At 46.2% G+C, this 71,010-nt stretch overlaps 3 protein-coding genes across 9 annotated transcripts; 2 read left to right on the top strand and 1 right to left on the bottom strand.

Annotated features, from left to right (window-relative positions):
• Window positions 1–21,872: 21,872 nt before the first annotated feature.
• Window positions 21,873–25,731, bottom strand: cmpk2 (cytidine monophosphate (UMP-CMP) kinase 2, mitochondrial). Its single transcript, XM_023839101.2, has 5 exons — window positions 24,762–25,731; window positions 24,129–24,243; window positions 23,654–23,855; window positions 22,673–22,906; window positions 21,873–22,405 (listed from the first exon to the last, which is right to left on the bottom strand). The coding sequence occupies exons 1-5, from the start codon at window positions 25,353–25,355 to the stop codon at window positions 22,273–22,275; spliced, it is 1,278 nt and encodes a 425-aa protein (XP_023694869.1). The 5' UTR covers window positions 25,356–25,731; the 3' UTR covers window positions 21,873–22,272.
• Window positions 25,732–25,780: 49 nt separating this feature from the next.
• Window positions 25,781–29,272, top strand: rsad2 (radical S-adenosyl methionine domain containing 2). 2 transcript variants are annotated; one of them, XM_072698781.1, is made up of 6 exons: window positions 25,783–26,189; window positions 26,316–26,477; window positions 27,021–27,250; window positions 27,507–27,656; window positions 27,912–27,944; window positions 28,843–29,272. In XM_072698781.1, the coding sequence occupies exons 1-6, from the start codon at window positions 25,838–25,840 to the stop codon at window positions 29,005–29,007; spliced, it is 1,092 nt and encodes a 363-aa protein (XP_072554882.1). In that variant the 5' UTR covers window positions 25,783–25,837; the 3' UTR covers window positions 29,008–29,272. The 2 variants fall into 2 exon arrangements, with proteins under 2 accessions (XP_023694870.1, XP_072554882.1); XM_023839102.2 differs by lacking the exon at window positions 27,912–27,944 and having other exon boundaries at window positions 25,781–26,189.
• Window positions 29,273–30,760: 1,488 nt separating this feature from the next.
• On the top strand, window positions 30,761–54,367 carry rnf144aa (ring finger protein 144aa). Of its 6 annotated transcripts, none has more exons than XM_072698778.1 (9): window positions 30,761–30,924; window positions 31,252–31,478; window positions 45,382–45,532; window positions 46,785–46,889; window positions 47,891–47,951; window positions 49,401–49,611; window positions 51,230–51,377; window positions 51,875–51,964; window positions 53,664–54,367. In XM_072698778.1, the coding sequence occupies exons 3-9, from the start codon at window positions 45,398–45,400 to the stop codon at window positions 53,793–53,795; spliced, it is 882 nt and encodes a 293-aa protein (XP_072554879.1). In that variant the 5' UTR covers window positions 30,761–30,924; window positions 31,252–31,478; window positions 45,382–45,397; the 3' UTR covers window positions 53,796–54,367. The 6 variants fall into 6 exon arrangements, with proteins under 6 accessions (XP_072554879.1, XP_072554880.1, XP_072554881.1 ...); XM_072698779.1 differs by having other exon boundaries at window positions 30,761–30,949; XM_072698776.1 differs by lacking the exons at window positions 30,761–30,924; window positions 31,252–31,478 and adding exons at window positions 42,521–42,729; window positions 42,914–43,046.
• The last annotated feature ends 16,643 nt before the right edge of the window (window positions 54,368–71,010 follow it).

Here is a 71,010-nt window from a genome sequence, read left to right as displayed (position 1 = left end):
CTAGTTCTCTATCAACCTGAGGGAATCCCGGACAGGGTGCTTTGAAGCCTTGTGACAAGTTAAACCCAGTCCAGTTCCTGTGTGCCAAACCACCAGACTTCCGAAAGAGCGGAACGTCTTGTCCACTCATCCCATTATTCATCCTTACAGTGTTCGTTTATATCATACGGGCGTCTTGGTGAGACCTGGCTTTCACCGGGTCCTTGGAAAGTCTGCGTCGCTCTGAGGGGAAAAAGCGAAGAAGATCCCTTCATGCGGCGTAAGCTCGCCAAAGCAAGAAGGAAGATCCATTCTGGCCAGACTGCGCTTTGAAGATGAAGGCTTGTATAAACTCGCCAAAGCCCTCGTAAAATCCAGGCCCGGTGTCGGAACTCTGCCCCGTGGCGGTTTCCCGAAGAGGAGCTGGAGTCGGAGACCCGGCGCGTCTGGGCTAATGAAAGCCACGTCTCCTTAATGCCCCGGACAAGCCGGCGATCAATTAAAAACACAGGTTCTTTTGTCCCTCTGTGTCTCATTTAGAGTTTGCTTTGATTGATACACTGATACTACCGACAACAAAAGCCAGTCCCCACAGAACAGCTAAAGATCTCCAAACGCAGGCTGAGAAACATGAAAAGGTTCCCCCTGCCAGCGTTAACGCTGCAGGGAGGCAGGGGAGGGCGAGTAAGAGCAGGAGAACTCGGAGTTAGTAGTGAGGGGACCACGAATGGTGCTAGATGATGATTACTAAAAAAAAAATTGATTGTTGACTCTTAACTTAAATCATTAATTGAAAAAAGCATTACTGATAAATGTAGAGTGTTATAGAACATACAGCCATAGAAAAAATTAAGAGACCACAGCACAATTTTTTATTTCACTTATTTCTCAGTTTATGGGTGTGTGTCTGTGAATAATATGTATATCTTTGCAAACTGCAGCCTGGTTCTTCTCTGTAATGAAGGGCTTCTTCCTTGCTTTATGGGACTTCGGTCCTGCTTCTAGGAGCCTGATATGAACTGTCCCAGCAGTGCACTTCACACCTGCACTTAATGTTTCCCATTCCTTTGGAAGGTCACTTGATGTCATCCTACGATTCATGAGAAACTGTCAGGTAAGTAAACGGCCATCTCTGGTTTTAGAATGTGGCTTTCGCCTTTTACCTGCCTGCTTTCTGGTCTCCTGCTTCGCCTTATTCTTGTGTTCTGCTGTCTTAGAAATGTTAAACCTGATAGCATCCTGCTGCTCAGCGAATCCTTCTGCCAGCAGAACCACAACTAAACCATGGTCTAAAAATGTGGATTTGTTTAAAAATATAGAGTGGTCTCTTAATTTTTTCTTTGGCCGTAGGTTGTTTTATGTGTCATTTCCATAAACAAAAGAGGTCAAATATGAAGAAGAGGAAGGAATGGATTTACAGACAGAAGCTATCAGCCTGGGGATGCTGGATTTTATCAGGACAGCTGATGCAGGACAAGGGAACAATGGTGTGGTGTATTCCAGCTGAATCCACAATCAAGTGATGAAATTGGTTTGTGAAACTGTTGTAATTTAGAATAACTGTAGATATCATGTTATGCCTCACATTACTCACCGAAAGTAATTATAGTAGGACAAATTCCTTAGACGTAAAAGCGTAGTGTGAAAACCGAAGACTCGAGAATCTGTCCCAGCCGACACCAGAAAGGAATTGAAATTTTTCACCAAACTTAGCGAAGCGAAACAGATTAAGCTCCTCGCCCAAGGGTCCAACACCAATGTCCCTCTGAGGGATTAAGCCAGCTGGCCTGGAACCTACTGGCCTGGGGGCAGGCAACTGTATGAAGGACCTATTACAGACTAACACGCGGTGTTGTTTGGAACTGATACAATTTACACACTTCCTGCCATGCAACAATTGCCTAGTTGGTCCACCACGGTGATGGGTTATCGCTAATGCTAATGATTGCTAATGCTATCATGTCCCTTGCACCATGTTTCCCAGTGTGTTTTTGATGGGGTCAAGGCCCTCACCAAGCCCCCACTGCAAGAAACATATGAATAATCGCAGGCACTGTGTAGAGCCGTACTCATATGCAATATCCACTGACGGCTACCACGAGGCGCTAGCCAGCGTATCTGTTGAGCTCATCATGTGTTCCTCTCCAGCCGAGGGGAATAACAAAGGGACACATAGAGAGTATAACTGGGAACGGCGCCATTCAGCAGCTGTCGCTTCCCATGCGGCGATGAACACGTCGTATGTCACACATGTGCCGTTAGCTGTCAGTCATGACTGCGGGGCCACCGTTCACACAGCTACGGGATGAAAAGATGGCGGCCATCTCCAGAAATATGGAAAACGTTATTGTCAATTATATTTTGCGAAGCCTTCGGTGTTGTTCAGCTTATTGGGTGCTGTTTGATTGGTGGGGGCGGCGTTCCTGCATCGATACGGCCTGGTTTTCCTCAGGTGAGACCTTGGTGATCATGTGACTTACTGCCCACTAAACCTCCCCAAAACCATCGAAAAACAAAAACACAAAGCGACTCGTTCTGACTCATTCGTAGGGAAGGACCCGAGAACGGAGGCCCTCTCATAGTATCCCACAGAATCACTGGCTCCTGAGTTCTCCAGTGGGGGGGCGCTGTCTTTAAGATGTTTCCCCGCGGTCTAGCGGCCAATGAATTTCACACAATTTGACAAACCGTTAATCGTGATGACTAGTTAAATCTGTGATTTGGATGACAAAGAAAATTACAGGTTTACGTCGTTTGGAGAAAAAAGCTGCTTCTGCGTGACTTGTCAAGCAAGGATCGGAAACGATTATTAAGAATGAGTGACAATTTCACTCCCTCTGCCACATGCCAGCCTGGGACATTTTGTTCACCTTTTTTCACTTCCAGAAGACGAAGGAGACCATAAGTCTTACTTTACCCCAAGAAACCGGGAACAGAAAATTGATCAATTGAGAGGTCGGTGCCCGCGAAAACCCTCGTTTAGCATTTTTCAGCACAAAATTAGGGGTTACCGGGTGACGTGGATCAGCGGCTGATGGATGTCGGCCAGGAAAGGCCAACGATTTTTCGTCGCACTCTCGCTACGTCTCGACAGTAAGTTCCAGTACTGAGGTGAGAACTAGCACCGGAATCCTGCTGGGTCGATACTACTGCATTTAGCCTGCAGGTTTTTGTAGTGCATCCATGAGGCATGCAGTGCAAAGGTAATTATTAATACTTTGTAGGCTAAATGATCCAAAGTGGCTTCGCATGTTCACGCGTTCCATCCACTTACACAGCCTGATATATCATGGGGTAGGTACCTTGCTTAGGGGCGTAGCAACAGGGCCCCCTGCTGGGACACGAACTTACAACCACTCGGTTATGTTGGTCGTGACATGCCAGCTGTGACTCCAAAGCCTTGTCACCGCTGGGAAATGACTCGGCCGCAGGATGTCTGACACGATTGCGGAAATTTCAGGAAAACAGTACAGGTGACACAGTGACTTCCACTTAAATCCCAACAAGGAAGAATTGTTGTACATTGTTTCTATAAATGCTTAATATTATTAAAGATTGTAAAATTTAGTAAGCTATGTAGCATTTAATAATATAAACTACAGAATATGTGCTGTGCTTCTGGTGTCTGTCATATGACTCCACACGGATGCGGAATATATGCTAACAGATTTGTATTTGAATGCGACTCTGTTGCCGCAGTTTGTCCAATCGCGGTAATTAGCATGCTTGCGGCTCATCATAATCCCGTTAAATTGCAGAGCCTCCAACTTGGCAGAGCGCTTCCACCTGTGATAACCGTGCATCAGCAAGGCCTTGAGGTGAGGCAGCCTCCCGGCGTGTTGGGAAAGGCTGACTCCTGTCGCTTAAGGTGATGACGGGCGTGACCGCGGCCCCGCTAAGGGATGCCGGCCTCCCGCCCATGTGTGACCGACGGTATGTTGCATGGGTCACCGTGAAGGAGAGAGGGACGAGGGTGACAGGTGCCGGGGGCAACACACCCGTCTGACGGGGGATTATCGAAACCGAACCGTTTCTCGGGGTTACCGCCGAGACGACCTCACCAGAGATATGAGCCAGTTCAGGATTCACTCCCCCCCCATCTCCAGTCCTACCAGAGGGTTTTCATCTTAAGCGGGCTCTCCCATAGATGTTTTAACTCAGAGACCCCCCCCCTGCCAGGGGAGTTTATACAAGCAATTTTACTGCCCCTGCAGCAGATGAGGCTTGAGTTTACGAGATTAGAAAGAGTAAACCTGCCAGTGTGAGAGAAAAGGGCTTGAGAGAGGATCCAAGTGCGCCCCCCTGTCCTCTGTCATTCAGCTAGACCGTGTACAGGTGTTGAAGGCTATGCCGGCCTGTTCCACTGCAACCTGCGGGGGTGACATCGCACACAACGGTTTCCATTGCCAGAGGTGGTTGGGGGGGGGAGTCTTAATCCATGTGATAAAACTAGTCATGCAAACACTCATTTCGGGAGCCTCCTACCTGCAAGCTCATAGTCTAACATTTGGCTTTCCTTTTTGACTTGTAGGGGAAATAAATTTATGTGAAATATTTTAATTAAACCTGTGTGTGCCTTGAAAATAAGATTAAACAGCCAGTATTATTTATCCTTTCTCAGCTGAATTTAGGATTTACGATCCATTATATAATTCAAATCTGAACAAAACTTTCACATCTTCATTGCTGGAGTCCAAGAGAAATGCATTGTGGGTAAACGGAGTGCTCCCTCCCTCGGCAGAGATGGAGGCCTCTGATTGGCATATTGTAAAGCTGTCCAGGGGAGGGGGGCATTAGTTCAGCTACAGCAGGTGCTTTAGGGCAGGCAAAGTGCTGATTGTGCCCCCACGCACCCCGACTGTCTCTCACGTGCCTCCTAATCTTCTTTATCTCTGGGGGGCCAGTATTTGCTGTAATTAATTGAAGAAATTCCTTAGAGATTTATGTTATTTAAAATTAAGTGGGGACAGAGCCAGGGTCATATCTTTACCCCACCAGCCTTCTTTATAAGCAAAACAAGCCAAGAGCAGCTGGAATAGCGAATACCAGTGGAGATGCCACATTAATTAAAGCCCCACCCCCACCCCTGTGCTAGACAACAAATTAACATCGCTTCTGGATTGTCTAAGGCCACTTTCTTGGGAGCATAATCAACCTCACTGTATCCCATCATACGACATTTAAACCAAAAGTCTATACCACTGCTTAGGGGATTCTGAGGGGTTTAGGAATCTACCTGCAGAATTTAAGGAAACATCTGAAATTCATCATAAACAGTATGTTGATTTTGCACACCTGGAGTGTACGACTGCAGCTGGTCACATTACACTGTCACTACTGTCACATACTGTTTGTACTGCTGACACTTATACTCTGGTTATTTAATTATTTAATTGCTAGTTTGCAGAATTGCATTGGTTTTTAAGTACTTTATTTTATCCAGTTTGTTCTGTTTTATTTAACTTATTGTCTTTTATAGCATCATGTAGGAAAGTTGCAAAGTTAATCTTGTTGCAGTGGGCAGTGTCAGCAGTATGTGTGCAGTGACAGTAAAGGCGCCCCCAGTGGGAAACATCTGCAGTTCTTTTCTGACAAGAAACTCACACTTTTTAGATTTCAAAGTTTTACTGCCACATGGATACAGTGCAGTGAAATTCCTACATGTGCACTTTAGACCAGTGTTTCTGAGTCCAGTCTTTAGGGACCTGTAGACACTCCACGTTTTTGGGAGCAAAAATGTGAACTGGGAGATGGGAGGGAGCAAAAACGTGGGCCACCTGCGGGTCTCCGATGACTGGGTTGGGAAACACTATTTTACACTGTAGTGCCAAGAAAAACAATACAAACGAGAATAAATAGGAATAAGTAAATAACAATAAATAACTCTCAGTATATATACATGCAATAGACACTTTAGAAGTAGGATCCTAGTCCTGCTAGGTGTTTTCCTTCCACTACTGTGCAGGAATCTGATCTTTTCCATCACTGTTTCCTCCAGCTTGTTTTAACACGGAATTCTCTGGAATCCAGTGAGCCGGAGCGCTCAGCCTCGGCGGGCCTCAGCACACGGCCGCCCGGGACCCTGCTGCCGTTTATCGCACAACAAAGAGAAACCAGCCGATTAGAAGAAAGAGGATAATCAGTTTACAGTCAGCACCAGATGCTAGAAGTTCTGCTCTCCTGGGGGAGGGGGGGGCAGATTCTTTCCCCCCCATGACTAGACTTCAGCCGGAGACCTAAACAGATTCCTCCCCGAAGGGTCGACCCAAATTATGTAAAAGATGGAAGCTCACAGAAGGACCTCTGAAGATCTTCTGGAGCATTCAGAGAAGATGCGGGGAACATGAATGGGAAACAAGGAGTGGGACTGGTGAAAGGGTGATGCTCCTGTGCTCCCTGTCCGAAGGTCGCAAACAGTCTAGGAGAACAAAAGCAACGCTGAGATCTTGAGGTCTCTGTCCATGTTACGACAGACATAAAACCAGGCAGAGAGCTGAAAAAGGCTTTCGTAATCGACCAGAGCTCATGTTTTGATGCGCTTCTTAAAGTGATAAAGTCCTTGTGCTATTCACAGTAAACATATGAAGCCTAATAATTCAGGTTGTGGTATGAGAAACTAAGGGCGAGTCTTTCACAGGGTGAATTCATCATAAATAACCAACTTTGAGATAGTGGGAGTGCCTCGTTTGTAACCAGAAAGCACACAATGAGAGTTTTGCTTGAAGCAGAAGGTCCCTGTTCTCCACAGACATTCGCACATAGATTCAAAGTGTGCTGAGAGGAAGCTTCAATCGGCCACCAGAGATGTCCTGCAGTCACAGACTCGCCATAGGCTGCAGCACTGCTTCACTGGAGAACCACGGTGATGCGCGCACTCGCAGAATATCGATGTCGGGTATTAATTACTTTGTTTTACACAAGTCCAAATGAAGCACTGAGAGAAAAATCAGTGGATCGGGAGGAGCTGGGCAGAATTTGACAGAGGTGGGAAATTAGAAGAGGGGTTTAAGAGATAACGGTCAAGTGGGAGATGGGCATTGATGCGATTAAAAGCACCAGAATCGCAGCTGCCGAAAACTACAAGAAAATCCACCTTGATTTAGCATCATCCAGATGGGGCCAGTTGCACAATGAATGGCACGTCTACTATGGATTAGAAGATTATAAGTTTTACTCCTCGAACGTCTCCCTCTGCGCCTGTAATCGGAAGGTCACCGGTTTTGAATCCCATGCTCGGCAGAATAGCCAGATTGTCATTGGACCTTTGAGCAAGGCCCTTAACCCCTCCCAGAATTTGGTCTGGGGGGAGCCGAATAAATGCTCCCAAGCTTTGCTCTAAACTTGTTTGTGTGTCAAAGAAGAGCATGATGGGATATGCGAGAAGAAGCATGCCAGTGCACCTATAATACTTGTTCAAATGGCAAATACCTCGTAATTTCATGGTGAACTGAATTGAAAATATTGTCTTTAGACGCATCTGTAAGGAAAAGCATTTTTCTGAAGATAGTCTCCATCATAGAAATGGATCCACTGAAATTGGCGTAAAGCTTTGATTATTTACCTCCATGTCGAGCTTGTTGGGTCTGAGGACATCTCAACAAGGATAAAACACACTTCCTGTTAATTGCCCTGGAAGAATAGTTCTGCACCTTTTGCCAGGAGCCTCACGGGTCTTGCTGGAAGCTTCTCGCTCGTATCTCCCTCTAGCCCTTAACACTGCTAGCTAGAAGCAGCATATAAATCGATCTCTGCGTCGTAATAAGGTGGGAAGGTTGCCGACATCGGGCAGCAATCTGGGAGCCGGGGGCCAGATTCGGAATGCCGCGGAACGTTATCGACCTCCATCCGGTGAGATCGTTACATTCGCGCTACGATCTCGCTGAGGATTTCCACACGAAGATCTTTTAATTCCCGCCGGGGCCTGAAAGAGGCACCGACGTCATGCAGCTAACTGAGTTAAAGCCCGCCGTTGCGCTGGCTTTTACCATAAAGCTCATTAATTAAGTAGCTGCTGAATACAGTGGCCCTGAGACACCCCCCCCCCCCACCCACCCACCCACCCACCCAAGACACTGAATAGAATGAGACCTAAGGGAAGATCACTGGCAAACAAACGAGCAGGAAGAGACACGTAGCTTGTATGCAGTACAGAGAGTCGGAAGCAAGGATATTTAATCTCTTGCTCCCTGTCACTTAATGGGGTGAGAGAATTTACTGGGGGACACTATATATCTGTTATTGGGTAATTCCATGCATAGATCCGTTTCATGTCACATCCATAACATCGATAATATGCTATATATTTCTAACATGTACATTAATGTATGAATGTTTAGATTTTGTCTATATCAGCTTACATGAAAAGACATGCTAACTGACTCATGGATATTAAATGTGTGCAGAATGAGGCATTTCGTTTACCAATATGAGACTCCATGTCACATGCATAATGCTGGAATTGTCCTATCATTATTAATGTTGTTGCTGATGTTTGTTGTTGCTGCTGTTCTTCTTGTTGAACCCCATCCCTCCTGCCTAGTGCCCCATTGAGGCAGGGATAGGCTCCACCCCCCCCCCCTCATGACCCAGTACTAGATAAACAGTTGGAAGATGGATGGATTGCTTGTTACCTGCCTCGTGTCCCCTGTTTCCTGGCATGTGGTCTAGGCTCAATGTAACCCTTTTCTTAGTGGTAGAAGGACATGCATATACTGCAGCAGTGCTTATGACCACTCAAATTATTAATTTGTAGAGGACCCCTGAGGTTTGGGGGCCCCCTGTTGGCCACAAACAGATAGTTCACTACATTGGTGCAGCAAAGTGACTTTTTGAGTGGAGTCCCAGAAAAAAACAAACACAGAAACCCCTGTGCTTACACAATGATAAAAAAAGATATATTCTGCTAGCAAAATGCCTATCCAACATGCTCAGAAACATGTAAAAGGCTTGTATTTATTTGCCAAATGCATGTTTAATTATTCATATAGCATGTTGGCATGACCAAGTCATTTGAAGAGAATGTTATGGAAAACACAAACAGCCTGATTTTCATGCAGTTTGTGTTCCCCTTCAAAGCAAACATCCAAACAAATTCTGCCATCTATTGATTTTTTCTTCCTTGCCGTTCTGTGTTTATTAATTATTTCTTCAGCAGTGGCTGTTAATGTAAGTTTTTAATGTAATAGTCATTTCTCCCCCTAAAGCTACATTTTTGTATTAATATTGATCATTTTCGCTTGGCTCGTTACTATTATGAGTCGATTACTGGATTTTTCTGGGTTCACCGGAAAGGTCTGGGCATTAAAATTCGAGTGGGCTAGAGGTCGGGTGGAGGGGGGGGCAATCTGGTGGTGTTCCAACTTGACCACCAGACCATGTGGAGATAAGCGGGGGTGTTGCGGGCACTCGGCGTGCTTGACCCTGGGATTGATTCGCCGCAATCAGCGGGATTCGGGTGGGAAATCTCGGCGTCCGAGCAAAGTGGAAAGGCACCTTGAGAGGGACCTGTGGTCGATATCTAGGCCACGGGGAGGAAGCCAACATGGTCCCGGGGGTGGGCAAGTTAATTGGCTTTGTGAGAGGAAATGTACAAAGTAGGAATTTAAAAACTTGCAGTCCTTCTGTCATTTCCAGCCGACATCCCATGATAAGGTGGTGGGCCATGGACTAAAGTCATCATGGGGGTCCCACCTACCGCATAAAATGCTGTTCTTACAGCAAAAAAAGAAAAAATTGCAGCCCACTGCCCCTTGGAGACCTGGGAGGTGTTGCACACAGTAGGATATCTCAGTTACCTGGGTTAACTTAAGCTAGAAGTCAGGATTGTCCAATAGGAATGCTGCTTACCTAAACGTTTATTGGACAATCATGACAGCTAACTGAGAAATCCTGCTTTGTGGAACACCACTGTCCAGGGTAGCCCGTGCATAAGTCCGGCCTTGTTTGCGGGGAAATGCGGGATTACTGGGTTGATCTCCATCCGCATTGCACCAGACTTCCTGGGACCAGCCACTGAAAGGCATAAGGACAGACCCCTCGATCATCAGGAGAGTCACCTGCTGCCACCCAGAGATCATTATCAACCCCTCGAGGCTGATGGGAAGGGCTTGTCTGTAGTCTGCAAATGTACTTTTACATACAGACACGCCCACAAGGGCTAATGTCGTCGGCATCGTCAGGCCCCCTGCTGGCTGCAAGCGGACATGCCGTGTGTGGGGGTGGGCGGGACCAGCCCCTGGCCAGGCCGCAGATTTGTCTTCCTACTCCTGAGCCATGAGGGAGCGACTTTCACTCTGAGGCTAACTCCAGAGGACTGTGTTTGGGGGGCGGGGGTCACTGCAGACCCATTAAATGCTGCCTGGCTGCTGACCCCTCCCCCCCCACACACACACACACACATCTGTATACAGCTTTGTAAAGCTTGGGGGAATCTAGCTTTTTTCGTATCAGGCAGGGGGGTGAGGTCACCCATGACCCGTTCTCGTCTATCTGTTCCTGCTGGAATCTGAAAGGGCGCCATTGTCCACCAGATCGCCTTGTGGCGCAGGCACGGGCACGCATGGAATTATGGGTAATTACCTTCCTCTTACTCAAAGTATTCCAAGATGCCTGTGTCATCTTGTATGACCTCATATTGTATATATTGCCTTACATCACTAATAAAGGTCACGAGAAAGTAACTGTGGCCTGCAGTTTTAAACGTGATTTATGTGATTTGGGGGGGAAGCAACTTTCTGAAGGGCGGCAGGGTCATTCTGCTTCGGGAATCTGAAGCTGACCCTTTCAGCTCCCGAGTCACGTTCCCGAGGCCACCTGCTGGAGGGTGTGTGTGTGTGTGTGGGGGGGGAGGGGGCGGGCCGTCTGCCAAGTGACCTTTCGGTTCTCGGCCTGGGTGGATAAATCTCATACAGGTTAATGCTCTTTTCACATAAAAAAACAGACCCATCCCAGCACCAACACAATCTGTTCCCCTCAAAAGGCTGGTATTATATGGGCAGAGTCCTGCCGGACGGGAACGGCTGCCAAAAAAAGACATCAAAGCCGTACCAGAGTGTATAATTAACTCCATTCTCCGTACATCACCTCCAAAGTCAGAAAAGGCAGTAATTAATAGTGTATCGTACAACATTTTACTGTGTACCGTCGCCTTAAATCATTAGCCGACATCAGAGAAATTAAAAGCAGGACAGAGTCTTATAAATCACTGCGATGCCAGGTAACATCCGGTTTGATGGGATCTTCAGGGTAAATCCGTCTGTTTCAGAGAACCTCAGTTCCATCACTATACACGCCGACTTTAAATGAAGTGTTTCGTTAACAGCTGACTGGTCGCTCTCAGAAGCAGCTGGGGAATTTTCTTTGCAAGGATAAAGTTCTGGACGATCTTCCTGGATTTTTCGGTCTACTAGGAGGAAGATTGGCCTTAGAGGGGGGGGGAGTGGCTCTCAAAGGATGATGAGGCATCAGTAGCCTCACCTGACCCCCACCCCCACCTCCACCTTGTGTTTGAGGAAAACCAGTCTGTGTCCCTGTCTACATGAGTTAATGCCAAACAGCCTGCTTTTTATTTTTTGCATGGGTTTCCACTCCCTGCCCCGGTGACCGTGAGGAATGAGCAGCTTCTCATGGACAGTGAATACGGTTCCGTTCAGGCCAGGTGAGCCACCCACGCTTTTTACAAGAAAATCGTTTAGCGCCCCGCTACCGCCTCCCTGTGCTCAGACTATCCAGTTTCAACAATCATCAGATTATCTTCCAGGTTAAGTAACTGAACTTAAAAAAGATTACGTATTAGGTCCCCGATGTTGCAACCCCGAGCGAGGCGCGTAACCTTCCTGATGCGCAGCTGTACGGACGCGCACTTCAATAAACTTATAAACGACGTGATCTGCTTTGGATAGCAAGCAAAATCAAATAAATATCTTTACAGAGTTCGACATGCGATGCATCAGGGACCGGGGCTGGATTTCTTAGTTCGTTGATTCTCAGAAGCTAAAAAAAAAAAAACGCTGAAAAATCCACGCAAATGCGCAATTTGTACGTGTTTCTGCGGTTTCAGCTAATTAATGGCTAAAGTCATCGTGTCTGATCTCGGATCTGAGCCTCCGCACTGCGAACATGCAGCCAGCCGGTCAGTTGTTACGATCCGTTTTCCTCGCAGTAATTTATAGCGGCTGTGGCCAGGCGGTGTCGTTAAGCGCTGGCCCTGGGCGATCTTCCTGCATGGAAATAAAACCGCAGGACAGATTCTGGCTGAAAGGAGCCCCGTCCTCCTTTCCCCCTGCATTTTTAATGAAAGCATCTGCTCTCGCCGGTGAGCTAAAGCTGGATTTTTCTTAATCACACAGTTTATCCCTCAGGTCCCCCTGACAGGTCGGTAAGGGGGGGGGGGGTACATGTTGGAGGTTCCATGGATATTAAAACGTATACATGTTTGATCAGATTTAAATGAAAGGAGAAATTAATTAAAGAAGACATAAAGCATGTCAAACTTTTGTATTATTCTACCTTCCAGTTATATTTTATTTATGTATAAAAATGCACAGGATTATTCCAGAATTCACATCTGGTTAATGGCCTGGGAAAACAGGTTAACTGGGAAAACCCTCGCGATGCGGACAGGAAAACAGCAGGCTGCAGCCATACGACTGTTTCGCAAGACAGGTGTCCGCCACGCATGCGTCCGTCACATGCATAAGCACCAGATGTGATCGCAGCCTTCGTGGGGGGGGGGGGTGTACATCTACACCAGCTTCTTTGCCTGGGGAAAATCAGAGTCCCTTTGCAGTCTGCAGTGCTGCACAGACTATGATCTTGAGAGTCACACGGATAGATGTGGTTTCCTCTTTAGCTACCTTGAACGATTGTGGGAGTGTAGTCACAGCCCTAGGTTCACAATAAGATAAGACAAGACAGGTAAACTTTATTGATCGGGGGGGTGACTCTTGTGAATACAGCAGCGAGGTATGTAAAGTGCAGACAAACAAAGTTATGGTGCAAAGCAAGACAGCGTGCAAAGACAGTGCAAATGGTGCACACAGGTAAACACGTTGCAGATAAGTTTTTAAAGGACACACTGTAGAAGGGAGGGATCCATTATCTGGTCACGCCAGGGGGGATGATCTCCTGATTTTGGTGAAAGGTGTGGGCATTATAATCTTACTGGGTAGTCTCCCCCAACCCGCAGTACTTTTGGAACTTTCCTTCCCTGACGGGATGCGTAGGATGAACGATAGCCGCATCTGCAAGCTGCCTTCAGCAAGTTCTGATGCCATCGTCCAGCATGAATTGGAGAAATTCCTGGAAAACTGTGCCATATTCCGAACGGATGGTCTGCGGCTCGGTGCCGGCTCTACCCCAGCCTCTGTCGACTTATTTTTATCTCCATCCATCGGTTTTCTCTGACTGTTTATCCAGTGGCGGGTTGCAGTGGGTCAGGATCCTATTCCAGGCAGGTCCATGCACACAGCGGCGGTACTCCCTGGGTGGGACGACAGCCCACGCGCAACAACACACGTTCGCACACTCAGTCACACACTTTGGGCAACCTGAGCCACTGGATCACCGAAAACTGCGAGAGAGTTAGCGCATACACATTTACGAGCCAAGGAAATGAAAGAATGTTTTTTGTTTTTTTTTTAAATGCCCTTATGTATTGTAAAGGTAGTGTATTGTATGTATTTCTTGATTAATATGATGCTGCTACATGAAGATTAATAAAATATAACAAAATGCATCAACACACCAGCTGTGTAACATAACCATGTGATATTGACGATTATGAAAGGTCAACTGTACAGAATCCAATGGGGAAGTACGATGCTGGACGATAAACTATCCAATGAGGGGCCTCTATGCTTCATAATGGATTGTACCACCCAATCAATAAGAAGCTCTTACGCTGATATTAACTCATACAGGTCACTCCTTAGAAGCTAGCTGCACTTACACCTGGTTGGCTCCTCGACAGCTGTACGTTTGTGATGATCCCTCTGCCTGTCTTGTACATTGCTTTGCACAAAAGCATCTGCTATATGAATGAAAGTAAGTGAAAGCCAGGGTATGTAATAATAAAACAAAACCCATTACAGGAGACAGTGGATAAAATGCAAACCCATCCAGCGAGGAGCTTGGCAGGCAAGCGGTCATAACGTTGGTCGGCGAACCCTCGACAGCTTGGCGAGACCGTGTCCAGTGCAGCGAAGTTCGTTTTGGCCATGCAGAAGACCTTCTGGCGAGGCTCGTCCAGAGGGGGGGCAACATGGTGAAAGACGAGCCACTGAGTGTTGCCAGACCGTCAGCTTCTCCGTGAACCTCAGCTGTCCATGCCTCCAGCCAATTAAAAGCTCCGATAATTCACCCATTGACGGTGTCGGTTACCCCTGGCCAATTAAAAGAGCAGATAATTCGCTCGTTGATGGTGCTGGGTATACATGGCCAATTGAAAGCTCTTATGATTCACCTGTCGACAGTGGTGGATACCCCTGGCCAATTAAACTTCGCCTGTCAACACTGCCGGGTACTCCTGGCCAACTGAAAGCTCCGTTAATTCACCCGTCGACAGTGTTGGGTACCCATGGCCAATTAAAAGCTCTGATGATTCATCGGTGAAGGGAGTCGGGTACCCCTGACCAATATAAATTCACCTGTCAGCGCTGCCGGGTACTCCTGGCCAATTGAAAGCTCCAATAATTCACCTGTCGACAGTGTTGGGTACCCTTGGCCAATTAAAAGCTCTGTTAATTCACCCGATGACAGTGTCATGTTCACCCAGCCAGTGAAAAGCTCTGACAGGTGTTCCCCACATTCTCCTGCAGAAAGGCTTCCCTGACCTCATTTCCTGTCTGACTCCTGATCAGAAAGTGCTTCCTCATGTTTCCCCAGGTGCCGAGTCTTAACATCAGACCCCCCCCCCACACACACACACAGTTACATTTACTTCCAGGAGACGTAATTGCAGAACCAACATTGTGTCATCAGGCTGCAAATCTCCGAGCTTTGCAGAGTCTTTGATTCGATTAACAGACGTTCATGTGCTCTGCTCGATTTTACTTGCAACCCCTTAATATCATCATCATATATTTGTTTCCTGGCTAATCTGTGCAGCTCCAACACCTGGATAAACAGTCTTCTTGGCAGCAAACATGGAAAAATGCAGCCATCTCTTCTGTTTAACATTCAGTTCCCCCCCGATGGAAAAAATATATCTCACATATATTTATTTTTACAGCTGATGATTATTTATTTCATATATTTTGCTGTATACATCCAGCTGTTACTTTTCTGGATTTTTAAGAGGCACAGAAAAAAACCTGATCCGCGTTGAAATAAAATGAAAGCACCAGTCGAATGTGCTGACATGTAGCTCTTGTTGTGAAGGATACTGTGAGTGCTTCTGGGAAATGTAATATAGTAAACCACCGTGCAGAGACTGTGTGGGAGAGTTTTCACAGCCGTGTTTTGTTTTTCTTTTTTTTTTACGTTCATAAGTTCATATTTTTATATTTTATAAGTGAGGCAGGTGGTGGATCTCATATCATGAACCACTGCGGATTGAGGTGCCCAGCTGCATACTGAGATGGTAATACCTCACAGTAGCCTGGGGAGAGGATTCTGGGAATTCTTCTGATAGGACAGGAGCGGGCATCCACCGCGCTCTAGAAAGCGAACTGCTCCTAATGAGCGACCAAAACCGGATGAAATCTGCAGGCGAAAAAAAACATGATCATATGTTGTCCTGCTGGGAGAGTGACCTCATCCCTGCAGCGGAGGAATATGGAAATGCTGCTTGTGTGGGATGCCGCAGAAATCCCGGTGAGTATCAGATGTGTTCCCTTTATTTGCCTTTATCTCCCGGGCAACTGAGTACACCACTGTCTGCTTCCCCAAGCTTTCCGTACACTGGAACCAAGGCCCATAACCCACACTGCTTCTGGGGGGGGGGGTTTGACAGCAGCAGCAGCAGGTTTTTAAGTTGGGGGGCATAAGAGGGGCCATAATTCATACAAAGGGGCCAAACTTAATTAGCCAGTGATATGTTTTGAATCGCTGAGTGAAGGGGTGGGGCACTCCAGGGACCAATCAGCATTCAGCTGTGGCCAATACCCCATGGCCCCGCCCCTGTCTCATGGTGGGTCCCCTCGCTTGAGTTTTGGGCTAAGAGGTGCTAAATTCCTTCTCTTTAGTATGAGCAACCTCTACTGGCATGTTCCTTTGGGTATAAAACGAAAACACGGTGTCAGATAACCGCTTTGTAACCAAGAAGGCTGCTTCAGTTGACCTGCTCTGCGGGTCTAACCCACCAATCTGCCCCCCTGACATGCCATCACGCTTGCATAGTTCCAGGGCGCTACACAGACACACACATTTATTTAAAAAATTTCCCACATAAAAACCCGAAGCTTTGAGTTCTTTCCCATGATCCCTCAATTTGAGGACTATTATTAATACTCTTGGTCCCTATCCTCCCTTGGCCCGTAACTACTGTGCAAACAGGCCAAACGTGAAATGATATCTTACTTCTGTCATTCGCCCCCGGGAGGTTCGTCGAGGTTACACCACGTGTAGGTGGGGACTGAGTTCTGTTTCAGACGTAGCTGTGGAGTAGCGCTACCTTCTGGGCTATACTTAGCTGCTCACAGTCTTAAAACAATCATTTTTATTGCATTTTTTTTTGTGTTCAGCTGCTCTGTACTCCGGCCCAGTCCAACAGACTGATGTTAGGACGTAACCAGTGAAGATATCTGCCACGTACTTCTCACAGGTGGGACTGAAGCATTGCTGTGAAACACGAGCAAAGAATAGCACTGACCTCTGTGACGTTCACAGAGCACAGGTCTCAGTCCATTCTTTTTCTAACCAACACTCTACGCCTGATATTCACTATCTCTATGCCTTCATTTTTATTTCTTTACCAAGGAATCTCCACAGATTTTTCCCTATATGCAGTTGAGATTGCAGGGTCAGCCTGTACCTGCCTTATCTGGGGCTAATGACCTTGCTCAGGGGACCCCACAGCAAAGTCACTCTGCCGACGCTGGGATTTGAACCAACAACCTTGCGATCACAGCTATGCTAACCCACTGAGCCACACACGAGCTGAGTTTGCTTTATGGAGGACTTTCTCCCCATGAAACCACATGCCTAACCCCAGCCTGTTATCAACACGCCAGAGGGACAGAACAGCCCCATTCATTAAAAATGTAAACCCCCCTCCCCGTGATGCCTCACACAGCAGGCAGGTACGAAGCAGGTGAAGGGACTGAGTTCGTCTGACAGAGAAAACTCGTCGTTAGGGCTGGTCAAAGTTGGGCACACAACTGCCGGCCCGTCACATCAGGCTAGATGAAATTTCCGGAATGTTCCAAGTGAGCCGGACGTCACTGCGGGACACGTCACCGGACAGACTCCTCGAAATGACTTCCATTAAAAAATAGAGAGAGATTTAAGAATCGTTCACATATCAGATGAGTGTCCCAGAACTGCAGAATAAAACAGCTAAAATTCACCTGTGGGAATGATGACATTACCTGCGACATAAATTTCAGGCTCCCCCCCGCCAAAAGAAAAACAATTTAGCATTAGGATTTGAAGTGGCAGTGCGGCAGGCGTCGGGAGCTGGGATTTTCGAGCCCCTCTCAGCGATCCTCTCACACACCGGGCCTTCATTAGGCCTGTACCATGCGAATCCCGTTGACTTTAGCAGGCAGACGGGAAAGCTAAGCTAAATCCGTTCCCCTTGTTAGTCTCTCGTCACGGGGTTAGCCGGCTATATATTGTTGATTATTAGGATGAACCGTCATAAACCCAGTGGTCTCTGAGACGCGGTGAGATGAATGCTAAGTAGGTAAACGTCAGTTCTTTTTTAGCACGGCTGAGCTGTTCGGTGAACTAGTTAAATCGGTGCGGTGGGATCGGAGCGGCTCAGCAGGGAGAGCGAAGCAGGTCTCGTTTACCTTTCCGCAGTCCTTATCGCGGATCGCTTTAATGTCTGGTTTATGGCTTGTGAATCACCCAGCGAAAACAGATAATTATTCACAAGCTTATTACGTGAAAGGTCAGATGAAATGGGGCCCATTAAAGCTTTATATGCAAAGCTTAAATGCATGTTTATATTGTAACTTTATATTGTGTGATAATCATTCTCCTCCACTTAAAATGTCCTTTTAGGCGCAGGGCCGTGGGGTTAATTTATTTGTCAGAAAACCACAGTAGTAGAGCGAGCTTTATAAAACACTATTGTTTATAACGACAAGTAGTTTCTGGGCATTTGATGTATAACTATTTATAACAACAACTGGTTAACCAGACTTTATCAGTATGACAACATGGCGTTTCTCATGCCTTATCACTCACTTTTTAGTTTGCTCCAGCATTGTTCATTCATTTTGTTAGGGTTTCGCTGTAGGCCGGCTGTTTAGCTCTTAAGCTTGCTATCAGTTTCGTCACAGCGAGAAGCCAAATCACTGATAAGCACGAGGGAAAGACCTGGAATGGTTTCATTGGGTCCCAATTAAGTAATCCGTAGAAAAACAAAATGCCTCCTGGTGAGATTTAAAGGGCCGGCACTCCGTTTACTGTCTCAACAGAAATAACCTGCGTAAAAAGGATAAAGAGTCACGCACACGCATGCGGCTCGGCCTTTCGTCCTCGTCTGTGGCAAAAAGGATGATTAATATCTCTAAAACTCTTCACAGGGTTTAAGGGGCGTTCAAATCGTGCCGTGTGAAATTCATGGTCAGGGTCAGCAGCCCGCTGGAGCTCAGCCTGCGGTGAGGATGAAGCCATTTCTTAAACATTTTTGGTAGCCGGCCGGTCATGTTTCCATCCCCCCCCCCACCCCAAAACCCGGCACTCTGCCGAAATCAGCCACCCCTCAGGGGGAGTGGTGATTTATTGGGCCCTCTGTCCCACTTCTGGAGGAGGGCGACGGTGCGCAGGGTGTAAGTTTTGACCAGGTTACCCCCTAGTCTGCAGCCAAATTTGCCGGAGAGAGTGGAGCCCTTCAGAGGGCAAGATCCAGTTCCAAATGTAATGAGGTCATGCCACATGTTTAAATATTTAGCATCCCTTGGTTACTGACCCACCCCCACCCCCCAGTATGATGCTTGTGGAGTTATATACATTATTTTTTATCAACAATCAAAAATGCCACAGCTTGTCACAAAACTGAAAATCCCACGACACACATTATCCCAATGTGCCCCAGGTGAAAAAGATGTTTACAAATAGAGTCTGCGTCACGGACTTCTCCTTCCCGGGCATTTTTAATGGATTTCCGTAAAGCGCGCGCTCCGGAATTGTTTACACGATCGCCGCTTTGATTTTTGCCCCGATGTGTGACTGGAGGCGATATTTCACACATTTTCCTGGCATTGCACTCCGCATTGATTTTTCCCAGGGATTCTGGAAACGGCGAGGCTGCAGCGTTCCCAAACAAAGGCAGGGCTGGGACGATAATCCGGCCGGGCTGCTCCTGGATGAGATACTCAGCAGCTGCTGCGCTCCCACTGCGAGCTGGAGGGGGGCAGAGGAGGCGGACCGTCGCCTGCCAGCTGGAGGGCAAGAGGGAGGTGGAGAATCCCCCCCCCCCCCTCCCAAACACAAAAAAAACCCCCCAAAATCCCCATTGACCCGTGGGCAGCTCGGCGCCCTCGCAAAGACCTCCGCTGACAGCCTATGAGGCATGAAGGGCGGGGCCTTGGGCGCTGGGCTTCCCAGGAGGCTCCTCCCACACGGTATCCCATCATCCCACTGGCTCTCCATATGCCTGACATTCAGTAGTGCATCATTCTCCATGATCTCGCTGCTTCCTTTCAGTGCACCTTGGCCATGGTACAGCAGTATCCTGACAAGTGTGCTATTTACCGGCAGGCCCCGTAAAATACTCTGTGCACCTGTTTTTGCATGGAGTCTCTGAAACGCTTTGCTAAGGCACACATCTAGTGTTTATGGATAAATAACGTATAAGTGGGGATCATGCATACGAATGTACTCTTCCCGCGGTACCGTGAACCGTGATTGGATGGTTTCCCCGGGTGCCCTCCTCTTCCCAGGTCCCGGCTTATTTAACCATAGAGGTCATGTGACCACAAACCACTCAGACAGCCTAAAGGAATTAGCTAAGTGTTAACCGCAGGCCCCTTCTGCTGTGGCTTAACGATACCATGACCGGTGAATTAATTTTATGACTCAAGCCACTTGTGGAATTTCTATTTTTATCTGCAAATATATACTTTTGTATATTTATGCGCAATTTATGTCCCACAGGGAAAGACAGAAATGGCGCAACTGTTGCCGAGTCTTCCGATCACGGATTGAAAAAAATAAATAAAAACTGGTTTAGTGGTATTGCCACTGATTGACGGCATGTTGCTGAATAGTGCACAGTGATTGGACAGAAATTGTAAACGATCAAGATAGTCAGTGATTGGTCGAAACAAGGAAGTTAGTGCTCTGTTAGTACTCTATACTAACAAGACTTCTGGAATTTCCAGAACAAGGAAAAAAAATAACTTAGAATATAATCTTATATAAGTAATAGGAAAAAGCCTTTGAATTAGGTTTTATGTATTCGGTCATAAGCTATTCAGGATATAATCCAAGTATGTACAGTGGCAGTCATGTGATTTACATATACATGATATCAGCGTTTTATGTAATTGCACATAAAATTGTTAAACTGCGGCCAAAAAAACGGGGAAAATTACAGGGTCTGTTTCCAAGGTATGTGTGATCTCATGCTTCGATATGGCCATTAATGTTTAAACGTGGGCTTAAACTGCTATATAACTTTAACAAATGTGCCAACCTGTGGATTAATCGGTAAACATTACTTAACAATTTGGATTCACTCAAATAAAAAAACTGCTTTTGCACCCAAGGAGGGCCTTTGTGTTATTTATCAAGGACTGGAGGAGAATTGCTTTCTGTGCTTTTAACTAATGCGACATGCAGCAACATTTGCGGTGCACCTGCTGCACAAGGCGCCTTTTGACATGCTGCAGAAAGCCTCTCCCTTTAAATGCGTCATCGGTGTAAACAAAGATCACTGGCAGCGGGTTTAAGCGCAAATAAACTGCCTTTGAGAGTCATCAGCTAAATTCTAAACATTCCATTGTGTGTTGATGTTGCCATGACTTATTTTTTTTTGCACTTGTCCTGTCAGTCTCTGCACTTCACGTATTTACGTATCACCGCAGCCTCTCGGAGCGTCATTCCGTGCCCCCGTATGCTATGTTATGTACAGGGCTCGTGTGACACTAAAGCCCCACTTGACTTGATTTGAGCTGCTTTGACTTCGGTTATTGACGGTCAGACGATACTCGGTGACCCCCTCCCCCCTCCCAAGATGGTGTTGGGGACAGGTACGGCACAGAAGCAGAAGAGATTTGGGATCAGTCCACGGCCCCCCCATAATCGAATCAGAGAAAATTCATTAGTGTCGCTTATACCTTATTAGCAGTCATATAAGATTCGGTTCTGCGTTCTTCCTCGTGTTGAAGACCATCCCCCAAAGTCTCCAATCCTACCCCCATCCCTGTGTCATGTGATTAAGTTAACCGTCACACCCTGTAAACACACCCTACTGCAAGTTACTGTGTCACCAAAGCAAGTCCTGTGAGGGAGAATGGATGTGAAACTGAGCCCTTTGAATTTCACGGTCATTCCCGGCAGAGATGGCCTAGAGACCAGGGGTGCAGTGGTCCTTAGGCCTTCGAGGGGGTCCAGTTACCTTTAAATGTGACTCTGAAGGACACGGCGGACAATGAGAGAAGAAAAACAGTATTCGGTTTAAAGATGAGCTTGACAGATGTGTGAAAAGGGGCAAAAGGCTTCAGGGCCGTGAGTAACTGGATACAGTAAACACTGTCTTAAATTAATGTACAGCCTGAGTGATTTTACTGTTTATTGAACTTGAGTGTCTTGATGAAAGATCCCAAACTGATAAAATAAAATTAAATTCACACATAACCTGCAAGTGAACGCAATTCCTCGTTCCTTGAACTTCAACCGGGGACAGATCACTGCTCTAGTGTGCCAGTGTTGACACTCAGAGCCCAGGGACTGTTATCACGTTCCAGCTCTGTGTCATGTAGGACATCAGAAATGCAGCGGCATGTCTTAGAATTTGCCCCGACACACCAGTCACGCCGCTGCCGCAACCTGGTTCTCCTGCCGGGGATGGGAGGGGTCTGGAATGAGGCGAAGGGGCCGGAGAACCAGTTCTGTGGTGTTGTGCTGCCACCTGCTGGCCAAATAGAGTATCGCAGCCTGTCTCTGCAGATCCATGTACTACAGGCTCCCCTGCACGTGCACTTTCTCCTTAATTACAAGCAGCACTTGTTGCAGGACTTCTGCTGCAGAAGGGCTGGCATCCACAACCACGCAGGCTGGGTCCTCCATCCTCCTGTAGGCCTCCTCCACTCTTAGGACCAGAAGACACAGTTTAGCGCAACATGCTATCAACAGTTTTTAAATGCATTACAGTAAACCATAATATAACAAACACTGAACCCTTAAAGACCAGCTATGGTTTCAAAACATTCAAAACTGGATTTTTTCTAGTTGATATATTATAGATAGATAGATAGATAGATAGATAGATAGATAGATAGATAGATAGATAGATAGATACGTGCTAATAAACTCTGCTTTGCAAATTCCAGCAGGGCGGCGCTCTGTTCTCACTCACTTGCTGCGGAACAGCTGGTTGGCCTCCAGCTCCACCTCCTCGCGGGTCTTCTCCCCGCCCCTCCCCCTGATCCTCCTCAGCCGCTCCTCAGGGCTGACGGTCAGCAGCAGGACCAGGTCAGGCCGCAGCAGGTCTCCTGGCCAGCGGTACACCTCAGACCCCCGGGGTGGCAGATTGCCCACCTTGCCGCTGACGGACGTGCCGATGCCATAGGCCGCCGTGCTGTGCCAGTACCTGAGACATCAGGAATATGGATACAACAGGCTTCAGTTCATGTTATTAATACTGCAATTAACAAGGACTGCACAGTATCAGTTGATGGTATAAAGCAGCAAAAATCTTAATAGAAAGACAAAATTTAGCTACACTTAAAATGTAGCTACTCTCTATGGAAACTTGATATTTACATGTTGATATGTATATCTGTATTCTATCTATGTATAATTTATGTATGTATAATTTACGTGATTTATGTCTAATCTATGTATATTTCCTTCCATCCACCTCCCCTGTCCCCTTGCGTCTCACATGTTTGCATGTTCTGGTGAAGCTGCAACTCTTCTTTTGTTTGCATGTGCCTGCACATTGTGTTAATGAAAAAAAAAATGAATTTAACTGAAGAACCCCTGATGTAATTACAAGTGAGAAAATCCTGTCCCAGGTGCCCTGTGATGCACTGGCACCCCAGCCTTGCCCCCCCCCCCCCCCCGGGTGGAACGTGCATGAAATAAACCCCAAAAGCCAGACAGAGACTCAACTATTACTGTTAAAATCATTTACCAAAAAGTCTCCCACTTCTGCATAAATCACCCAATGTGAAATCGAGTAATTCCTGTTTACCAAAGGCTGATAAAGGTATCATTAAAAATTAAACCAGTTATCCAGTTAACACTGTGTCCTAGACTGAGTCTCTAGGGAACGTTTATTGTAGTTAAACGAATATCGTATCTATGACACTAGAAACGAGATGTATGGGCGCACCTGTCGACAATAACCGGAGCCCGAGCTGACTCCGCGGAGATGTGGGCGGCGGTGACGTAATTCCCCAGGGCGTAAAACGCCCGCCGGAAAAGGGCGGGTTTGGCGTCGAAGCAGGCTCTCCACGGGCTGAGGCAGGGCGGGGGGGAACGCAGCAGGACTCCCCCGAGGGACTGTTTCAGGGACTCTGTCAAGGTGGTTTTCCCTGAACAAGTGGAGGGGGTGGCAATTTATTAAATTATACAACGCGCACACCATCGACCTACCTGTCTTCCAAACCCGTATAAATAAATAGCCTAAGCCGAATATTACAAATAGGCCTATAATATCCATTCAGTATAATTGTACGACATTATTACTAATGTAGTCTGAGCTTTGGTGCGCCGCGCAATGACTTCTTCAGTCAAATATCACACTTACAAGTAATCTATTGTTTAATATCGGTTAATTGTGTATTTGCGGTATGTGTGCAGTAAACCTGTTGCATCCAGTCCTTCAATGACAATCACTGGGAAGCGGTCCGTAGTCCTCATCGGCAATGTCTGATCCACACGCTGCAGCACATGCTTCGCTTCCGTAATGACGTGAGCACACTTAAGGGGAATTAAAAAGAGGATTGAAAGGAATGTTATGGATGGGTGCATCTAAAGGCAAACAGGACAATCTTGTTACCAGAAAAATCCCACGCATGTCCATAATATAAAGAGAAACTAGCTCGATCAGTCAGGTAAGCGAGAAGACATCTTAAATATGCACTATTAAGAAACAGAAACCGAGTCTTTCATGAAATATAAACGACACTGTAACCTGTTCTAGCTATAGGCAAAACAGACAGTTGCCTTGGGACCCCGAATTACCTGCGAAAAAGTGCAACAATCATCAATGTACTTTTCGGGGGGGGGGGGGGGGGGGGTCCCAAATGAAGCTTAGCCGTTCCTGACTGTAACATACATTAAAACGACTCTAAATCACCTAGAGCCTCCCCGATGGAGAATACACCGAGCGATTCAGCGCAACTCGCACATTACCGATTTACAGCAAATAGGCTTAAATAAACCAAACGAGTGCAATGAATCCAGACGCGTTAGGAAAGCTGATTTTCTCACCCTACCTCGGCCATAACATTGTGGGCTTCTATGAAGTTGTAGAAGACGCTGGAGTTTATAATATCCAGCGCTGATGGGTGATGGTCTGGACTGGGGACCGGTACCACGCCGTACCTGCCAGCCGCGGCCGCCGCGCCATCCTTTGCGGGACGCAGCGGCTCCTGGCACCACCGGCCGACTGCGTCCCCGGGGACGTAGGTACACACGGCCAGTCGGTTGCTTTGCAGCAGTTTGCTGAGAGTTTGGTCCGTCTCCGGCGTGCCACACACGCCATTCACGAAAAAACCTTTGACCAGAGAGTTTTGCGCATTAGGACGAAAGGAGGACATTTCAAACACTTTGACATCTCCTCCAAACCCCGAAATTAACTGGTGCCGTAGGTCGTCGTGGAGAAGAGCTCTTTGGATCCTGTCTTCGACACAGACCTGGAAAGAGTAGCTCTTTTCTCTCCCGAATATTTCTTGAAACGCCGGCATCTCTGCGTCTGTCGGTGGGTTTTTAATAAGAGAAAAATACACGGGATCGACTTTCGGGTCCGTCTCGATGGCGAAGACCCGAGAGGAGCACTGGCCCAGACAGCCGAGCACACGTCTGCTCATATTTACACCAGAATGTCCCGCGATGGAGATCACGATTAAATTTCATCCACAGGTTTATTATATAACACATTGTAATGAACCGAAACTTACGGGTCGCTTTCGGCGAGAAACCGAAAGCAAACACTGTTTACACGAAAACGAAAGTTCCTTCGCAGGGCACCCAAAACACGAAGCTGTGCTTTTCCAGTTATGGAAGAATAAAAAGTCACTATTTTGAATCGCATGCATGCATTGTAATATATGATTATTATATGTAGGCTAATATGTGCAGATACAACACGCTCTGCAGTTTAATCTATAATATTCGTGAATTCGGATTTTCAGTCACGTGACCCTCCCATGTTTCGTTTTCTGTATTTTGAAGGATGAATTTGCTCGCCAGCTTTTGCAACGTAAGTCTGACACCCATGTGACCGAGATGCGGCTGATAGTATAAATAAATCCTCTCGTGTTTAAACGAGACCAGAGAAGAAAACTGAACAATGTTTCTCTCAGCCATAGTCGATCTCTTGCATTTTGTTTTTCAGGTGTGCAAGTCTGTCAGCCACCTTCACATCTTCAGTGATGTGGTGGGGTGGGCGCGCACCTGGATGGGGCTTATTTTTCGAAATGTGCCGGGTCCTGGAAAAAAGGATGTGCAGAAAGGAGAGGGGGACATCGACAGAATACTTAGGAAAAGCAATAATACAAACGCACCAACTCCCAGCAGCGTCAACTACCATTTCACACGGCGGTGCAATTATAAATGCGGGTTTTGCTTTCATACCGCAAAAACGTCTTTCGTGCTGCCCCTCGAAGAAGCAAAGAGAGGGTTGCGTTTGCTGAAAGAAGCAGGTGAGTTCTGAGAATTCTCAGCACATTCTTCAAAGACAGATAGATAGATAGATAGATAGATAGATAGATAGATAGATAGATAGATTCGTGCTAATAAACTCTGCTTTGCATCTTTTTTTTTTACAGGAATGGAAAAGATTAACTTTTCTGGTGGGGAACCCTTTATACATGAGAGAGGCGACTTTCTCGGAAAACTGGTCCAGTACTGCAAACATGATCTTCAGCTTCCGAGTGTCAGCATAGTAAGCAATGGAAGCATGATCAGGGAGAGGTGGTTTCAGAAGTATGGTAAGCTGCACTTACGTCTGTTTCACTTATGCGGATACTCAGCTTTTTTTTGTTATTTAAAATTGAGCTGCAGTGCCACATATGAACTGCAGGTGGCAGGTTGTCATACAGCGCAACAGTTAATTAGCTGCTAAGCAACTTGAAGAAATATCCAGACTTGCAAGAACACACGTGTAAGACATTTATTCAGGTAACACGTCACATTACAACAGAAGTCACCCCCCTGTGATGAACTGACTTCCTGTTCAAGTGAAACCACTCATGGTTAATAAGTAACGGTTCCTGATCACAGCAAAGATCTAAACTCTATCCCTGTGGACACGTTTTTGTTGTAGTACCTGCACGTCAGAGCCAGGATAACAATGGCTTCATCTTTAGCTGACAAATACAATTAGAAAGTCAAGCATGTAGGTGGAGGAACAAGAAAAATTGGAACCTGCAAGGTTGGGGCAGGGTTAACTTATGCTCCAATTGTCATGGCTTTGAGCGAATTCATCTTTATTAATCAGAAGGTAAAAAGTGCCCCTTTCCCCCATGTGACAGGTGAATACCTGGACATCTTAGCTGTCTCTTGCGACAGCTTCAACGAGGACACCAACGTTCAGATCGGCCGCACCCAGGGTCGTAAAAGTCACGTGGAGAACCTGAAACAGGTGCGAGACTGGTGCCGTCAATACAAGGTGGCGTTCAAGATCAACTCCGTCATCTGCAGCTACAACGTGGACGAGGACATGAGAGAGCAGATAATGGAGCTGAACCCCATTCGCTGGAAGGTACGCGGTCCTCCTCTCTGGGATACAACAGCCAATCAGCAGTGATTCCTTTGCTAAGATTTTATCTTTGAGGCATTAGAGTATCCAGTCGTCTACTGAATGATTCACTTCATTGTTCATGTCATATTAGATTAAGCTAAAGCTAAATTTATTAATTCCACAGAATGGATAATTCAGGTATGGTGACTTATTAAAGTGAAATGTGTTGGAGCCAGACCTTGTGACATCATGTTTGCTTGTGCACGTTTTGTAACAGATATTTCAGTGTCTGCTGATCGAGGGAGAGAACGTTGGGGAGAGTGCCCTCAGAGACGCAGAGAAGTTCGTCATCAGCGATGAACAATTTCAAGAATTCCAGGACCGGCACAGCGACATCCAGTGTCTGGTTCCAGAATCCAATCAGAAGGTAGAGTGCTAACGCCATAGCAACGCACACAGCAACTGCACATAGTAATATAGTGACTAACAGAAACAATGTAATGTTAGCAACATACAGTAAATAATGAGCAACAGAAATACTTAGATCTGTAATTAAAATGATTCTACATAACAAGATTTGTACAGCATGAATTTTAACAATGTATCTTTGTGAGATTAGATTAAAAATAGATATGACAAGCATTGTTGAACTAATAGTATATCTTATTTTTTGTTTTCCCAGATGAAAGACTCATACCTTATCTTGGATGAATACGTAAGCAATTTTATACTTTTTTTTTTTTTCAATTTTAGCTTTTGGAAATATACATCTGCTGTTATACATTTTAATCATCTTGGCATTTGCAAATGGTGACCTCCTTTATATCCTGAACGTCAGACAGGGCCTACATAACACGCTCCTACGTGACTTAATTTCATACCACTTTAAATTCAAAATCGTTCTCATTCACCTTGACCACACGTCAGCAATTTTCCCTGGTTCACATAGACACCACGTAATTTATAATGAATATATAGCGACTGTTCCGACTGGCAGATGTTTATGGAAAAAACATTATGGCACTGTTCTAGAATTATATGATGGAAGAAATTTTATGTCCATACTTACATCCTTATCGCCTAATCTCATTTCATCTGAAACAGCCGTTGTAATCTGTATTTGACAATATGGCCTTGATTTAACTCTTATATAAACTGCTTTACTTTAAATCGGTATGACAGGAAAACTTCAACTGTGTTTTGTGGTTACGCGTTTCCTGGTATGCAGTGGCGTTAAGTCATTTATAATAAGTAATAAAGAAAGGCGCATTGTTTCTGCATGATCAGCGGTGCATTGATTGCAGCAAAGCCCCTGCTTGTCTCCGTATTGAAAAGAAAATTGGTCCCGGGCACGCTGCCGTTGAGAGTTTCACAAAACTCGCTCACCTCATCGGGGGTTTCATTTTCTCCTCTCATTCATTTATACTGCACGAGTTTGCGCAAGCGATGTTTGCAAACTTACCGAGGAGTAGCGCATGGTAACTTCCTCTGCGACTTGCCGCGACTCGTCCTATACCGATAACAGCAATTTACCGGTAATAAATAAACGTGACAGTGACAGAGTACTGTTATATTAACTTATCTTAACTGTATAGCGTTCTTTTTCCCTCTAGATGCGCTTTCTCGATTGCAGAGAGGGACGGAAGGACCCCTCGAAGTCCATCCTTGACGTGGGTGTGGAGAACGCCGTTCAGTTCAGCGGCTTCGACGAGAAGATGTTTCTAAAGAGGGGTGGCAGATATCTGTGGAGTAAAACTGATATGAAACTGGACTGGTGATTTCCGGAAGCCAGTGGATTGAGCTGTTTGTTTTCTTGAGGTTTTTTTTTTTTTTTTCGTGAAGTATATTGAAATTCACTGTATATTGCTATATTTCTAAAAATATATAATTATTTTTAACTTGTACTTGTGTTTCTGTGTATTACATTGTCTACAATAATTTCCATTGTAGTTCTCCTGTAATTCTATTCTTTTTATTTATTAATATTGATTTTAAGCTAATTTCTTTGCATTTCATTTATGTAAATAAAATATTTTTACCATAGTTTCATCTGTATGTATCTTGCTGCTTGCCCTGGTCAGGAACACGGGGGATTGGAGCATATTCCCGACAGCACAGGGCACGAGGCTGGGGGGCACGAGGCTGGGGACACCCTGGGCGGGACACCTGGCGTTAGCTAAACCAACTATATGCCTTTACATTGTGGAAGGGAACTGGTATAACACAGAGTACCATGCAAACCCAACACACACATAGCATAGGCAGGATTTGACCCCCCCACTGAGAAGTGTGAGCCATTGGGCTACCCACAGTTTTTAACTTTTTAACAAATTTTCTTCATCATAACCAAAGGTGGACATTTCAGCCCCCCCCTCCCCCCCAAAAAAAAAAAATCCAGAACAAGATTTTGTTTCAACCAACCACTTGTGTCGGTCTGAATTTTTACTTTCTGGACCTGAAATGTTGACCTCTGTTATAATTAATGATGTCATTTCCATATAGCGGTATAGCTGATGTACACTTACATTTTTAAACAAGACAGCTCCATTGTAGATGTGGATAAAGTGGTGTATTATTGCAATAATTCTGTTTCTTAAAAACTTTTAAAAAGCACTATTTCGACACACTTGATAGTTTATCACTTTATTCCATCACTTTTGGAAATGGACGCAGGGTTATTATAATATTTCTGAATTGTATGGCTGTATTTTTCTCCGTTCATTAGCCTACCTCATAATGTACAGGGATCTACTAATTATGTAGAGCATATTTTTAAAGATCTGCTGGGAGCAGAAGCACATTATCCCCCTTATCCTTTAGATGACATGGTTTTATCGATAGTGTTACTACTATGCTATTTCTGTTAGCTACATGCATTTACATTGTTTTTATTAATATACTGTCACATCTCTGCACAGCCTCCTGCATTTTGCAGCTGTAAATATCTGCACTCCCCAGTGCTGCACTGTCTTCGTTTGTGCCACTGTCTTGTCTTCCTGCACTGTCCTGTACTGTCCTGCAGTGTTTGCACATGTTTGCAGGCACATGATCTTTATGTCGTTTTGTGTAGGTTTTGAAGTCCTGTGTTGTTTTACGTTGTTTTTGGTTCTGGAGGAACGCTGTTTCATTTCACTGTGTACTGTACCGCATGGGTTGACTTGAGAATTTTCTCTCTGCCAGGAATGATGTATAATCAGATTTTATATAATTGTAAGATATGTTGGGAAAATAATAATAATAATAATAATAATAATAAATAATAATAATAATAATAAAAAAACAATAGGGTTCCATCTGCTACATTACTTGAACCCTTAACACCGATAACTGGGAAGGAGATCCTAGGTGCAGGGCCGGCCAGTCCTATAGGCAACATAGATGGCCGCCTAGGGCGCCAATTTCTGAGGGTGCGCCGACTTGCTAACTAATTTCTCTTTGCCTCACCTAGGACGCCACAATAGCTAGGACTGGTACCGCCTAGGTGTTTAACACTGTGACCCAAGAATTTGGCATCACTCTCATGACAGGCAAGAGTTTTGCACACGGCGGCTCTTGGCCGAAAGAGGGCGCCGTTTTTATTTTTTTCCCCAATGCTTTAGTTTCAGTGTAGCAGGGTTGCGGTCGAACTGGATGAGGATACGATTTAAATGGCGTCTGTCCAGCGGGTGTCACGGAACAACTGATTCTTCTCCCTGGTGAGCGAAGTTGGGCTTTGTCAAGGTACCTGGGAATACGTCGGCGGTCATATTGATATAATATTAATTATGTAAGACATTGCCGATGGTCTGGCTATAAAATAGGCTACGTCGCCTGGGAGGGATCGGAGGCTTTCCGTGAATCTATAAACTAAGAAGCTACTAAATTAACACAGATAAATACATGCACAGATTAGGTCGCCATCTAACTGGCCAGGATTGCATTTCGATTGAAATACCCGAAATTTACTTTTGGGGTAAATGGGTCAAAGATAGTCATTAGCGTTATTTGTCTTGTAACGCGCTGTTTTTTTCCCCTCCCGTCAGGTTCCTAATATAGAAGTAATACGTTTTCGTGGATGTCATGGGCATATAACTCGGTGGATCATGTGCAATACTTAAGAAATGCGGAAAAGCTGAAAGCGTGTTATTTGAATAGCCGCACGCACGAGCCATATGCCAGTTTAATCCGAAGCAGCATCTCGGGAAACTCAGCCGGCGTCTTCGCCGGGGGACCATTACCGGGAGATAACGGCGAGCACACCAGAGCCGAGGTAATGTCTGTCTTTTTAATTTGCTTTCCCCCGTTTTATGATCGACAGGCCGTTTGATGAGAACCCGGCGTCTTCAGCGTGATGCATATGATCGTATTGCTGTTTATTAACACCAGTTTTGGCCATGAAGAGCCTACTTTTTGTCTGTCCGATTCCTTTTTTTGTGTGTTTGTTTCCAGCTGTTTTTTCGTTGCAACTTCATCGACTATCATCAATGCATTTCGCACTATTTAGTCTAAAACAGGGACCTTTAGGAGAAAACCGTGTTTGTGCAGGTGATTTATCCGCAGGTAGGTGGGGAAACGTCCTTATACCACGCCATAAGTTTGAAATGTGGATGTAACGGCATATTTCTAGAATAGCATCCATCCATTTTCCATATTCCCTTGTCCTGTACAGGGTCGCTGGGCGTCCGGGGGCGACGGGCGGGGAACAACCCAGGATGGGGCGCCAACCCATCGCAGGGCACATTCACACACCATTCACATGTACATGCACACATTTGCGTGATTTGGTCACGCCTATCAGCCTCAGCATGTTTTTGGACTGTGGGGGGAAACCGGACCGGAGTACCCGGAAGAAACATGACGATACGGGGAGATTATGCAAACTCCGTACGCGCAGAGGCTGGGACTGAGAGATGTAGTTATCTCTACGTGTTTATTTGAGGTTTGTATTAAAAATGAGAGCCAAGGCTTTCTGCGTTGTGTGCATTCATGCTTGCAACACTACGGACCTTCTAACTGTAATACTGCGCGTGCCTTTACTGAAACAGATGGAATAATATAAGGAATCGGTACTACTGTATCTGAATATTCGTTTTTACCAGATAGGGGAACTTTGCCTTCTTCCTTTTCCTACATTGTAGCTATCCTTATATTTATCTCAACAATTTTTGCTATTGTTACATGGATTTATGTTTAATTTGACGTTTTGCTTAGCTCTCTGTTATAGAAGTGAAGTTGCCTTTTTGTCATTGATTCTTTTTAAGGAAGGGCATATTGTTCAATGTTAGTATACTAAATTTATATGTTCAGGTTCCTTTTGGGATGTGAACCTGAAATGTCCATCCAGTCACTCTCTCCTGTTGCTGCTATTTTGCCAAAGCTACTGTTATAAGAAACTCATAAATTATCCTGAGGAAACTGTAGGCAAAAACATATATACTGTATTTAATTGGTGCTCTGTTTGTTGATCTTGTATCACCAGGTTATGTCATGCTCTTAGAGGTTACCTTCAGAGTAATACAGTCATAATTTATCTTTCAGTTAAACTTAACCTCTGAGTTTCAACTGAGTCATTATTGCATGTGTATATAAAATAGAAAAGTAGGACTGCATTGGAAGTTATTCAGAACATTTAATTAAATGGTAGATTTATTAACCCTCATTATTTTAACTTAAGTCATGGCACCGTACTTGGAAAAATTCCATTTAAAAAGCTTCTGTCAGCCCAGAAAGTCTCTTTAGTTGATTATGTATGTGCAACAGTTGTGCTTATAAGGAACACAAAGTTGTTTTTGGTGTCCAGAAGAATTCTGTGGCCAAATGTGTGTTTTACATTATCACTGTCAAGCATTATTCAGATTCAGGGACCTGAACATTTTGGAAAAGTGGCAGTTTTCCTTGTGAAAAAGGTTCCTGGGAAGCGTGTTACACCAACTGGGCCGGAGGGAGGGGAGTGAAGATGATCTCTGGAGGGGGGGGCCGGGAGTAAGTAAGCAAATCGGCCTCACCGATGCTGCATGAGGGGGAGGTTGACATGTCCCAGCCCCGTACCAGTCCAAATGAGGAGGTGCCTTTGGAAACGGCTGAGCAGGAAAAGCTACACGCTGTAGCTGTGACAGACGATGACCGGGAGCCGAGCCGAGATGCTGGTTTAAAAACAGGCCGGTTATCTGAGGCCGAGCGAGGAAGCTGTCCACCTCCACGCTCCGGCATGCAGAGCTTAAGTTAAGAAGCTCTCACGTCACACCTGAGCACTGTGACATCGCCGGGACGGCGGTCATGTGATCTCCCTTCCAGGGAAACTCAGAATTTGTGTTATGGCAAAATTGACTGGAGTTCTCGTCACTTACTGGATTTGCTCGGTAAAGATGTTGCCGAATGGGACCCATGGCCCACGGGGGTCGGGCTGAGTGTTCGCCGGCCGGCCTGGAGGGCATTACTCTCCCATCAGTATCGACGCCGTAGTGTTTCTTTAATGAAACTGTGATAGGTGTGTGTTCTGGGACAGACCCTGTCTGCCAGGACCTTCTTTTCCTCCTCAGGACCCTTAGAATTTACTTTACGGCCTGCAGTAGCAGTTGATGCTGATCATGGTCACCCACGCCGCCTCCTTCTACATGCGCGTGCCGTATTGCCCCAAAAACCCCTTCTCAGTTCCCGTTTGCCCCAGATCGCGGGTTAGCTTTAGGGCTATTGATATTGTTTCATCTGTTTTATCCTGAACCTAGTGCCGGTCAACCCATTGAGTGATATAGGTGGTCACCAAGGGCCGACTTAGCAAGCCAATTTTATTGGCGTTGAAGCTTGCCGGGGGAGGGGGCAGGGAAGGGGTGTTATTTACGTAGTGCTCCACAGGGGCTTCAGCCGGCCCTGCCCACCCCCCTGACTGCGCTCTGTGTCAGTGTAACTTTACCATGACCGTTGCTGGTCGGGTTACTTGACCTGGCAAATGTTGAGCTGGAATTCCAGTGACTTTGTTTATCTTAACTTTTTTTTTTTTTATGAGAAGCAGGGGAGAAATTCTGCAGTAATTCGTTGTCAGAGATTCTAAGGATTACTGTCAGTGTCACCTTGGCTGTCCAGATCATAATTACTTGCGTAATTAAATGACTAATTAGCTAGTTAAACCAGCCATAACTTAGGAATTTATCCGGTACATTGGCTCTGTGGATGGCATTGGAGCGTCACACCTTCAGGTTTGTGGTTTGAGTCCCGCCTTTATCTTTGCGTGTGGAGTTTGCTGGCAGATATGATTGTGCGTGCGCCTTGCAGTGGACTGGCTTACCATCCCTGCCTCTCTCCCTGTGTTTCCTTAGCTAGGCACCAACCCCCAACAACATTGTACAAGATAAGTGGTTGTAAGATGGATGGGTGGGTGATGTGTTTGAAAAAGGTCCTGGGATCAGGAGAGGGATGTTGAAATTAGGTTTCCTTGAGGCTCAAACAGTCGTTACAAACCATCTACGTGGATTGCATCTCCTGCTGCTTCCCAAAGCCACCACAGGACATTGAGAAATTGGCAGACCTGCTTAATGCAAGGTGGAACTTTTTTTCCATCTGTTATGCAGAGTCTATACTCGATGTGGAAAGTAGGGATGACAATACTCTTCGAATGTGCCTAGAAATACCGAATGAACCCGGAATACCTGCAGGCTTGTGTACAGAAGCTGGCATCTCAGTGGAGCCCAAGTGTCAGTTACTACCCCTGATTGTTTCTCACATAGCAGGAATGCCTTCGGGCTGAGCGGGCAGGCGTTCCGCACTCCCGTCCCCGGAGTCGGGGTGTGCCGGCTGACTCAAATGCTACCTATTTTTAATAGTGTGTTTATTTCTGTTTTGTTCAGGTTGACGGCAGGTTGGCTACATGTAATGCTGAATTGTCCCAAGGCTTGGGAGGTAGAACCTAACAGATGTAGCAGCTTAAAAGAAATGATTAAGGAGAGAAATAAACAAACACACTTTCAACGGAGAATTTCAATATAATGCAACAGGTGCGCGAGAAATTCTCCTGGGCCGTATTAGTCCCTTTCTGATGGTTGTTTATCAGGTGTGTATGTGTGTTATTCAGATACGGAGATGGAATGAGGAATCTGTAGCTTCACAAAAGGAACCTTGGAAATGGGCTTCAGAAGAGAGACACTTTTTCCAGGTAGACTGGCCTTGAGAAACACTCTGGCTTTTTCAGAAAGCATCTTAGGCCTCTCTTGGCTGCGGTGCCAAAAACGAGGGAAAATCCACTTCCCTGTGAGCGCCGTTTAACTGTTCCACCCAAACAGCTGCTTCTTGGCTCTCTTCGCGTATCCCGGTGATTCCAGTTAGCTCGGGATCGAAGTCTGCCCGTCTCTAGCATCGTGATTGTCCTCCAAGAAGGAAACATTTTCTTGATACTGGATTTTAATGGGTAATGATTGAGAACATGTGCGCCGAGATCGGAACAAGAGATGGGACACCATTAAGCAAGTCTGAGAAATGTGGTAAACTTTGTCCAAAGTCGATCCATCCATGTTTATTTAATGCAGGGTTATCAGTAAGGATCCTATGCAAGCCAACATGGGGCGCAAAGCAGGGATACAGCCTGGATTGGGATACCAGTCTATTGCAGGGCACAACATAGAGATGCCAGCCGATGTAATTGGACTACAGGAGGACGGGATTAAACCCGCAACCTCGGGACAGCAGCAGTAGTGCTGCGCCGTGTTGCAGCATGCCATGCTAATCCAGAAGTGTCTGTCGCAAATATTTGTGTCCACTAGCTGCAGTTGAACAGGACTATTGTGTTGTTTTTGTGGTTGCTCCAGAAGTTCCCATTGTGCTCATTGTCTTAACTGAATGAAGCGGTATTTGTCTTATTTTAAAAAATTTATACGTCCATCTGGTAACTGAGCACAATAAACAGTTAGAAGACGGATGGATGGATAGATGTGCATCCACTTTTGTGTAGGAAATGTTCATATTCCTGGGAGGAAGTAGGGTGGAGAAATGTACAGAAAACTTTAATTTAGAGGGTCAAGTTAACTGGGGCAAATAGAGAAATTTATGCATGAATTGGATTTTTGGAGGAACAAATTCAGTCCTGTCTTTCGGTTGGCTTGATATTACGTTTCATTGGCTCAGGTCAGCTTACGCCCTAGTGGCCATCAACAGGAGGTTCGGTCAAATGGTCCAGTCTGTGTGTTCAGGAACTGCTCTTGTTTCCTCAGACAGCACCCTGGCAGTCTGACCCTTCTTACTGCAGAGACCCCATGCAGCCAGAACATAAGAATTAAGGCTGAATGTCAGTGTCTCGGGAAGGAGCGAAAACATGGACCGTCTGTGGGTTCCTGAAGACCGGGTTGGGAATCACTGTTGCATGTCCATCTGTGTTTTCCTCATTTCTCCCACCACGGGAAGGTGGCGTCAAGGCTGTCGGTCCCTGAGGAAGTATGAAAATGATCTTTACTGTTTCTTATTATTGAAGTCGAATCTGAAAGCAGACTATATCCCAGAGAACAGAGCGATCATTATCACCTCAGGTTGAATTACCATGCAAAAATTCCTCCTTGTCTGACAGTAACCGCCATGTAAAATGAATCACCTCTTAACCGGGGCACCACCTTTCATATACTAGCCAATGAAAATGTTTTCCTTACCATAGTTTTAGTATTCGGAGTTTTATTGGTGTTTGCTTTTCATGTGATGAGCCACACTGTGGCCATTCCACGTGCCTTCGTTATGACATCACAGGCACTCCCATCCAATAGCGAGCTTACATCAGAACATTGGCAGTGATGGAATTCAAGTGTTGCTAAGGACTATATACAGTGTGTTCCTCTGTATGCTTTCTTTCATGCGTGAAACCATTGAAGATCCGATATATAAGACTTATGGTAGCGGCTCATCCTTTAAGGCCAAGCCATTGTTTACAGAATCTGTCATTACAAAAAGGAAACTCCTAAGACATTGATAACATTCTTGATGATGTTTAGAGAAGACTGAGGGATCAAATGAGGCATTTCGTAAATGACTGACTGGATTCACTCAGTGGAAGCTAACAATGCAGCCGGCAGGAAGTGTGTCAAGCCGAATGGTGATTGTCGGCAATCCCGACTGCCGTGTATTTTACAGGGACAGATATGTTATCAGAATTTCACAATATAGTTTTATTCTTTGCAGTTGAAAATAGAATTCTCTGTTTGCCTGAGCCCCATACAGGTGGGAAGTCACGACGGGCCTGTTTGCGTAGCCCGCTCTGATTCTCTCCGCTACTGCTGAGTAGATAAGCTGACACGTTGGCTGCGTCGAGGGCCCTATGCCCTCTGGCAGCCGGCCGAGGGTCCAGCCTGTTCCCGGCTTCGGAACAGGCCTCTCCGTGTCACCGGTGCCCGGGGAGAGCTGGGGACGGAACTGACTCCCACGTACACGGTGTCCCCGCACGGCTAAGCGCTGCAGCGGGGTGCGTGATCTCGCTTCAGGAGCCCGGATTTATTTGGGGTCTTGTAAACAGTCTGGGTGGGGCTGTGTTCTATGTCCAAATGCTTAAGGTCATTTCTAAGCCAACTTAGTTACGGTAGCCAATGTGCAGGACGACATTCAAGACATTTTACGAGCTTCGTTGCGCAAAATCGTACCCTGTAGCTCTATGTACGCAATAACTTAAATGTGTCGGAGGGAAAAGCTTCCCAAAACACATCTTTTCGCCTTCTCAGTGTTGTTCAAGCACAGCGGTGTCCCTAGTGAATTATCTGTCATGGCACACAAGTGCTGACTGCCGGTGGTTTTTAAATAGCTCCCGTCCAAGGCTGAGAGGTCTGGCAAGTTCACCGCAGTGACCCGCGCCCTAGATCTGCCAGGCAGGTCTGGCAGGAGCGGGACCAGCCGATTGGCTGATCGCTGGGGATTTAGCTGGGTCTTGCAAATGCGCCGGTCACGGTTCACGTGGAGAATCCATCCACCCAAATTCCGTAGCTGCTCATCCGGCACAGGGGTCATGGTGAATACGAATAACTGGAAACACTGGTCATGAGCAGAGGCGGATAGTTCAGGTCCAGAGAGTAAAAGTCCAGACCAAGATTTTGTTTCAGCCAGCCAGTTGAGTATAAAGACTCACAGAACACTTAACTGATTGTTTGAAACAAAATCTTGGTCTGGACTTTTACTCTCTGGACCTGAACTATCCGCCTCTGGTCATGAGACAGGGACACCATGGACTCATGATGGATTTAGGGTAATTGCAACCCAAATCATTCCATCATCCCACTTATTACTGGACCAGGGATATACAGAACCTATCCAAGGCAGCTTTGGACTGCGGTATACCCTGGACGGGGTGCCAGTTCATTGCTGGGCACAGTCTCGCACATTATAGGCAATTCATGGATGCCACATGTCTTTGGACTGTGGGGGGACAATCGAGTGCCCAGAGGGCACAGGGAGAACTCAGCAGAACACACAGATACAGGCTTGTGAAGGGCCTGGGCACCATCCACCAAACGGCGCTGTTGTTGGAAAATAATAAGAGAAATGCTTAACTATTGATCTTTTTCCTGATAGTATTTCCATGCACGTTGTTGGCAGAGCTACTGCTGTTTGAAAATTAATTAGTTTCTGGTCTCCTGACTGTTTGTTCTGTAATAAGGTTTAGCTTGAAGTGTCAGCAGACGGTTTGTGTGCGTGATTCATGGGTTTCACAAAGACTTAATAACACCTTTTGCACATAAAAAGTGAAACAATTTGAAATAGAGGAATAACAACAGAGTTTGGTTGCTGAACTGCACTTTTTCTGTTGGAATTAATTTAATTCAGGGTATAAATTACGTAATTCTTGTCAGTCCAGTGTTACTGTTCCCAGTGAGCTCTGGTTAAACTGGTTAAGGCACTGGTGCTCCTCCTGGTTTAATTTTGGTCTTGTAAGCATCACAAGCAGGATGGGTTGTTGGGAAGGTGGATGGATGGTATGTAATGCAGCACGCCTATTGATTTACGAGCTTGTGTTGAAGACCGTTTGTTTTATGCATTCTGTGCTGCAGTTTTTCCTTCCATCTATCCAATCATCTTTTCTTTTGGATTGTGGTGGGAAGCCAGAGTACCCAGAGGAAACCAGTGCAACACGGAGAACAAACTCACAACATCTGGGGGGGTGCGGGGGGGTCATGTTGTAATTGGTGGACTGGACCCATCTTTATAAATCCTCTTCCCTGCTTGTGCTTATCGTAAATGTTTACATCCAGAAAGGCGTTTTCATCTTCTGTCTTTTCTTTTGACATCAGCACATTTGACAAGGCACACTTGGTTTCATATGGGGGGGGGGGTGTCTGCAAGCTGTCCGGCTTTTATACTCTGGCATGTTGTCAATTTTAAGCTTTGACTTCAGTGTTTAAATGCTGCCTTTACAATTATCAGGGATTGAAGCATTCCTTGCCCTTACAATAATGGCGTCCTCTGGAAATTCAGCGTTCTTCACACAATATACAATTCTTTCCCCCCCCCCCCCCCCGCAGATGATGTGTCGTGTTATTTTGGATGACAGGCAACACCCTCTAGAAATGGCTTTGCTCTTGTACCGGGCGGGTCTGACGTTTAATAACGTAAACGTAATTTAATAAATGTAAAAATAACGTAAACGTAATTTAATAAATGTAAAAATATAACGTAAACGTAATTTAATAAATGTAAATTGGAAGAGTTTTTTTTTTTTTTTTTTTCCTGGAATGCTTGGTGATAATTCAAATCCCCAAACACACATGTTGCTTCATGACAAACTTGGGTAGAGCCTGTTGCAGAATGCCATCCAATTTTGCACACAGTGGGAGCGTGAAGTCCTGTGCTCCGGGAAAATATCAAAGGGCTTTATTTGGATCCTCTTTGCCAAAAATCGCCTGGGTGAATGAACGTCGATTTTGTCAGGCTGTTCACTCACTAGAGGAGACGACAGTCTGCATGCATCTGGTGGCTATCAGACCTCAGGGACTGGGAAACGTTATAGGTATTGGGTGAATGTATTGTCTGAAAGGAAAGTCAATGTTTTAATGTTTGATAATATTCATTATGCTGCTGTATGTGCAGTAATCTTAGCCAGAGGCTTTGTTGTACTTTAAACCCAAAATCAGGAGGGATCGAGGGAGACCGCAGTGTGATGAGCGATCATGGCCTGGGGGGTAGCTGTCCCCCAGGAGCGCGGAGCCTGGGGGGGGGGATTGCATGTCTCAGTCAGGGGGCTGGCAAAATCCCAGTTTCTCTCTCCCTTTATGCTAGATTCCAAGGCCAGCCTCCCAGACAGCCCAGTACGAGGCAGACTTGGACCTGACGCGGCTGTTTGTTTAAGTGCCTGCACTGAATTGACGTTTCACCTCGTTGACAGGCCTCACTGATCAGAGGCACTGAAAACAGTCTCCTGGCATCTGTCCCGTGTGAGCACAAGGGTTAAAAAAAAAAAAAACCTTAAAAAATGCAGCCATGGCGACCCTTTGGCTCTGTCGTGGTTATTGTTTTTATCTGGATCAGCTAGCTGGGATTGAGGTGCTCAGGAAGCAGCGGCGCGATTCGGGCTCCATGAATAGCCATGCAGATGCTGGCTGACGTGAGGCTGACGTGTGCCGTCTGGAACCCTGTGTGCAGCCGGCTACGCAAGCCTGATGAGACAAGCTCACGTGCTAAAATGCTAGCCGCTAGTGGGCTGTTAGCAAGAGCGGCTAAGCTAAATTGAAACATTGTGCTTTAAAAGTGTCATTTTCATGTGCCTATTGTAGCATTTAAATTTGTTCTTGCTCAAACTTGCATATATTTATTCAATAGATCAAACAAAAAAGTAAGACGCGCTATTGTCCCAGCCTTCATTTGAACTTCATCACTGCACCTTCTTCTTTAAGGGGTTTTGATTTACTTATCTGTGCCATGCTTCAGACGGATGATTAGAGGGTTGATAGTGAGGTCACAGCCTGAGGAGCCAGCTATTGGGGGGGGGTCAGATGTCACTCACTCCCAGGCACCAATCGCAGATATATAGGTGGGGTTTGGAGCAGCATAATGGATTACACTGGATGAAAACCACACTGAAAGATTTATTTCAATTGACTTGGTGAATGGGTCGATTCCTGGGCTAGTACATCAAAGATGTTTTCGCAGAACTGTGGTTTAAAGTACATTTGTTTGTATCTGCACCACTAGCGTAGATAATCAAAGTGAAGGACAGCAGGCTGGCATTCTGTCATCCCCGGCTCGCGTCGATACCAGTGAAGCAGCAAAAAACAGCAAACTGTGCATCCCGTGTAACTGAAAGGTCTCTACGGGGAAGTTTAACAACGAGAGATGGAAAGAAGATAAGGTGCAGAATACTTGCCCCCCCCTCGCCATCTTCGAGCGGCCCATAAGCCGACGATAGCTCGGGATTCTCGAGGGACCCGCTAAAACTCGGGGAACATGAATGCTCTTTTTCTTAGCCGTTCCCCGACCGACTCCGAGCGAGCAGAAGAAGGGCTTGTGAGTGTCGGACAAGCGGCCCCTTTGTGCCCCTCCCCCGAAGACAAGGGGCAGTGTGTTGAGGCCGACGTTGTGGACAAGGAGCTTCACGCTGTCCAGTCGACCTGAAGCGCCTGGGTCCCGACTCCGGCTGCCTAATTACGGGACACTTTGCCAGGACACGTTCCCCTCCTACACAGCGCCTCCTGTGTCTGAGGCCGGGATCTCCAACCTCGCCCAATCGGTCTCGGGTTCGGCAGCTGCAGGGGGAGCGGAGAGGAGAACCACAGCATGTACTGTGTCCACTGGGTTTCACGTCCACATGCAGAAATGGGACATTTAGTGGGTGATGTGTGGCTAGGCAGGTTAGTGCAGAGTGCCTGCGATCGGAAGGTTGTCTGTTCCAAGTGCTTAGATTTGGGTATGGATGGTAGGGAGATCTCTACTGATATTGTGGGAGTGCCGTGTGTTTTTAGGGGGTTTAGGGAGTTGATTTGGTCCCTACAGGTATAGAAACCAAACCTTATGTCTTCGGCTAGTTCATATCCCCGGGCCAGCAGAGCGATGTTTCTCAATTGAAAGCGTCTGATAAGAAGATAAAACGTAAATGTAATTTTGACTATGGTATTTCTTTTGATGATTTTGCTTCAAGCAAATGCGTTCCTGAAATGCTGTGAGATCTGTAGGCCGCCCGCTGAAAAAAATAATGCAGTTCTTTAAGAATCTCTTTAAAAGCTTGCAGCTGATGAATGACTTTCCGGTCATTCATCCCATGTTTGCAGTACCGAGGACGTCAGATCGTTTGGCTGAAGCTGCACCCAAGATAAAATGGGCGGTGGGGAGGGTGGAGTGGGTGGGGGGGGCGGGCGTGATATAAACATAGGCAGTTAACGGAGACACGCTCACTCAAGTGACCTGTTTTGCTTTGCTGCCTTCCCTCTTGCTCTGAAGCCGTCAGCGCCCTTCAAAGTTTTCTGCGGAGCCCTTCCGTAACTTTCTACTCACAAACTGGGATCCGCTTCCAGAGTGTTCCGTTACTGAAAATTATACTCGCAAATCCTCTCAATCCCTGGACGGCTTCTGCATAATAGGTAGGAATGCCCCCGTCAGGGGAAGATGAGTGTTGTAATAGAACGGTAACCTAGATAGGTTATAAATAGAGCTTATGCAATGGCTCGATACGATGTTATGTAATCATGCCGAAAGCTTCTTCGCTGGGCCGCTGTTAAGGCTGCCTCCCGCCTGTGGCACTGTGGTCCACCTGCGGTTTCCCAGGCTCTTTCCGAACTCCTGAACGGCTGCCAATGGCGTCCGGTGTCGGCGCTCTGCGGAAGCTGGTATCGGAGCAGACTGACGCGAGCGGCTGCTCGAGCCGAGGGAGCCGGCTCGATTGGCTCTTCAGCCAAAGGTTGTATGGGATTTTTTTTCCACCACGTTACACAGCGTTCGATATTCTATCTACGGTGGACACGTCACTACATCTTAAATGTCTCGTTTTTCTGTCACACCTATAAAATACATGCTTGAGCCTGATCTTAGTATGGCTTCATCATTGTAGATGCTTCTGTAATATCTGCAAAGGTTTTGTTTCCTCGTTGTCTCTGATGGTGTACCACGAGTTTATTGAAGGTGTACTCTTGCATAAATTGGTTTTTGTTCCCCCACAGGGTCTTTTTTGGAAATTAAGAAGTCCCTCCCGGAGGTTCATGGGAGTTTTACTTGTACAATAATGTTCTGAGGACAGAAGGGAAAATGATTTGTTCAGCGAGAGAACCAATCAGATTGTAAAGGAGGTGGGTCCAATCAACTAGCATCTGATTGTTTGGTTCTGCCTCCTCTACAACCTGATTGGTTATTTCTTTGAAGCAATTATTTTTCTTTCTGCCCTCAGAACATTTTGTGTATGTAAAACTCCCAAGAGCCTAATGGAGCCTCATTAAGGAATATTTGTCTATGGCGCGTTGTTCTGAGGGATGTGCAGTGATGACGATGACAGCACCTGTGCCGCCCCAGGCCCTCGGGTCTGTAGCTCTGTGTGGTTGTTCCTCTGCAGTACAGCTGGCCCTCTCTTTGCTGGCACTGTCACAGACAGACAGACAGGGGGCGCCGCAGTTAGCCGATGTCGCTAAGCGCTCCCCACGCGTCCACATCCTCCCGGTCCTGGAGAGACTTTGTCTGAGGGTGGTACCACTCGCAGTTCTTCCCCTCCCAGGTCGGACTCGTGCCTCCACCAGACTCACTAATTATTCACAGCGAATTGCTTTGGGATGTCAGCCGGCTGGTCAGTGTCAACACCGACTTAATTATTTATTTTACCTCCCAATTATTTAAATGTTTGCAGTATTGACCTGGTAAATATTGGAGCAGTTCCCTGACCTTCCCAAACCGGGGGCGGCATACCTGTCTCCCTCCCACCCCCCATGCCGAGCTTTCAGCTTTCTCCAAGGGGGGTCTCACAGACTCCCCTGGGGCTCCGGCTTGTTGCCTAGCAGCTGTGGAACACGTGTCGACACGTGACTCATCTCAGCCGCGCTTCTTTGCCACATAGCCGCGTTTACACTTTTCTGGAGGGGGGAGGTGCCCGTTTGAGATGGCAAAGCGGGTGGGAGAGCAGAAAACTCGCCTTGGCAGGAGGAGGTGTCAGAAAGGGCTTTTTGTTTGTTTGTTTGGTTTTACCTCCCCCACTCTTCAGAGAGGTGCTCCATGGGTGCAGACTGATTTTCAAAACATCCTGTCCACATCCTTGGGGGGAACGTGGTGAGTCAAAGCGTATCCCAGGAGGTCTAGGGCAGTACCCAAGACGGGACACCAGCCATTGTGATGCAGACTGTAAACTCTGTTGAACATATTTGTAGGGGGGGGCAAGGGGGGGGGTAAGGGGGGGGGTGGACCAAAGCCCATTTATTCATCCTACCCAAACATCATTTCCAGGGGTATAGATAGGGGCGGGGCTAGTGGCATAGAGATAGGGGCGGGGCTAGTGGCATATAGATAGGGGCAGGGCTAGTGGCACATAGATAGGGGCGGGGCTAGTGGCACATAGATGGGGGCGGGGCTAGTGGCACATAGATGGGGGCGGGGCTAGTGGCACATAGATGGGGGCGGGGCTAGTGGCACATAGATGGGGGCGGGGCTAGTGGCACATAGATGGGGGCGGGGCTAGTGGCACATAGATGGGGGCGGGGCTAGTGGCACATAGATGGGGGCGGGGCTAGTGGCATATAGATATGGGCGGGGCTAGTGGCACATAGATGGGGGCGGGGCTAGTGGCACATAGATGGGGGCGGGGCTAGTGGCACTAGATGGGGGCGGGCTACGGGGGTACTGGCCCCAGGTGGCCTCTTGAGTGCTATGATAAGTTTGGTCCCTCTCTATGAATTATGCCCCCCACCTTAAGAAAATCACCCCCGGTCATTACCAGTCGTTACCATTACCAGTACCATAACGTTACCATTACCAGTACGTCATTTGGTCTGCTCTCATCTCCCCACCCCATTCTAACACTTTCCATCACCTGGCACCTATTTGGGCTTCTTGTCTTTTTCACTCGTTGGTGCTTCATTCTCCCGCGTGCTGTGGTTCTCCTCTCCGCTCCCCCTGTCAGGGCACCGACTCAAGCAGCTTTGTTTATGTGAATCTGCAAGTTACTCATTAGTCCTTACTGAGTGTGCTCAGATGTGTCAGCCAATCCAGATGGCCGCCCCGCTTGACAAAGGGCTGTTGTGTTCTCTGCTGCCTTCCAGAACTCCGCCGGGCGCCATGACGACGGCCAGGTTCCGACCCACCTGGGACCTGGCTCTGGACCCGCTGGTCTCCTGCAAGTTGTGCCTTGGGGAGTTTCCCCTGGAGCAGATGACCACCATCACGCAGTGCCAATGTGTCTTTTGCACGCTGGTAAGGGAGTCCATGTGTGACCCAGGTCGTCTTCAGTTCTAGCGCCCCCTTCTGTTTCCATTCCAAACGACTGCAAGAGGACAGACGGAAGTGTTTCTACTGGAAATAAGCATCCATACCCGTGATGTGAACCCATAACGTAATGGCATGTGAGGGACCTTGATACCATTCTTCTTAGATGTTTGAGGGAGGGATATAATCTGCACTCTGATAACCGTGACCATGTCAGTCATGATTTTAAAATACCAGCATATAAATTAAAAGCAATTTGGGAGCCATATGAATGAAAGACCATTTAGTCGTAAGGTTTTGTTGTCTGGCCATGTGGCTAAGAAATGATCATTTGGTTCGAGCCACATCCCGATACAATCCATCAGCACTAAAGTTACTTAGCAGATGTATGTGTTAATAGTGATGTGCAGTAGAGAAAGCCGGGTCACCCAGTCCCTGGAGGGATGGGGGGCTAACGATCTTGCCCAAGAGTCCAACGGCCCCCGGGGTACCCCTGCCCTGTCACTCACCGATTCGAAACGACGATAAGGCCGCAGCCTCGCTTGTCTGATTACATGCAGGACAGGATCTTTCCGAAACATACTGTTCCCGACCTATAATGAGCAGAACATTACCCCTAATGAGTGCTGCTGTTCCCGTCGAGTTTCTGCCGGAAAATCCTTTAATTGCCGCCATTAAGAAAATGCACCCTGTTTGTTCGCGGCTGCATTATTTAATCCGGTAACGGGGAAGGAATGTGTTGTTCTGGTGATGGATGGAAAGAAACGGATGCATTAAGTACAGCCTGTTTGACCTGTCAGATATCACAGAATCGTGTGCAATAAAACTCAGTCCCCTGCTTATGTAATTGAGGTCAGGATGGAAGGAGCCCGTCTGAATTGTAAAGCACCACTGTTTAAAAATCACTCGCCTCTGATTTTCAGGAAACATCAGCATCATTTTCACCGCTAGTTTTTGGCTAAGCGCTCGTCCCACTGGAGTCTCAATTACTACCATTAAATGCACCTTTTATAGTAAATAATAATTGCTGATGGTACAATTATTGTTTCAGATTTCTGATTGTGCTTTTCAAAAGGTGAACTTGCTGCCTAATTGTAGTAATTTAAAATAATAAATTTGGCACTTAGAAAAATCTTTTGAGGTATGACTAAAAACTCTCTTGCCGAGTTCCCTTTTCCAGTAGGAGTGAGTAAAATGTGTTGCTACTTTCTCTCTTGTCCCCTTTTTCTCTAATGTTCAGTGCCTGAAGCAGTACGTCGAGCTCCTGATCAAAGAGGGCCTTGAAACAGCTATTAGCTGTCCAGACTCTGCCTGTCCGAAACAGGGACACCTCCAGGAAAATGAGGTACACCCCTCCTGAACATTTTAGATTTGGTAGTTTGCTTGGTGCTGGGTGCTTTTTAACGTGATATTTTTTGGACCAGCAAAAATCCATCAGAGGAAATATGTAGAGGAAGACCTTTGTCGTGAGGCAATTTCCAGAAGAGGTTAAAAAAAAAAAAGTTATTCGAGCTAGACATGGGCAAGACTTCCCTAAACAAAACCAATAAAACAATGTCAGTTATCTGTTTTTTCTGCTGATTTGCCGCTCATTACTGCTGAGTCTGCCGGGCTCCTTTAAGACTTCCTCTTTCACATGAAAACCCACCTGCTTTCTGTATCAGCTAGCAGTCAGCACAGGAAGTGGGCCGTGCTATTTCGGGATTTGAGGTTCCCATACATCCAGCCTCGGTTCAGGAACTGTCAGGGGTTTTTGCTGTGGAAACGACATGAGGGGAGGCGTGACCTGTGTGCCTGGGAATATTCTGGGACATTCGGAAAGGGCGTAAATTCTGCTGGAGGATTTTCATTTTTGAACTGGGGTAGTGGTGGGTTATAATCGTTTGATTCTGCCGGGTTTCGTTTGTCCAACTTTAATTATGTCGACAATCGTACTCGTATTACGTGTATTCTGGGAACAGTTAACGATGATTTTAAAATGCGATGAACGGCTGATCTACGGAATTAGGTCAGTTAGGTGAAGCCGGCTAGAGAGTTACACCGCGGTGGACACTTGGCACATGCTCTGGGCTGCATGAGACAGATGGTATGTGGACGCACTTTCCGGTGGGTGTCGTGCATTCCCAGCATGCACCGGGCCTCACCGCTCAACCTTGCTTAGTCAGTCTCCTGACCAATCAAGGCCTCAGGATAGTGATGGCTCTTGTAATCAGCCAGGTTGCCCTCCCCCCCACACCCTCAAAGGGACCTGCTTAAACCAAGTGCTTGTGCTAAGACCACATTAGCGATCGCCGCGGCCGCATCCAATCTGAGGCCCCCATCCCTGTCTCACGCTTCCTCCCCCAGATCGAGGGCATGGTGCCGGAGGAGGTGATGCAGAGATACAGAAAGCTGCAGTTCGAAAGGGGTAAGTGGGCAGTGGCACCGTGACAACCTCGTCGTGACAACTGCGTCGTCGCCGTGGAAGCGGAACTGGCTCCCGGGTTGTCGTCATGACAGCCACTGGTGCAGCCCTCTGGATGTTTATGAGCGTAGTCAGGCATGTGTGTCTGGCTCTGAATATTTCACAGTATTTTGAGCCCTCTGCATCTCAGTCCTGGACCTTCTTTACATAAATCTGTAAATGTTCTGTTTCCTATACAGCATTTTTAGTAACTTACCTTATCCTCCTGAGATCCAGTAATTCATTTTTGTCCTCTGTAGAGGACATTATGTTTTTGCTCATATCTTCCATACTATACAAGCCACCCAGCTAAGCCTTTTAGTGTTTCTTAAAAAGGACAATAAGGGCTTTAAGATGACATCACATGTACGGGGGTATGCTTTTACCATGCCAGTATTTAAATTATGTGTAAAAAAAAAAAATCAAAATTAGGAGACTTTTCCCCTTGAGCTTATTGAAAAGAACAGATTTATGCAGGTAGTTAGTCGTATGGATAACTTGTGTATCTCCTAAAGACTCACTGTACACTGCACTGTGTCCAGACTCACTGTACACTGCACTGTGTCCAGATACTGCTCCAAACTGGACATTTTAAACGGATATGTGAAACTGCGTTTAAATATAGCTGCTCTGGCCGTGAGTCAGAAGCCTCGCGCTCATGTGAAAGTGTGGCTCTTAAATCACGTTGAGTAAAGGGTAACGAAAAGCAGCCTCCTGGAACAGCTTGTTCTGGGGCCCCGCTGTGTGTTTCCCGCACGGATTTTCTGCGGAGTGTGCAGTTTTTAGGTGCGTCGCGCTGTTCCCTGTGTCGCATGTGCTGTGGGGAGTCCCTGTCGAAAGCTCCAGGAGTGTTACCCCCCCAGGTAAGTAAATGCAGAGGGGGACACCTGAGAGATGGTGTTTACCTCTGCTTTGGGGGGAGCTGGGGAGGGGGGGTTGACTGGCACGTTGGGGGATGGGCATCCTGGAGGTTGGGGGGGTGGGCATGGCCTCTGTACATGTGGACCGGGTCTGAAGTGAGCGGCATTTGGGTTGGCATGGGGAAACCCAGCGATTAGTGACTCACTCTTACCCTGTAGTGATTCTTTTGTTCACCATCATGGCGTGCACGCCAAACTCGGGGGCCTGTGACTTCATTTAAGCGGTCCGTGTGAGTAACATCCATGGCAGGGGAAGAACACAGCTGGTTGTGTTTTGTCGGGACCCCTGCACCCATGCCAGGGTGCGATCCTGCACACGGCCGCATTGTGCGAGCAGACAGTGGGATCAGTGTTAGGGGGGGGGGGGTGCAAGCCGGCTTGGCCTCACCCATCCCGGAGACCACAGAGCCAGCCATTGTGGAGAGCGCCCCTTACAGGACGTATGCTGAAGTGCAGGGGGTCAGTAACGCCGCTTCATCTCACCCACTCACAGAGGTGCTGCTGGACCCGTGCCGAACATGGTGCCCGTCTTCGTCCTGCCAGGCTGTGTGCCAGCTGAGGGAGACAGAGGCCCGGCGCCCCCAAGTGGTCCACTGCACTGCCTGCGGCCTGCAGTTCTGCTCCACCTGCAAGGCCACCTGGCACCCAGGACAGGCCTGCCAGGACAGCCCACCTATATCCGCCTTCCTCCCCGGAGAGACCAGGTAGGCTCCACCCCCTCTTCATCCTCCACATGCCAGCCACCATCATCCTCACTGATCAGTTCACCCTTAATCACTGAGGGAATAAGAGATAACGATTCAGGAAATTATTGCGCATGATGTTTATATTTCTGGCTAAGGACATATTCTGAAGGATTCTGGTTCAAATCCCAGAGGAGACCCTGCCTTAGTGACGTATATTTACGGATATTTTGTGCAGATTCTCAGACAGAGAAGGTTAGGATTTATTCAGTACAAATTACTTTTCAGGAAGATTAATATTATGAGCTGGAATCCTGCCAACTGGTATCTGGCCTTGGGGGGGGGGGCGGGGACGCCGTATGTCTGTGTCACCAAGGTCACCGCGGGAAAGATGTCAAGCACCTTGTGCTTTGGATGGCCTACGGGAAAGCTCGGCATTGTGGGAGTATAAAGGCAGGGGTGGGGTCTTTCACGGAATTACCATCTTAGAACGGTTTGGCTTTAGTGTCCTGGTCCATAAAGCCCTGAATAACATGCGACCTCCGGACCCATACTGGCTATGGTCCCCATTATGGGCGCCTAAGGGCACCGTGCTGTTCCCATAGATACGCGACATGCGGTCACATGAGCCAAGCAAGTAGAGTGGCCCTCAGACTGTGGAGTCAGCTATTGTGGGCGCTTTGTGAAAGGTGTGGTTAGGCTGGTAGCCCTCCTGCTTCCCGTACGGGCAGCCCAGTTACGCCGATGGCAGTGCCCTTTGGTGTAGCCGGATTGGCCTCATTAAAAACTAAACAGAAACTGAAAAAAGAGAGAGAACTTCCTTCTCAAATAAGGAAGCGTGTCGCACTGAAGACAAGGGGGCTACGCAAACATTTACGGGTCGTTCCACTTTTAACAAATTCCCAAAAACATTTTTGCATCACTGATTTTGATTTTGGTGAAATTTGGTGTGTGAATTACACATACCTTCCAGAGCTGAGAAATGTTTGTTTAATTAATTATTTATATCTCTTTGAGATATAGTGCCTTTTCTATACCGCAAGTAGCAAAAAGAATGATAATTCTACTACATGGCTCAGCTATAGCACTGGAAAGCTCAAAGAGAGTCTGGTTAAATTGAACTTTAACTAAGTTTCTAATATCAAGGCCAACTTTCATCTCGCAAACTGCATTTTACTAGTTTTGGTTATTAAAACATAATGAAGGGATTGGAGTCTGAATCTCCCCTTTTCCAGTAGACAAATTTTTGAGGGGGGAAAACCATTTCTAAACTCTGTAAGGTTTGTGTAATTCACATCACAAATGTCTGATACATGACCCTTGTTGGTGTGTAATTCACATCACAAATGTCTGATACATGACCCTTGTTGGTGTGTAATTCACATCACAAATGTCATGCATGAACCCCTTGTAGGTGTCATGTATCAGAGATGCCACTTGGGATGTGAAGCTGTTTGTGTTTGTTCCTGTTATGTATCAGGTTGTATAATTGGATGGATGGATGGATGGATGGAAGGAAAGAATTAACTAACTTAACTTATGGTCACTGTGACTCTGACCAGGAGAAGCAGTTGGAAGGTGAATGGTTAGGTCCTAATCTAGCCATTTCTGCGCCCCCCCCCCCCCCCCGATTGACTAGTGCTCTGTACAAGACGGACGAGGACGATGCCCCCATCAAACGCTGCCCCAAGTGCAAGGTGTTCATCGAGCGCGACGAGGGCTGCGCGCAGATGATGTGCAAGAACTGCAAGCACGCCTTCTGCTGGTACTGCCTGGAATCGCTGGATGTGAGTGCCCCCGCCGTCACGGTCTGGACACGTGATCCACTGCCCGGTCTGAGGACCTGTTCATAACCCAAATCCCACCCCCAAAATACCAGACTATTTGGCCGCTAGAGTGCTATTGCTTTAGTGGGGAGAGACTCTCTAGGTCATTGTCTAGGTGACCGGGAGGGGGTGGAGGGGGGGGTGTCAGTATGAGGTCACTGCAGCCCCCCACACCTACTCCAAGCTGATCATCACAGAAGAGGGGATGGGGTGGAACTGGGAGGAACCAGCAGGTCTCTGGGGTTCCAGACCCTACCTAGAATAAACCATCGCAACTGCATATGCATGTATACCTTCGGGGGGTGATGTCCTTGTTTTGATCTGCACCTTCAGTCTCCCTGGGTGGGAGGGTGGGAAATGCCTCTCCAGCTCTCTGGCAAGCCTCGGTGGAACGTGCCGCGCCCCAGTGCCGGTATGGTGGTGGGTCGCGACCTGACGGTACTTCCTGTCCTCACCAGGACGATTTCCTCCTGATTCACTATGACAAAGGACCTTGCCGCAACAAGCTGGGCCACTCGAGGGCTTCTGTCATCTGGCACAGAACACAGGTAGGTGCCCCGCACAGCGGCCTGGGTCTGGGGCACTTTTAAAATAGCTGAATAAGAGTCATTTTCCATAAAAAACTTAAATCGTGACTCAGTAAGAATGATCATGGTCTCACACAGGGGCGATTCTAGGATTATTTTAAGGAGGAGCCATAATTGACAGGGACCAACCTTATTAGCCAATGATATGTTCTGAATCAGTGAGTGACAGGGGAGGGAGCATTCTTGGGGCCAGTCAGGTTTCAGTTTTGGCCAGTGGCTCTGTGGCCCCGCCTCTGTGTATACCCCTAGCCTAATACTTCCAGTGCTGTGAACTGGACTCCCATCCATGTGTGTGGAGTTTGCTTGTCCGTGTCAGTTCTCTCCCATTGTCCGAAAATGTCCAGTTAGGTGAATTTATATCTATACATTTCCCATAACGCAATGGGCTGGTGTCTGACCCCTTGTTTTGTCCATCCTGGTTCATCTTGGCCCTGTGTTGCAGAATCGGTCTGGAAAATGGATGGATGAGCTGCGAGTCTGTCTATCTGTGCTTCTATCTATCCATCCATCCATCCATCCATCTCCAGAGGCAAATTCGGGATCTTACCCATATCGAAATCTTACTCATAATTCCTGCGGGTGACAGATCAGAGCTTTGAATCACAGGATACATGATGCAATGCGATACTCTTATGCTTGGGTGCTGATCCTACCTACATATGCACAATACTGCCAGTGAACGTGATCACCATGGTGCCGATGCTGTTTCTGTGACCAAGCATGCAAAAGACCGACTCATCGACATGTGTTTGCTCGAGTGACTGTAAACGGACTCCGTCTAAACAAAGCTTCCCTCTTGCTAACTGCTAGGCTGTTCAGATCGCCCGGTGCAGAATTTGATAACGTTCAGCTCCACTCGCCGAGAATTGGGAACAAGTCCAGTACATCCATTAGGGATAGGGTTAAGTTACCTGAATTGCTGACTGGACAAAGTAATCTGCATGTTAGCGGTGGAATGGTTTCATGCAACGGGAAATGATTTCCTATACAGCGGCCCCCCCTAGTGGTCAGTTGTACATTGTAATATTCCTCTTGCATGACCCTGAGGCAATTAGTCTTGATTTTTTTTTTAAATTGTTTATTATTTTCAATTTTGATTTGAAATCCAGTTTAGTTTTAGTTCGTTTTCTGTGCGTTTTTAATAATTTTATTAGTTTTTCCTCTTCTTTTTTTTTTGTCATAGTTTCAGTTAAAGTTCTAGTAATATTATTTTTAGGGACATGTGTCAGATCTTTAGAGAATCCTGCATGAATACACAGCGAACATTACGTACTAATGTCCTCAAAATGAGCAAAACGTTCCAGCTATTATTAATGGTAAAGATAAACAAATGATTACTTTAGCTAAACAGTATTTGAAAATGGTAACAAAGTATTTGACACTTGATTGTATTTCATTTTAGTTCGTTTCAGAAGCAATTTTTTTATAGTTTTTGTTTAGTTGTAGTTTTATTTGTTTACGAAAATGTTTCGATATAGTTTTAGTCTTCGTGAACGATAATAACCCTGACCTGGGCCGCCGTGGTGTTATTTGGATATACCGTTTAATCGGAAAGGCAGCCTGGTTTTTCCCAGTAGCTGAAGCAGCAGTACCGAGAAATGCAGCTTTATGATCGATGTTTCACACACTGACTGGTTCTTTCTCCTGCTGCCCCCTACAGGTGGTGGGGATTTTTGCAGGCTTCGGGCTCCTCCTCCTGGTGGCGTCACCGTTCCTCCTCCTCGCCACGCCCTTCGTCTTGTGCTGTAAATGCAAATGCAGTAAAGGGGACGATGACCCCCTGCCCACCTAAAAAAAAAAAACAGAGCAACAACCCCCCCCCATCCACCCACCCACCCTTGTTGTCCCGTGCAGACAGATTAAACCCCAGCACTATTTTAGCTTTCATCTACATTCTCAGAAGAGAGTGGGGGTCCAGGTCCTGAAAAAGGTCGGTGACGCCCCCCCCCCACCCCCGACGGATGCATGTCCTTAATGCACGGCGTACTACATGTGAAGACTGCACCCCTTTCTCAAAGACTGACGGCCACAATTTTTTTTTTCGCCCTAGTTTTCAGTCTTTCCTAAATCTGACCACAACACGGCAGATTTTTGACCTAGAAGGCACTCTGCATTCGCTCCACAAGAAACACCTCTGGGTTAACACTTTCAAGAGCATGGGAGGTGTTGAACTACACGTTCCGAATGGAAAACAGGTGACATTAATTGCTGTCTGTAAAAGAAGCCGACCACCTGAGCCGGCAGTCTAACCCCCAGGTGATGCTGTACATGGTGAATGCAAACATTGTCCTTCCCTGTGTTTGCTTTTGGTTTATTTTTAACCCCAAGTTTAGCCATTATGTCTGTATTAAACTATTAATTATCTCTTTCTCTTGATATTGCGAAGTTCCCCGAAACGGTAATGTTACCACAAGTCAGATCTAACTTTTGGTTCAAAATGGTAGTTTGGCCCTTATATAGGAACTCATTTGTTCACTGTTTTAACCCTGAACAATTGCCATAAATTACTGGGCTTATATAAAAAATGACAAAGGTTCGATAATCTTAGAATTCTGGGGAATAGCAAATCTTACACATATTTAAACAAGGACGAAATTTTACAGCAATTCCTAGTTGAGCCCCTGCATGGTAGTTTGTCAAATTAAAGTGTGTGTGTGTGTGTGTGTGTGTGTGTGTGTGTGTGTGAGTGAGAGAGCAAGAGAGAGAACTGAAATGACTGTTTCTTTTTGTCGATCTGCATCACTTTTACTATGCAAAGCAGTGCAGCCCATTCGAGTCCCTAGCCGTGAGCATATAAGCGCACTTTTAGCTTGCCAGACTTTTCCATCAGGGAGTTGGGCCACGTTCCGGATTTCATTTAGCCAATCAGGTCCTGACTTGTAGTACGCGGGTCTCTCCCTGTGTTTCGTGTTACGAATTTGCACGCGCTATTCTGGTTGCCCTCCCACCATGGAGCGCATGTCCGGGATGCATTTGCTTAGATTTTCTGGTGGTGATTTTTTTTTTTTTTAAGTGCCAAGTAATTTGTTTTTTTATGTGTTATTGCGTTTAATCCCTCACAGCTCACGTGTAGCCCCTTAGGACAATTTCTAGTATGTTTATTATATATTTGACCTTATATATTAAATGTAGTTTTGTAGGTAAGAGGCACATCTCCAGGATTTGTGCGTTTTTGCAGTCCCTTAGATTTCCTTTCAATTGCATGCCCAGCAAATGCATTAAATTCCTGTGTTATTCTGCCTAGTGATAGTAAAGCCGGACTGTAGAAACGATTAGACACCGGTGCCGCAGGACACGGCTGGGACAGACCGGGAAGCTTTCTGGTTTCTCCAAGGGCACGCAGGACACCGACGAGCCATACTTATCCAAAATATCCGGTTACTGTCACCGGTTTGGTAACCAGCCGTGGGCGAAAGAGAAGCCTTAGACCTGTAACCACGGAAAACGAGATCTTTCTGTAAGATTAACGTGTTAACGTGGCCCCTAGTCTGTATGAATTCGGGTTGACGATAGTGCCATATTGCCAACGGATCTTATTGGTGGAAATGATGGGAGTCTCTCGGTGGATGATGTGCATTTTAGCTCTTCCTTTTAAAAAGGATCAGCCCAGGACTGTATGTTTGCACTGTTTGTATAGTTAAGCTGTTTCTGCAATGAGCATCCCGCACACTATTCTGTGTTTCTGAAAACATCCTTGCAGTTTTTTACATGCAGGCTAGTGTCGCAAAATTCCTCGGTTAACAGGGGTGACATTATGTAAAAAGCACATTATTCAAATGAAGAATTTAGAAATAAGCATAGATCCATTTCCCCCTCTAGTATAAAATACTTTTCCACAATCGTGATACCTCGATTTTGACTACTGTCAATTTTGGAACATACTAAAAGTTATGAACGATTTAATGACTCTGGAAAAATACCGTCAGAAATAATAATGCTATTCATTAATATAAGAATTTTTGTGAAGTTGTGTAACAATTCATGGTGATTAAAAATATTTAGAATACATGTAGAATTTAGCAAAATGGAGTTTGTGTTAAGGGTTTAAGATAATATATTTAAAATTAGTGAACATTAAAGTAACCCAGGTCTCCAAAATGCCGTATTCGTAACAAATGCTTAAAGAACCAAAAGAAAAAGTATGTTAAGGCCATAGAGATTGCATTCTGATTCTTCTGGATCATGATTCAGAGACTTTCAGTACTTTATTGGCTAATTTATTAGCCTGTCACACAAAGCGTTTCTTTGACTTGTTTTAGTCCTGTGTAGATAAGAAACGTGCGTAAATGAGTCTGAACTTTCAGCACGTGGGAAGGACTTTTACCTGTAAAAATAATAATAATACTATGTTGTCATATATTGGCATGTGTTGATAAGTCTTGTATATATAAAATATGTATTTCCTTCTGAAGGAAAACTGTATTTCCATGTTTCTATTGTGGCACTAACACTGTGATATTAAAAAAATGGTATATATATATATATAAAGTGTGGTGTTATTTGAATGGATGGGGCACATATTTTACTGTGGAAAAAGTCTTAGGCAGTCAAAGTAATGTTTAAAGCTATTTACCTGGGTAGTATAAGTGCACTTTTGCTCTGAACAGGAAATACAATGTAGCATTAGGATATATATACAAATGAACACTGACACAATAAAAAAACTAGTAAGAATTTCTTCTGTTCTCCAAAAAGTTGCTGATATCTTGTTAGATGGCTGGATGGACACGGCTTCAGTTGCCGAACCTCCTCAGTGGCACCTCAGCCTTTCCATGTACTTGTTAACATTTCACCATCAGCTCCCTTAATTATTTAAACTTATTTAAAAAGTCAAGGAGAAATTTAGTGGCTACACAAGGTGAGCTAGTGGCCAAGCCGGAAACACACGGGTGTTTTGGACGGTCGCTGCAAATACTGGGGTGACCTCAGGAGATGCTTTGAAACTGCTAAGCTGACACACTTTGGCAGGTATAATACCATAGTTTTACACCGACATGAAGATCATTTAAACATTTTCTTTGGCTGTGTGTTTAAGTATATATACTGTATAGACACACACTATATGGACAGAAGTATTGGGACACACCTCTTAATCATTGAATTCAGGTGTTTCATTCAGACCCATTGCCACAATTGTATGAAGTCAAGCACCTAACCGTGCAGTCAGGCTTACAAACATTTCTGAAAGAATGGGTCGATCTGAAGAGCTCAGTGAATTCAGTGTGGTACTGGCATAGGATGTCACCTTTGCAATGAGTCAGTTTGTGAAATTTCTCCCCTGCTACTGTAGATATTCCACAGTAAACTGTAAGTGGTGTTATTGCAAAGTGGAAGCATTTAGGAACAATAGAAACTCAGACCAGGTAAAATAACAGTGTACAAGTCGCCAACGCTCTGTTGACTGAATAACTGCAGAGTTCCAAACTTCCTCTGGCATTGATCCCAACACAAAACCTGTGCGCCGGGAGCTTCATGGAATGGGCTTCCATGGCCGAGCAGCTGCATGCAAGCCTCTCATCACCAAGCAAAGTGCCAAGCGTCGGATGGAGTGGTGTAAAGCACACTGCCAATGGACACTGGAGCAGTGGAAATGTGTTCTGTGGAGTGACGAATCATGCTTCTCTGTCTGGCAGTCTGATGGACGAGTCTGGGTTTGGCAGATGCCAGGAGAACGTTACCTGCCTGACTGCATTGTGCCGACTGAAAAGTTTGGTGATTTCTGGATACAATCTGGGTTCCCAGACATCCCTGTCAGACAGCTTCCTCTTGTATCCACAGTTACTCCTGTTGGATGTGGTCCGTCCTTCATGGTGGTATGCTGACATTACCCTGGATACTGTAGCTCTCGATACACCACAAAGACTTGCTGTCCTGGTCACAGATGTGCCAGCGAGACGTGCACCAACAATTTGTCCTCTTTTGAACTTTTGTCCCCTCATTGTGTTGTGTGGATTGCAGTATTTTATGTACAGCTGTGCTATTGCTCTGCTATTTCAACCTTCACAGTCCGCTCTTACCAATGGAAGGTGCAATCAGTGAAGAATGGCCGCCAGGTCACGCATGTATGGGTGTGAATCCTCAAACTCTATTTTGGCCAGTGTTTGTTTCATTGTCTGACCCTGTATGTATGACATACATAGACATACACCAATGAGACAAGACCTAATGACCACGCCCACAGGAAGTGAATCATGTTGACTATGTCGTAAAAATGGCAAGTGTCAAAGTCTGGGTTGTACTAGACTGTAAGATAAAATCTGCTCGTTGTCCTTTTATTTCATTGCTCCCATGGTCAGAATTATCTGCCATTTGTGCCGCAGTAGCCCTTCTGTGGTTTCATACCAAACTGGATCATATCCCACATCAACGAGTCTTGGCTGCCCAACATCGTATCGCTCCCCAGACCACTCTCAGTATTTACTCACCGCGGCTGCTCTGACCCAGTCTGACCATAATGGTCTGTGCCTTGTCAAAGCCACTCAGATCTTCAGTGTCCATTTGTTCTGTATTTAACATGTCAATTATGAGCATAGAAGTAAGAGCATGGAAAATTATATATAACCAGATGGACCTAATCTCAGGAGAGCGATGTCTGCCTTCCCACCTGCTCTACCTCCCATCTCATCAGCACCTCCTAACCCCATGTGAGTTAAGTCCCTGTCAGCCTTGCACCTGTGCTTCTCTCTAGAAGACTCGTTCCTCTGTGCCAGATGTTGGGCCACGGTACCGGGCAAATAAGACAATGGGAGCGCAAGTGTCACACTGCAATACGGCCATGAATCACCTCGTCCCAGCTGCCAGGGGGAATCGGCCAATGAGAGCGAAGGGCAGGAGGAAGGCCAGCTGGGAGCACCATAGCGACAAGGCTCAAGGTTCCGTGGGTTACCACGGCGACAATACAGACGAGCAGGGCCACATCTGTAAAGGCTGGGCCAGGTCATCTCTGCTTCGTGGGCCCCTGGAGCTTCTAGGTGCGTGTCAGGTCTTGTGCTGTGCATTAATCTCCCCACAATGCCTGCCACCAGAGGTCAGCAGACAGAACTTACTGCGTAAAATAGTGTTCAGAAGATGCCTGTGCAACAAATACTGGCTTGTTTTATTTAGCAATTTTACTGAAACACAGTATTAACACCATTTTGATCAAATTCATTTTTACTGCCATCAAGTCAATCTTCACTCCTGGTGACACTGTAGAGCAGCATTTCCCGACCTGTTTTCTGCCACAGCACACTTTGTAGACATTATCCCTCTAGAATCTTCTGTCTCCTGACCGAGTCTTCAGGCTTTACAAAGACGTTTGTTGCTGTGACAATGGTTCTAGATTGTTTATAGTCATCCTCTTCCTCTTTCGTCTTCAATTTTTCCAAGAATTATGGTCTCCTCCTGTTACGCCAGAAAACACTCGGGGGGATGCAAGGGTGACGCAAGCTGGCGGCCAAAGGACCAGAGACTTGGTTGGGGTCACGGAGCAGGTAAGTCGGGATGCCGGGGAGATCAATCCTACACAGACGATTTTGGACGGGTGGAGACACGGAAGAGGGATCTGGAGGCGGCGGGCCGGTTCCATCAGGGTGACGCGAGTGACACACAGGGACCAGAGAGCTCAGTAAGTAGCTACATGGATCAACAATAACTTACACTGAGCGTGAGGCAGCCCAGGATTTCAAAGGGAATGTGTCAGGTGTGATTCCCTTCCCAAATGCGGAGGGGGGGGGCAGCGTGACACCTCCAGTGCACTGCATCTTTTAATCAAGTCATTATAGTGAAAGTTCACTTTTTCCTAGTCATCCATAGTATTCTTTGTTACCACATTTTTAACAATTTGCTCTTACGCTCTCAGAAAGAAGAGAAAAAAATTGTACCTTTGCTTGTCACTTGGGCCACACCCTCAAGGGTCTGTCAAATGTACCCTTAGCTGTAGGTATTTGTACCTTTTAAGGTACATAAATGGACTCTGAGGAACATTTCTGTACCATCGGGGGTACATTAATGCTGTTTGTACCTTTCTGGACCATAAAAGGGTACAGCCCCAGTGACAAGCAAAGGTACAAATTATTACCCCTTTTTGTGGTAGTGTAACGGTACATCAGTACTCTTGAATGTTTTACCTAATTCCCTCACTGCAGCTTTGCCAAGCACCAATCTGTGACGTATTTCTTGACAGTTAGATCCTCGTGGTTGACGTCGTGGTTCCCAAAAGACTAAATCTGTCTATAAAAGGTATTTCACCATCTACCAGTCATCATAACCTTTCACATTTAGCTGTAGTCTAATTTTTTCACTCATTTTTACATTTTCTTACAAGTATCCTTTAGTGTTTATTACTAAGTAAAATAATCTAGCACTGAAATGTGCTCTGTCATTGACTCCCTATACCCCCCCCCCCCCCCCCCCCATCTCCTTTTCTCTGCAGTTATCTTGCTTCCGTCTTCGTGTTTCTGATTAACTTTTTCTGAAGGTCCCGGGTAGGTGACGTAGCCTGCAAGGCGAGACTATACCAGAGCAACGGCATTCCATGTTCCTCCACAAGGGGGCGCTACAGAGGGCAGCAAATAGGGCTGGATGATATCTGCGTGCAGGTACGTATCGGGGAATGTGTGGTGGAGAATCTGGAGTGTACATGATACCTCTGCATAGCTAACAAGTGTCACGTACTTTTGCGTCATGCTAATCGTCAACCTTCATTAGCTGATAAGCCTTAATTATCCCTAAGATGTTCTGAGCTGAGCCGCCCAGATTATCAGAATCTGAGTCATTTCAGCTACTTGTTTAAGGACCAGCGATGTGTGACAGGGAAGAGCGCTTCAGGTGATTAGGAGCTTAATTAATCTCTCGAAGACTTTACAGTTTCATACCCCGTATCTCAAATATCTCTATCATCTTTTCACTTAGCAAGCAATTCTATTTAAAGATTTACTTTTACAAATTCATTAATGCAGACTGAAATTGGCTAAAACCATTCTAAAGTTTTTCTAAAAAATTTAACAGCAGCCCCCCTTGAGATTTGAACTTCTTTTTGGTGACAAACTTCCTGAAGAATCACGCCCCCTGCAGCCATGTCTTTGCACAGCCTTACGGCGCGGTGTTGGATCACGGCCTGGGCACAGAGCCATCACTGACCGATGTCATTACTTCTTCTTCCTGGAACTCAGAGCTGCACATACGGATCCATAATAGCTCTAGGGAGGCCTGCTATCCTGTCTTGGGGTCTGCTTGTGTATCATACCATCTGGGTCGCCACAATTACTTCCAAACTTTGGGGGGAAAAAAAGACATCCAGAAGAAGAGATGAGAGGTTCACTTGTGTGTACAAATATCTTAGTATCCAACCACCTGGTGAGGCTTATAATTGGTTTTCTTACCAGCTTTGATGCGATTTTCGTTTGGTTCACGTGAAAAACGTGCGTTATAGTATATTTGAATGCGAACAGCAACATTTACAATCTCCAGCAGATGGCAGCAAAGTGCTATTTGAATGTGAAGTTATATCGCTATGTGATGGAATAGCTCACATTAAAAAATGTTATACGATTCTACAACAATCAAAATGAAAGGTATAAATCATGTTTTATTTTTACATTCTCGCTAATTAAATAAATGCACATCCGTAATATTTCGCTCATAAATATTCATATCTGTAATAAATCCTTAGTAAAATAAAATGCTAATATAATTTACCCAGGTAATTATTAATAGAAACAGAATGATTTTGTTTTTACAGGAATTGGCCCCGTCATCAACCATCACAAACAAAAACACAGGTTTTATGTTCCCAGTGCACAGTACAGACCCCATACATGAAGATGGTGGTATGGTACCATCCCCATACATGAAGATGGCGGTCTGGTGCCATCCCCGTACATGAAGATGGCGGTCAGGTGCCATCCCCGTACATGAAGATGGCGGTCTGGTGTCATCCCCGTACATGAAGATGGCGGTCTGGTGCCATCCCCGTACATGAAGATGCCGGTCTGGTGCCATACCCGTACATGAAGATGGCGGTCAGGTGCCATCCCCGAACATGAAGACGGCGGTCTGGTGCCATCCCCGTACATGAAGACGGCGGTCTGCTGCCATACCCGTACATGAAGATGGCGGTCTGGTGCCATCCCTGTACATGAAGATGGTGGTCTGCTGCCATACCCGTACATAAAGATGGCAGGCTGGTGCCATACCCGTACATGAAGATGGCGGTCTGGTGTCATCCCTTGTATTCCTGAATTATTTTTTACATATTTATGTTGCTTCTGGCTGTTTTTCCGTGGGGTACAAACTAGCAGATATAGCTGAGCTTTACATTCACAACATCGCAGATCGTTTCCATGTATCTGAGCATGAGGGAAATCATGGAAAGTATAGTAGGCACCAAGAGTCTGTCTAAGGAGCGGATAATTTACTTCCTTACTGCGTCCAATCTGCAAAGAAGGAAGCTTAATTTAATCGACCGTTGTAGGAGTTTACTATAGTATTAATGTAGTTGTAGTTTGATTAAGGCCTTCCTTTTCTTGTTATTTCAAATTTCTTGATTATTTTCTGCCATGGCACATCATTGCCAAAATGGAGATAAGACCAGAGGCAGCTGGGACCTCCTGGTTGGGGGCCGGGGGTTAATGATCTTTGCACGAGCCAATACGTGCAGTTAATCGGGCCTCTCCTAGTCTCTGGCACCTTCAGCCGGCATGACAGCTTCCCTAAACCCCCACCGGACTCCGCACCATCATATCATATTGCGATATTTTTGATATTTTCCTTTGATTTCGTATGTGACTGTTTTATTATTCATTTTAAATGAATATAATGTTCCAGAAATGTGAAAACGCCAAACAATACTCCTTTTATCAACATAAACTATTATGACTTTTGGATGGAATTCATTTCTTGATAAACACATTCCTGGGGGTTACAATAATAATCACATTCTATATATGTCACGTCTCTATGGTGACTGCTGTCATTTTGGAATATTAATACAACCCCCAATACTCTAAAGCAAAACATCTTTTTTTGTTCTTTTATGTGCAGTGAAAAAAGGATTATCCATTATCTCGTGTCTTTAAGTGAATGAAGAGAAACCTTCACTTGGTACAGTATTTACACGCTCTTATACGGCGTGAGTGTAATTAAGGCGTTATTCACCGGAATTATATTATTATGCATTATCGCGCAACGTAGCCGCATACATATTTTAAAGAATTATTTGCTTAAAATGGAAAGAAGCTGGGTTTTATTCTAGTATACCTACAGTGTATTATGCTATGTAGAGTATTATCTGATGCGGCCGCACTGATATTGCCACGACATATTAAGATAATTCAGTAGCACTTAGTCAGAAAGGACATGCAGTTCGATTTTGTGCGCTACTCTTGGCTTCCATGTCTGTCCTGCTTTCATTTCCCGGTTACCAATTTTAATCGTTGTTTCAAAGCGCTTGTCGCTGCTCACAAACTTCATTCAATGAGCGTTTGGATGTGTCTGGTCACTCCCCTGTTACTGACTTAGGACAAATTTGTATATAAAATGTCATTGTACTGTACGTTTCAGTGGTCGTTCAAATAGGCGGTCTTTGAGGTGCTTAGAAATAACTAGAATTAAATAGGAACTTTTTTTCTTGTAGCCTATATGTTTTTCCTTACCAGATAGGCTATCGTGATGAAAATAATAATCATCATCATTGTTGTCATTATTATTATTATTATTTATTATTATTATATACCCGTTCTTTGTGGCAACGGTAGACGGATGAAGTGCCTTTTTGGGGCGAACCACCTCTTCAGACTCAGCCCGGCTGGCAGATTGTGTTTATAACCCCAATGGACGGACCTGAACGCTTTGGAGCCGAATGCGACCAAATATGGGAATATTTACTTCTACCCTTAATGCAGGTGGCGAAGGCGTTGGGGGTCATTAGCTGGCAGTTTTACCTGTTTTTGACATAGGCTACATTTCCCTTTCATATATCAACTACATACTGCACTTAGCTACTGACATGTGTTTAATTACACGCTTCACGCATGATGTCTCTAGCAAACTAATCCTGGCAGTAGATGTTAAATAAATACTTAGTTCATAATGATCAGCATATAAAGTACTCATAATTGTCTTCATTCTCGTACTCCGGAGGCTTTGTGTCTGGATACTGATTTAAAGTGTAATTTATGATTGCTATAAATAACCTGCGGAACGAGGTAGATACAAAATGACCACCAAAAGACGTTTTTGTGTAAGTTTAGTTCTGAAACTTTACAGAAAGCAGGAGGCTTTTGCGATGACAGCTTCTGCTTCATGCTCTCCGCTCTCGGACTGGGATGCCCGCGCGTGGCGGCGGTGCAGCCCAGTAAAGCCGAGCCCTTATTTGGTCGGCCGGGCTGCCCACGCGTCCCTCTCAGGAATGACCTTCTATCATTTGCACACATCGAAAGAAAAAAGGAAATATTTCAGAAGGGTCTCATGCGTCCAAAAAAATAGATGATAAAATCCCGTATCTTAGTTCTCACACTTAGTTTGCATGGCTAACGCTCGCTGGGTAAATAGGCTATATGTTATTTGGTAGCTATGCATCACATGACTGGCTAGCAATTAACCGCAACATTATGGTTAATAACATCGGGGATGCTGAAGGTTGCGGCTTTCCGGGGACTGTTCGCCTGACTGCTGATATTAATGCACGCCGCTCTGTACAGTATGCCATATCATTTTTAAACGCACGCATGAATTAAATATGAGGCCATCTGGGGCAGCGCGTGTCGGCTAAGTGATGGAACGTGGTGGCCGGGCACCACCGGGGTTGTGGGTTCGAGTCCTGCTCTGTGGGAGGGGTGCAGATGCACGTTCAAGTGTGTTTACTACGATCGCTTTGGTTTCTTACCGGTACAGGTGGATTGATGTTTACAAATCATCGTCGCGTGTGCGTGTGATGGAGCGGAGTGTCTCGCGGAGTCGCCACTCGTCTCGTATATTATAGTATAGCGCCGCATTGGAAAGTAAAACGCAATATTCCGTTCTGAGCGACTTACGGTTGGCTACATCCATCTATCTAAGCGTCTATCCATCTCCACCGCAAACAGCTTGTTACTCAGCGGATCTTGGAAAAGCTCGGGGGGCGCGCGCCTGTCCGCGTGCAGCCTCTCCGTCGCCGCTAAACTTTAAAAAAAGCAAGTTAATAAGCTGTGAAAGGACAGCGCAGATGGTATCCTCCTAGGTGGTAATTTTCAATCACTATCATTTAAAAAAAGAAAAAAATGGAAAGATGTCGCCACAGGTCGGCAGTGGACACGTTCACAGGCCGGGAAGATCAAAGACGCCCTTTGGATGTCAGATACTAAGAGATGTCACCGGTCATATTGTTCAATATGCATATTATGTAAATTAATTTAAGCCCCAATGGCGTGACATCACCTGGTTGAATACCAGGGTGAAAGCATTGTAGAAACATTGCATTAGGTTCTTGGACGTTCTGTTTGACCCTTGTGACATTAAACTGTAAAGGGCAACTTTGACTTTGTTGTCTCCCTCTTTCAGAAAAAAAGTTAATTTTACCGGCAGATAATGTCCAACATATACAAAGGAAAGTGTGTTACATGCACCATGGGTCCTACAAGGTCAGGAGAAGATGCTGCTGCAGATTCCCCATTAGAACGTCATAAAATGTGAGCAGAGATGGGGGTGCGGGGGTTAGGGACCTAGCGTAAATGGCACATGCTAAGGAAATGAGTTCTTGAGTTTGTTGTATTCAAGCAGCCTGACGTGTACAGATGTTTAAAAAGTCCCCTCGTGAATCAACACAGACAACCGACTAACATCCAAGTGAAGTTAAATTCATCCTTTAGTGATAAACAAACAACAAAGAAGTGCATTGCTGTAGAACTTAAAATGGGATATTAGGGGATTTTTCTCAGATGGATGGATGGACAGATGGAAATTTAGGTGTAAAGAGCAGCAACAGCAAACATCTAGTGCAATTACATGATAAATAGTGTAATTACTGGACAAAAGACAAGAAACTGTCAGAAGGGAATCCCACATAGCAACTGATTGTGGGCCAGATACACCTGCAACTCCTTAAATCTGGATGCCAGTGACATTGGGGCAGGAGAGTCTGCCCCAGAATCTGTCCAGAGTTCTATATGATTACAGCTGGTCTGTATACACTCTGCTGATCCGGCGCGCATTTGCCTGACCGTATACGTATGATCAGTCACTTACCAGACGTGCAGCTGATGTGCTAAGCTGATGGCCTCAAATAGCGAGATCTGAACCGGATCTGGGCCGAATGATGTTCAGAAATCGCCGCAGATCCGAAAACTGGATCTAGCCCAGTGTCTTTTTGCACAACGGACCAATACTGATCCGAATCCGCTTTCTGCATTCTAAACCAATAAGGGCCACATATGGGCCAGATTTACATTGAATGTTTCCAATTGTGGCCCGTATCCGCACCAGAGTCAAAGTTAAATTCTGTGCAGTGTCCAGTAGGGGCAGAGAGTGGCTCTGTAGGCTAAGCCCCTGTGACTGTGATCTGAAGGTTGCTGGTTCAAGCCATAGCTGTGACCTCTAAGCTGTGAAGAAGAGGATAATGTCAGCATTCCAATGAATGTGTGAAAATGAAACATGGCTTAGTTATGCACTGTACCCTAAAAAACCCCCCTCCTTTAATTTGATTTTGCCTGGATGTTCCTTCCTCACCATTAGTTATGCACCGATGCCGTTTCAGGTAAACTAGGAGACCAAGTTGTTGAATATCTGTACTGGCTTGTATGGCTTAGTGGGCTAAGTGTCTGTGCTTGTGATCCGAAGGTCATGGGTTCAAGCCCAGCCTGGTCTTTATTTTGATTTCGCCTGGATGTCCTTTCCTCACCATTAGTTATGCACAGGTGCCATTTCAGCTAAAGTAGGAGACCGAGTTGTTGAGTGTTTGTACTGGCTTGTGTGGCTAAGTGTGCTAAGTGTCTGTGCTTGTGGTCAGAAGGTTATGGGTTCAAGCCCAGCCTTGTCCTGCCTGTCCTTTATTTTGATTTCTCCTGGATGCCCTTCCCTCACCATAAATTATGCACCGGTGCCGTTTTAGCTAAAGTAGGAGACCGAGTTGTTGAGTGCTTGTACTGGCTTGTGTGGCTTAGTGGGCTAGTTGTCTGTGCCTGTGAGCTGAAGGTCATGGGTTCAAGCCCAACCTTGGCTTGCCTGTGGGTTTAGAGGAAAAGATGGGCTTAAGGGTTGTCTGTTATTATTATAATTTAAGTTATTATTATTATAATGCTGCTGTCACACTTGTTTAATATTAAGACTGAGACCCTTTCCTAATTGGCATGGGAGGGAGACTTGAACCCTCATCCTGGGAGTGTGAGGCAACATTGCTAACCACTACCCTACCAAGCCACACCCCTCCCTTTTTTATTTTTAAAGATAAGGTTGGATGTCCTTTCCTCACCATTAGTTATGCACCGGTACCGTTTCAGCTAAAGCAGGAGACTGAGTTGTTGAGTGTTTGTACTGGCTTGTGTGGCTTAGTGGGCTAAGTGTCTGTGTTTGTGATCAGGAGGTCAGGGGTTCAAGCCCAGCCTTGGCCTGCCTGTCCTTTATTTTGATTTTGCCTGGATGCCCTTCCCTCATTGTAAGTTATGCACCGGTGCCATTTTAGCTAAATAAGGAGAGGGAGTTGTTGAGTGTCTGTACTGGCTTGTGTGGCTTAGTGGGCTAAGTGTCTCTGCTCATGATCAGAAGGTCATGGGTTCAAGCCCAGTCTTGTTCTGCCTGTTCTTTATTTTGATTTTGCCTGGATGTCCTTCCCTCACCATTAGTTATGCACCGGTGCCGTTTCAATTAAAGTAGGAGACCGAATTGTTACCTGTCAGTACTGGCTTGTATGGCTTAGTGGGCAAAGTGTCTGTGTTTGTGATCCGATGGTCATGGGTTCAAGCCCAGCCTTGGTCTGCCTGTCCTTTATTTTGATTTTGCCTGGATGTCCTTTCTTCAGCATTAGTTATGCACTGGTGCCGTTTCAGCTAAAGTAGGAGACCAAGTTGTTGAGCGTCTGTGCTGTCTTGTGTGGCTTAGTGGGCTAAGTGTTTGTGCTTGTGACCAGAAGGTCATGGGTTCAAGCCCAACCTTGGTCTGCCTGTAGTGAATCTGAATTTTATGACAATGAAAGTTCTTATCGCATGATGTCTACCTTGATTTTTTAAGCCTAAAGTAGGAAAGCATGAGTGTCTTGGTGGTGCAGTGGTGCAGTGGTAGCACTCTGGCCTCACACCTCTGGGACCAGGGTTCGAGCCTTGGCCAGGGTGCTGTGTGGAGTTTGCATGTTCTTCCCAAGTCAGTGTGGGGTCCCCCCACAGTCTGAAAAACATGCCCAAGTGTGTGTGTCTGTGCCCTCCCCCCCTCCCTGTGTGTGTGTCCCACCCCCATCCCTCCCAGTGTCTGTGTCCCACCCCCATCCCTCCCTGTGTGTGTGTCCCACCCCCATCCCTCCCTGTGTGTGTGTCCCACCCCCATCCCTCCCTGTGTGTGTGTCCCACCCCCATCCCTCCCTGTGTGTGTGTCCCACCCCCATCCCTCCCAGTGTGTGTGTCCCACCCCCATCCCTCCCAGTGTGTGTGTCCCACCCCTCCCAGTGAGAGTGAGTGGGGTGGTGAGTGTGTCCCCTCCCTCTCAGAGAGAGAGTGTGGATGTGAGAGAGGGGGAGGGGTGCTGTGTGAGAGGAGGGAGAGTTGTGGTGAGAGACAGAGGGGTGAAGTGTGTCTCTCTGCCCACCCCCCAAAAGAAAATCTTTTACCTCACAGTGTGTGGGACACACACACCTCCCACACACACTCTCTCTGGGAGGGAGGGGACACTCACTGACACTCTCTCAGTGTGTGGGACACACACACCCCTCCCACACACACACACACACACACACACTCTCTCTCTCTCTGGGAGGGAGGGGACACTCACTCACACCCCTCACACACTCTCAGTGTGTGGGACACACACACTGGGAGGGAGGGGGGACAGACACACACAGGGAGAGGGAGTGGTGGGACACACACAGGGAGAGGGAGTGGTGGGACACACACAGGGAGAGGGAGTGGTGGGACACACACACAGAGAGAGGGAGGGAGACAGACACACACACTTGGGCATGTTTTTCAGACTGTGGGGGGACCCCACACTGACTTGGGAAGAACATGCAAACTCCACACAGCACCCTGGCCAAGGCTCAAACCCTGGTCCCTGAGGTGTGAGGCCAGAGTGCTACCACTGCACCACTGCACCACCAAGACACTCATGCTTTCCTACTTTAGGCTTAAAAAATTCAGGTAGACATCATGCGATAAGAAATTTCATTGTTATTGCCTTTTGTCATAAAATTCAGTTTCACAACAGGCAAGCCAAGGCTAGGATTGAACCCATGACCTTCTGATCACAAGCACAGACACTTAGCCCACTAAGCCACACAAGCCAGTACAGACACTCATCAACCAGTGCATAACTAATGCTGAGGAAAGGACATCCCGGCAAAATCAAAAGAAAGAACAGGCAGGCCAAGGCTGGGCTTGAACTCATGACCTTCTAATGACAATCAGAGACACTTATCCCACTAAGCCACAGAAGCCAGTACAGACGCTCAACAACTCGGTCTCCTACTTTAGCTGAAACGGCACCGGTGCATAACTAATGGTGAGGGAAGGACATCCAGGCGAAATCAAAGTAAAGGACAGGCAGACCAAGGCTGGGCTTGAACCCATGCCCTTCTGATTCCAAGCACAGCCACTTAGCCCACTAAGCCATACAAGCTAGTACTGACAGGCAATAATTCGGTCTCCTACTTTAGCTGAAAGGTGCATAACTAATGGTGAGGAAAGGACATCCAGGCAAAATCAAAATAAAGGACAGGCAGGCCGAGACTGGGCTTGAACCCATGACCTTTGGATCACAAGCATAGACATTTAGCCCACTAAGCCACACAAGAACTCGCTCTCCTTCTTTAGCTAAAACGGCACCGGTGTATAACGAATGGTGAGGGAAGGATGTCCAGGCGAATTCAAAATAAAGGACAGGGAGGCCAAGGCTAGGCTTGAACCCATGACCTTTTGATCACAAGCACAGACACTTAGCCCAGTAAGCCACACAAGGCAAGACAGCTACTCAAGAACTTGGTCTCCTAGTTTACCTGAAACGGCACCGGTGCATAACTAATGGTAAGTTAAGGACATCCAGGCGAAATCAAAGTAAAGGACAGGCAGACCAAGGCTGGGCTGGAACCCATGACCTTCAGATCATAAGCAAAAACACTTAGCCCACTACGCCACACAAGCCATCACAAACACTCAACAACTCGGTCTCCAACTTTAGCTAAAATGGCACCGGTGCATAACTAATAGTGCGGAAAGGAGATCCAGGCGAAATCAAAATAAAGGACAGGGAGGCCAAGGCTGGGTTTGAACTCATGACCTTTAGATCACAAGGACAGACACTTAGCTCACTAAGCCACACAGACACTCAACAACTTGGTCTCCTAGTTTACCTGAAACGGCACCGGTGCATAACTAATGGTAAGTTAAGGACATCCAGGCGAAACCAAAGTAAAGGATCGGCAGACCAAGGCTGGGCTTGAACCCATGACCTTCTGATTACAAGCACAGACACTTAGCCCACTAAACCACACAAGGCAGCACTGACAGGTAATAACTCGGTCGCCAACTTTAGCTAAAATGGCACCGGTGCATAACTAATAGTGAGGAAAGGACATCCAGGCGAAATCAAAATAAAGGACAGGGGTGGCTTGGTAGGGTAGTGGTTAGCAGTGTGTGTGTGTGTGTGTGTCCGTCCGTCCCCCCCCCCCTCCTCCTCCCAGTGTGTGTGTGTCCTTTCCGTTCTTTCCTCACCATTAGTTATGCACCAGTGCTGTTTCAGCTAAACTAGGAGACCAAGTTGTTAAGTATGTGTACTGGGTTGTGTGGCTTACCAGGCTAAGTGTCTGTGCTTGTGATCAGAAGGTCACGGGTTCCAGCCCAGCTGTGGCCTGCCTG

This window comes from Paramormyrops kingsleyae, chromosome 14 (assembly GCF_048594095.1).
Source record: "Paramormyrops kingsleyae isolate MSU_618 chromosome 14, PKINGS_0.4, whole genome shotgun sequence".
In the NCBI taxonomy this organism is placed as follows: domain Eukaryota; kingdom Metazoa; phylum Chordata; class Actinopteri; order Osteoglossiformes; family Mormyridae; genus Paramormyrops; species Paramormyrops kingsleyae.
Note: the sequence above shows the minus strand (reverse complement) of the source record. Positions and strands in the feature narration are given on the sequence as shown.

Bases quoted from the DNA above. Each gene is read 5' to 3' on its own strand.
- cmpk2 (XM_023839101.2), bottom strand. From the start codon at position 25,355: ATGAGCAGACGTGTGCTCGGCTGTCTGGGCCAGTGCTCCTCTCGGGTC. The intron at 22,907-23,653 runs GTGCGCCCATAC...CTGATGTCTCAG, and splicing joins GCTCCGGTTATTGTCGACAG to GTACTGGCACAGCACGGCGG. The intron at 22,406-22,672 runs GTGAGTGAGAAC...TCTGGTCCTAAG, and splicing joins AACCAGCTGTTCCGCAGCAA to AGTGGAGGAGGCCTACAGGA.
- rsad2 (XM_072698781.1), top strand. From the start codon at position 25,838: ATGTTTCTCTCAGCCATAGTCGATCTCTTGCATTTTGTTTTTCAGGTG. The intron at 26,478-27,020 runs GTAAGCTGCACT...CCCATGTGACAG, and splicing joins GAGGTGGTTTCAGAAGTATG to GTGAATACCTGGACATCTTA. The intron at 27,251-27,506 runs GTACGCGGTCCT...GTTTTGTAACAG, and splicing joins TGAACCCCATTCGCTGGAAG to ATATTTCAGTGTCTGCTGAT.
- rnf144aa (XM_072698776.1), top strand. From the start codon at position 42,943: ATGGCGTCCGGTGTCGGCGCTCTGCGGAAGCTGGTATCGGAGCAGACT. The intron at 45,533-46,784 runs GTAAGGGAGTCC...TCTAATGTTCAG, and splicing joins AATGTGTCTTTTGCACGCTG to TGCCTGAAGCAGTACGTCGA. The intron at 51,378-51,874 runs GTGAGTGCCCCC...TGTCCTCACCAG, and splicing joins ACTGCCTGGAATCGCTGGAT to GACGATTTCCTCCTGATTCA.